At 46.5% G+C, this 60456-nt stretch overlaps 2 long non-coding RNA genes and 1 pseudogene across 2 annotated transcripts; 1 reads left to right on the top strand and 2 right to left on the bottom strand.

The window, feature by feature from the left end:
- Nucleotides 1-18412: 18412 nt before the first annotated feature.
- LOC145506314 (uncharacterized) lies at nucleotides 18413-53342 on the bottom strand. Its single transcript, XR_014053748.1, has 3 exons — nucleotides 53207-53342; nucleotides 47808-47924; nucleotides 18413-19456 (listed from the first exon to the last, which is right to left on the bottom strand). It is a non-coding gene; the product is annotated as an uncharacterized LOC145506314 (long non-coding RNA).
- On the top strand, nucleotides 26354-35033 carry LOC145507940 (histone-lysine N-methyltransferase PRDM9-like; annotated as a pseudogene).
- LOC145506313 (uncharacterized) lies at nucleotides 42238-46407 on the bottom strand. The gene is made up of 2 exons (XR_014053747.1): nucleotides 42743-46407; nucleotides 42238-42497 (listed from the first exon to the last, which is right to left on the bottom strand). It is a non-coding gene; the product is annotated as an uncharacterized LOC145506313 (long non-coding RNA).
- Nucleotides 53343-60456: the final 7114 nt, after the last annotated feature.

The raw sequence follows: 60456 nt of genomic DNA, 5'->3' as shown, positions 1-60456 counted from the left end.
CCTAACCCTAACCCTAACCCTAACCTTTTCCCTAACCCTAACCCTAACCCTAACCCTAACCCTAACCCTAACCCTAACCCTAACCCTAACCCTAACCCTAACCCTAACCCTAACCCTAACCCTAACCCTAACCCTAACCCTAACCCTAACCCTAACCCTAACCCTAACCCTAACCCTAACCCTAACCCTAACCCTAACCCTAACCCTAACCCTAACCCTAACCCTAACCCTAACCCTAACCCTAACCCTAACCCTAACCCTAACCCTAACCCTAACCCTAACCCTAACCCTAACCCTAACCCTAACCCTAACCCTAACCCTAACCCTAACCCTAACCCTAACCCTAACCCTAACCCTAACCCTAACCCTAACCCTAACCCTAACCCTAACCCTAACCCTAACCCTAACCCTAACCCTAACCCTAACCCTAACCCTAACCCTAACCCTAACCCTAACCCTAACCCTAACCCTAACCCTAACCCTAACCCTAACCCTAACCCTAACCCTAACCCTAACCCTAACCCTAACCCTAACCCTAACCCTAACCCTAACCCTAACCCTAACCCTAACCCTAACCCTAACCCTAACCCTAACCCTAACCCTAACCCTAACCCTAACCCTAACCCTAACCCTAACCCTAACCCTAACCCTAACCCTAACCCTAACCCTAACCCTAACCCTAACCCTAACCCTAACCCTAACCCTAACCCTAACCCTAACCCTAACCCTAACCCTAACCCTAACCCTAACCCTAACCCTAACCCTAACCCTAACCCTAACCCTAACCCTAACCCTAACCCTAACCCTAACCCTAACCCTAACCCTAACCCTAACCCTAACCCTAACCCTAACCCTAACCCTAACCCTAACCCTAACCCTAACCCTAACCCTAACCCTAACCCTAACCCTAACCCTAACCCTAACCCTAACCCTAACCCTAACCCTAACCCTAACCCTAACCCTAACCCTAACCCTAACCCTAACCCTAACCCTAACCCTAACCCTAACCCTAACCCTAACCCTAACCCTAACCCTAACCCTAACCCTAACCCTAACCCTAACCCTAACCCTAACCCTAACCCTAACCCTAACCCTAACCCTAACCCTAACCCTAACCCTAACCCTAACCCTAACCCTAACCCTAACCCTAACCCTAACCCTAACCCTAACCCTAACCCTAACCCTAACCCTAACCCTAACCCTAACCCTAACCCTAACCCTAACCCTAACCCTAACCCTAACCCTAACCCTAACCCTAACCCTAACCCTAACCCTAACCCTAACCCTAACCCTAACCCTAACCCTAACCCTAACCCTAACCCTAACCCTAACCCTAACCCTAACCCTAACCCTAACCCTAACCCTAACCCTAACCCTAACCCTAACCCTAACCCTAACCCTAACCCTAACCCTAACCCTAACCCTAACCCTAACCCTAACCCTAACCCTAACCCTAACCCTAACCCTAACCCTAACCCTAACCCTAACCCTAACCCTAACCCTAACCCTAACCCTAACCCTAACCCTAACCCTAACCCTAACCCTAACCCTAACCCTAACCCTAACCCTAACCCTAACCCTAACCCTAACCCTAACCCTAACCCTAACCCTAACCCTAACCCTAACCCTAACCCTAACCCTAACCCTAACCCTAACCCTAACCCTAACCCTAACCCTAACCCTAACCCTAACCCTAACCCTAACCCTAACCCTAACCCTAACCCTAACCCTAACCCTAACCCTAACCCTAACCCTAACCCTAACCCTAACCCTAACCCTAACCCTAACCCTAACCCTAACCCTAACCCTAACCCTAACCCTAACCCTAACCCTAACCCTAACCCTAACCCTAACCCTAACCCTAACCCTAACCCTAACCCTAACCCTAACCCTAACCCTAACCCTAACCCTAACCCTAACCCTAACCCTAACCCTAACCCTAACCCTAACCCTAACCCTAACCCTAACCCTAACCCTAACCCTAACCCTAACCCTAACCCTAACCCTAACCCTAACCCTAACCCTAACCCTAACCCTAACCCTAACCCTAACCCTAACCCTAACCCTAACCCTAACCCTAACCCTAACCCTAACCCTAACCCTAACCCTAACCCTAACCCTAACCCTAACCCTAACCCTAACCCTAACCCTAACCCTAACCCTAACCCTAACCCTAACCCTAACCCTAACCCTAACCCTAACCCTAACCCTAACCCTAACCCTAACCCTAACCCTAACCCTAACCCTAACCCTAACCCTAACCCTAACCCTAACCCTAACCCTAACCCTAACCCTAACCCTAACCCTAACCCTAACCCTAACCCTAACCCTAACCCTAACCCTAACCCTAACCCTAACCCTAACCCTAACCCTAACCCTAACCCTAACCCTAACCCTAACCCTAACCCTAACCCTAACCCTAACCCTAACCCTAACCCTAACCCTAACCCTAACCCTAACCCTAACCCTAACCCTAACCCTAACCCTAACCCTAACCCTAACCCTAACCCTAACCCTAACCCTAACCCTAACCCTAACCCTAACCCTAACCCTAACCCTAACCCTAACCCTAACCCTAACCCTAACCCTAACCCTAACCCTAACCCTAACCCTAACCCTAACCCTAACCCTAACCCTAACCCTAACCCTAACCCTAACCCTAACCCTAACCCTAACCCTAACCCTAACCCTAACCCTAACCCTAACCCTAACCCTAACCCTAACCCTAACCCTAACCCTAACCCTAACCCTAACCCTAACCCTAACCCTAACCCTAACCCTAACCCTAACCCTAACCCTAACCCTAACCCTAACCCTAACCCTAACCCTAACCCTAACCCTAACCCTAACCCTAACCCTAACCCTAACCCTAACCCTAACCCTAACCCTAACCCTAACCCTAACCCTAACCCTAACCCTAACCCTAACCCTAACCCTAACCCTAACCCTAACCCTAACCCTAACCCTAACCCTAACCCTAACCCTAACCCTAACCCTAACCCTAACCCTAACCCTAACCCTAACCCTAACCCTAACCCTAACCCTAACCCTAACCCTAACCCTAACCCTAACCCTAACCCTAACCCTAACCCTAACCCTAACCCTAACCCTAACCCTAACCCTAACCCTAACCCTAACCCTAACCCTAACCCTAACCCTAACCCTAACCCTAACCCTAACCCTAACCCTAACCCTAACCCTAACCCTAACCCTAACCCTAACCCTAACCCTAACCCTAACCCTAACCCTAACCCTAACCCTAACCCTAACCCTAACCCTAACCCTAACCCTAACCCTAACCCTAACCCTAACCCTAACCCTAACCCTAACCCTAACCCTAACCCTAACCCTAACCCTAACCCTAACCCTAACCCTAACCCTAACCCTAACCCTAACCCTAACCCTAACCCTAACCCTAACCCTAACCCTAACCCTAACCCTAACCCTAACCCTAACCCTAACCCTAACCCTAACCCTAACCCTAACCCTAACCCTAACCCTAACCCTAACCCTAACCCTAACCCTAACCCTAACCCTAACCCTAACCCTAACCCTAACCCTAACCCTAACCCTAACCCTAACCCTAACCCTAACCCTAACCCTAACCCTAACCCTAACCCTAACCCTAACCCTAACCCTAACCCTAACCCTAACCCTAACCCTAACCCTAACCCTAACCCTAACCCTAACCCTAACCCTAACCCTAACCCTAACCCTAACCCTAACCCTAACCCTAACCCTAACCCTAACCCTAACCCTAACCCTAACCCTAACCCTAACCCTAACCCTAACCCTAACCCTAACCCTAACCCTAACCCTAACCCTAACCCTAACCCTAACCCTAACCCTAACCCTAACCCTAACCCTAACCCTAACCCTAACCCTAACCCTAACCCTAACCCTAACCCTAACCCTAACCCTAACCCTAACCCTAACCCTAACCCTAACCCTAACCCTAACCCTAACCCTAACCCTAACCCTAACCCTAACCCTAACCCTAACCCTAACCCTAACCCTAACCCTAACCCTAACCCTAACCCTAACCCTAACCCTAACCCTAACCCTAACCCTAACCCTAACCCTAACCCTAACCCTAACCCTAACCCTAACCCTAACCCTAACCCTAACCCTAACCCTAACCCTAACCCTAACCCTAACCCTAACCCTAACCCTAACCCTAACCCTAACCCTAACCCTAACCCTAACCCTAACCCTAACCCTAACCCTAACCCTAACCCTAACCCTAACCCTAACCCTAACCCTAACCCTAACCCTAACCCTAACCCTAACCCTAACCCTAACCCTAACCCTAACCCTAACCCTAACCCTAACCCTAACCCTAACCCTAACCCTAACCCTAACCCTAACCCTAACCCTAACCCTAACCCTAACCCTAACCCTAACCCTAACCCTAACCCTAACCCTAACCCTAACCCTAACCCTAACCCTAACCCTAACCCTAACCCTAACCCTAACCCTAACCCTAACCCTAACCCTAACCCTAACCCTAACCCTAACCCTAACCCTAACCCTAACCCTAACCCTAACCCTAACCCTAACCCTAACCCTAACCCTAACCCTAACCCTAACCCTAACCCTAACCCTAACCCTAACCCTAACCCTAACCCTAACCCTAACCCTAACCCTAACCCTAACCCTAACCCTAACCCTAACCCTAACCCTAACCCTAACCCTAACCCTAACCCTAACCCTAACCCTAACCCTAACCCTAACCCTAACCCTAACCCTAACCCTAACCCTAACCCTAACCCTAACCCTAACCCTAACCCTAACCCTAACCCTAACCCTAACCCTAACCCTAACCCTAACCCTAACCCTAACCCTAACCCTAACCCTAACCCTAACCCTAACCCTAACCCTAACCCTAACCCTAACCCTAACCCTAACCCTAACCCTAACCCTAACCCTAACCCTAACCCTAACCCTAACCCTAACCCTAACCCTAACCCTAACCCTAACCCTAACCCTAACCCTAACCCTAACCCTAACCCTAACCCTAACCCTAACCCTAACCCTAACCCTAACCCTAACCCTAACCCTAACCCTAACCCTAACCCTAACCCTAACCCTAACCCTAACCCTAACCCTAACCCTAACCCTAACCCTAACCCTAACCCTAACCCTAACCCTAACCCTAACCCTAACCCTAACCCTAACCCTAACCCTAACCCTAACCCTAACCCTAACCCTAACCCTAACCCTAACCCTAACCCTAACCCTAACCCTAACCCTAACCCTAACCCTAACCCTAACCCTAACCCTAACCCTAACCCTAACCCTAACCCTAACCCTAACCCTAACCCTAACCCTAACCCTAACCCTAACCCTAACCCTAACCCTAACCCTAACCCTAACCCTAACCCTAACCCTAACCCTAACCCTAACCCTAACCCTAACCCTAACCCTAACCCTAACCCTAACCCTAACCCTAACCCTAACCCTAACCCTAACCCTAACCCTAACCCTAACCCTAACCCTAACCCTAACCCTAACCCTAACCCTAACCCTAACCCTAACCCTAACCCTAACCCTAACCCTAACCCTAACCCTAACCCTAACCCTAACCCTAACCCTAACCCTAACCCTAACCCTAACCCTAACCCTAACCCTAACCCTAACCCTAACCCTAACCCTAACCCTAACCCTAACCCTAACCCTAACCCTAACCCTAACCCTAACCCTAACCCTAACCCTAACCCTAACCCTAACCCTAACCCTAACCCTAACCCTAACCCTAACCCTAACCCTAACCCTAACCCTAACCCTAACCCTAACCCTAACCCTAACCCTAACCCTAACCCTAACCCTAACCCTAACCCTAACCCTAACCCTAACCCTAACCCTAACCCTAACCCTAACCCTAACCCTAACCCTAACCCTAACCCTAACCCTAACCCTAACCCTAACCCTAACCCTAACCCTAACCCTAACCCTAACCCTAACCCTAACCCTAACCCTAACCCTAACCCTAACCCTAACCCTAACCCTAACCCTAACCCTAACCCTAACCCTAACCCTAACCCTAACCCTAACCCTAACCCTAACCCTAACCCTAACCCTAACCCTAACCCTAACCCTAACCCTAACCCTAACCCTAACCCTAACCCTAACCCTAACCCTAACCCTAACCCTAACCCTAACCCTAACCCTAACCCTAACCCTAACCCTAACCCTAACCCTAACCCTAACCCTAACCCTAACCCTAACCCTAACCCTAACCCTAACCCTAACCCTAACCCTAACCCTAACCCTAACCCTAACCCTAACCCTAACCCTAACCCTAACCCTAACCCTAACCCTAACCCTAACCCTAACCCTAACCCTAACCCTAACCCTAACCCTAACCCTAACCCTAACCCTAACCCTAACCCTAACCCTAACCCTAACCCTAACCCTAACCCTAACCCTAACCCTAACCCTAACCCTAACCCTAACCCTAACCCTAACCCTAACCCTAACCCTAACCCTAACCCTAACCCTAACCCTAACCCTAACCCTAACCCTAACCCTAACCCTAACCCTAACCCTAACCCTAACCCTAACCCTAACCCTAACCCTAACCCTAACCCTAACCCTAACCCTAACCCTAACCCTAACCCTAACCCTAACCCTAACCCTAACCCTAACCCTAACCCTAACCCTAACCCTAACCCTAACCCTAACCCTAACCCTAACCCTAACCCTAACCCTAACCCTAACCCTAACCCTAACCCTAACCCTAACCCTAACCCTAACCCTAACCCTAACCCTAACCCTAACCCTAACCCTAACCCTAACCCTAACCCTAACCCTAACCCTAACCCTAACCCTAACCCTAACCCTAACCCTAACCCTAACCCTAACCCTAACCCTAACCCTAACCCTAACCCTAACCCTAACCCTAACCCTAACCCTAACCCTAACCCTAACCCTAACCCTAACCCTAACCCTAACCCTAACCCTAACCCTAACCCTAACCCTAACCCTAACCCTAACCCTAACCCTAACCCTAACCCTAACCCTAACCCTAACCCTAACCCTAACCCTAACCCTAACCCTAACCCTAACCCTAACCCTAACCCTAACCCTAACCCTAACCCTAACCCTAACCCTAACCCTAACCCTAACCCTAACCCTAACCCTAACCCTAACCCTAACCCTAACCCTAACCCTAACCCTAACCCTAACCCTAACCCTAACCCTAACCCTAACCCTAACCCTAACCCTAACCCTAACCCTAACCCTAACCCTAACCCTAACCCTAACCCTAACCCTAACCCTAACCCTAACCCTAACCCTAACCCTAACCCTAACCCTAACCCTAACCCTAACCCTAACCCTAACCCTAACCCTAACCCTAACCCTAACCCTAACCCTAACCCTAACCCTAACCCTAACCCTAACCCTAACCCTAACCCTAACCCTAACCCTAACCCTAACCCTAACCCTAACCCTAACCCTAACCCTAACCCTAACCCTAACCCTAACCCTAACCCTAACCCTAACCCTAACCCTAACCCTAACCCTAACCCTAACCCTAACCCTAACCCTAACCCTAACCCTAACCCTAACCCTAACCCTAACCCTAACCCTAACCCTAACCCTAACCCTAACCCTAACCCTAACCCTAACCCTAACCCTAACCCTAACCCTAACCCTAACCCTAACCCTAACCCTAACCCTAACCCTAACCCTAACCCTAACCCTAACCCTAACCCTAACCCTAACCCTAACCCTAACCCTAACCCTAACCCTAACCCTAACCCTAACCCTAACCCTAACCCTAACCCTAACCCTAACCCTAACCCTAACCCTAACCCTAACCCTAACCCTAACCCTAACCCTAACCCTAACCCTAACCCTAACCCTAACCCTAACCCTAACCCTAACCCTAACCCTAACCCTAACCCTAACCCTAACCCTAACCCTAACCCTAACCCTAACCCTAACCCTAACCCTAACCCTAACCCTAACCCTAACCCTAACCCTAACCCTAACCCTAACCCTAACCCTAACCCTAACCCTAACCCTAACCCTAACCCTAACCCTAACCCTAACCCTAACCCTAACCCTAACCCTAACCCTAACCCTAACCCTAACCCTAACCCTAACCCTAACCCTAACCCTAACCCTAACCCTAACCCTAACCCTAACCCTAACCCTAACCCTAACCCTAACCCTAACCCTAACCCTAACCCTAACCCTAACCCTAACCCTAACCCTAACCCTAACCCTAACCCTAACCCTAACCCTAACCCTAACCCTAACCCTAACCCTAACCCTAACCCTAACCCTAACCCTAACCCTAACCCTAACCCTAACCCTAACCCTAACCCTAACCCTAACCCTAACCCTAACCCTAACCCTAACCCTAACCCTAACCCTAACCCTAACCCTAACCCTAACCCTAACCCTAACCCTAACCCTAACCCTAACCCTAACCCTAACCCTAACCCTAACCCTAACCCTAACCCTAACCCTAACCCTAACCCTAACCCTAACCCTAACCCTAACCCTAACCCTAACCCTAACCCTAACCCTAACCCTAACCCTAACCCTAACCCTAACCCTAACCCTAACCCTAACCCTAACCCTAACCCTAACCCTAACCCTAACCCTAACCCTAACCCTAACCCTAACCCTAACCCTAACCCTAACCCTAACCCTAACCCTAACCCTAACCCTAACCCTAACCCTAACCCTAACCCTAACCCTAACCCTAACCCTAACCCTAACCCTAACCCTAACCCTAACCCTAACCCTAACCCTAACCCTAACCCTAACCCTAACCCTAACCCTAACCCTAACCCTAACCCTAACCCTAACCCTAACCCTAACCCTAACCCTAACCCTAACCCTAACCCTAACCCTAACCCTAACCCTAACCCTAACCCTAACCCTAACCCTAACCCTAACCCTAACCCTAACCCTAACCCTAACCCTAACCCTAACCCTAACCCTAACCCTAACCCTAACCCTAACCCTAACCCTAACCCTAACCCTAACCCTAACCCTAACCCTAACCCTAACCCTAACCCTAACCCTAACCCTAACCCTAACCCTAACCCTAACCCTAACCCTAACCCTAACCCTAACCCTAACCCTAACCCTAACCCTAACCCTAACCCTAACCCTAACCCTAACCCTAACCCTAACCCTAACCCTAACCCTAACCCTAACCCTAACCCTAACCCTAACCCTAACCCTAACCCTAACCCTAACCCTAACCCTAACCCTAACCCTAACCCTAACCCTAACCCTAACCCTAACCCTAACCCTAACCCTAACCCTAACCCTAACCCTAACCCTAACCCTAACCCTAACCCTAACCCTAACCCTAACCCTAACCCTAACCCTAACCCTAACCCTAACCCTAACCCTAACCCTAACCCTAACCCTAACCCTAACCCTAACCCTAACCCTAACCCTAACCCTAACCCTAACCCTAACCCTAACCCTAACCCTAACCCTAACCCTAACCCTAACCCTAACCCTAACCCTAACCCTAACCCTAACCCTAACCCTAACCCTAACCCTAACCCTAACCCTAACCCTAACCCTAACCCTAACCCTAACCCTAACCCTAACCCTAACCCTAACCCTAACCCTAACCCTAACCCTAACCCTAACCCTAACCCTAACCCTAACCCTAACCCTAACCCTAACCCTAACCCTAACCCTAACCCTAACCCTAACCCTAACCCTAACCCTAACCCTAACCCTAACCCTAACCCTAACCCTAACCCTAACCCTAACCCTAACCCTAACCCTAACCCTAACCCTAACCCTAACCCTAACCCTAACCCTAACCCTAACCCTAACCCTAACCCTAACCCTAACCCTAACCCTAACCCTAACCCTAACCCTAACCCTAACCCTAACCCTAACCCTAACCCTAACCCTAACCCTAACCCTAACCCTAACCCTAACCCTAACCCTAACCCTAACCCTAACCCTAACCCTAACCCTAACCCTAACCCTAACCCTAACCCTAACCCTAACCCTAACCCTAACCCTAACCCTAACCCTAACCCTAACCCTAACCCTAACCCTAACCCTAACCCTAACCCTAACCCTAACCCTAACCCTAACCCTAACCCTAACCCTAACCCTAACCCTAACCCTAACCCTAACCCTAACCCTAACCCTAACCCTAACCCTAACCCTAACCCTAACCCTAACCCTAACCCTAACCCTAACCCTAACCCTAACCCTAACCCTAACCCTAACCCTACCCTAACCCTAACCCTAACCCTAACCCTAACCCTAACCCTAACCCTAACCCTAACCCTAACCCTAACCCTAACCCTAACCCTAACCCTAACCCTAACCCTAACCCTAACCCTAACCCTAACCCTAACCCTAACCCTAACCCTAACCCTAACCCTAACCCTAACCCTAACCCTAACCCTAACCCTAACCCTAACCCGACACCCTAACCCGACACCCTAACCCGACACCCTAACCCTAACCCTAACCCGACACCCTAACCCTAACCCTAACCCGACACCCTAACCCTAACCCTAACCCGACACCCTAACCCTAACCCGACACCCTAACCCTAACCCGACACCCTAACCCTAACCCTAACCCGACACCCTAACCCTAACCCGACACCCTAACCCTAACCCGACACCCTAACCCTAACCCGACACCCTAACCCTAACCCTAACCCGACACCCTAACCCTAACCCTAACCCTAACCCTAACCCGACACCCTAACCCGACACCCTAACCCTAACCCGACACCCTAACCCTAACCCTAACCCTAACCCTAACCCGACACCCTAACCCGACACCCTAACCCGACACCCTAACCCTAACCCTAACCCTAACCCTAACCCTAACCCTAACCCTAACCCGACACCCTAACCCTAACCCGACACCCTAACCCTAACCCGACACCCTAACCCTAACCCTAACCCGACACCCTAACCCTAACCCGACACCCTAACCCTAACCCGACACCCTAACCCTAACCCTAACCCTAACCCGACACCCTAACCCGACACCCTAACCCTAACCCGACACCCTAACCCGACACCCTAACCCTAACCCGACACCCTAACCCTAACCCTAACCCTAACCCTAACCCTAACCCTAACCCTAACCCTACACCCTAACCCGACACCCTAACCCGACACCCTAACCCTAACCCTAACCCGACACCCTAACCCTAACCCTAACCCTAACCCTAACCCTAACCCTAACCCTAACCCTAACCCTAACCCTAACCCGACACCCTAACCCGACACCCTAACCCGACACCCTAACCCGACACCCTAACCCGACACCCTAACCCTAACCCGACACCCTAACCCGACACCCTAACCCGACACCCTAACCCGACACCCTAACCCTAACCCTAACCCGACACCCTAACCCTAACCCGACACCCTAACCCGACACCCTAACCCGACACCCTAACCCGACACCCTAACCCGACACCCGACACCCTAATCCGACACCCTAACCCTAACCCTAACCCTAACCCGACACCCTAACCCGACACCCTAACCCGACACCCTAACCCGACACCCTAACCCTAACCCGACACCCTAACCCTAACCCGACACCCTAACCCGACACCCTAACCCGACACCCTAACCCTAACCCTAACCCTAACCCTAACCCGACACCCTAACCCTAACCCGACACCCTAACCCGACACCCGACACCCTAACCCGACACCCTAACCCGACACCCTAACCCTAACCCGACACCCTAACCCGACACCCTAACCCGACACCCTAACCCGACACCCTAACCCGACACCCTAACCCTAACCCTAACCCGACACCCTAACCCTAACCCGACACCCGACACCCTAACCCTAACCCGACACCCGACACCCTAACCCTAACCCGACACCCTAACCCTAACCCGACACCCTAACCCTAACCCTAACCCGACACCCTAACCCTAACCCGACACCCTAACCCTAACCCGACACCCTAACCCTAACCCGACACCCTAACCCTAACCCGACACCCTAACCCGACACCCTAACCCGACACCCTAACCCGACACCCTAACCCTAACCCTAACCCTAACCCGACACCCTAACCCTAACCCTAACCCTAACCCAACACCCTAACCCTAACCCTAACCCGACACCCTAACCCTAACCCTAACCCGACACCCTAACCCTAACCCTAACCCGACACCCTAACCCTAACCCTAACCCTAACCCGACACCCTAACCCTAACCCTAACCCGACACCCTAACCCTAACCCTAACCCGACACCCTAACCCTAACCCTAACCCGACACCCTAACCCTAACCCGACACCCTAACCCTAACCCGACACCCTAACCCTAACCCGACACCCTAACCCTAACCCTAACCCTAACCCTAACCCTAACCCTAACCCTAACCCTAACCCGACACCCTAACCCTAACCCTAACCCGACACCCTAACCCTAACCCGACACCCTAACCCTAACCCGACACCCTAACCCGACACCCTAACCCTAACCCTAACCCTAACCCGACACCCTAACCCTAACCCGACACCCTAACCCGACACCCTAACCCTAACCCTAACCCTAACCCGACACCCTAACCCTAACCCGACACCCTAACCCTAACCCTAACCCTAACCCGACACCCTAACCCTAACCCTAACCCGACACCCTAACCCTAACCCTAACCCTAACCCGACACCCTAACCCTAACCCGACACCCTAACCCTAACCCTAACCCTAACCCTAACCCTAACCCTAACCCTAACCCTAACCCTAACCCTAACCCGACACCCTAACCCTAACCCGACACCCTAACCCTAACCCGACACCCTAACCCTAACCCTAACCCTAACCCTAACCCGACACCCTAACCCTAACCCTAACCCTAACCCTAACCCGACACCCTAACCCTAACCCGACACCCTAACCCGACACCCTAACCCGACACCCTAACCCTAACCCGACACCCTAACCCGACACCCTAACCCTAACCCGACACCCTAACCCGACACCCTAACCCTAACCCGACACCCTAACCCGACACCCTAACCCTAACCCGACACCCTAACCCTAACCCGACACCCTAACCCTAACCCTAACCCTAACCCGACACCCTAACCCGACACCCTAACCCTAACCCGACACCCTAACCCGACACCCTAACCCGACACCCTAACCCGACACCCTAACCCGACACCCGACACCCTAACCCGACACCCTAACCCGACACCCTAACCCGACACCCTAACCCGACACCCTAACCCGACACCCTAACCCGACACCCTAACCCTAACCCGACACCCTAACCCGACACCCTAACCCGACACCCTAACCCGACACCCTAACCCTAACCCTAACCCGACACCCTAACCCTAACCCGACACCCTAACCCGACACCCTAACCCGACACCCTAACCCGACACCCTAACCCGACACCCGACACCCTAATCCGACACCCTAACCCTAACCCTAACCCTAACCCGACACCCTAACCCGACACCCTAACCCGACACCCTAACCCGACACCCTAACCCTAACCCGACACCCTAACCCTAACCCGACACCCTAACCCGACACCCTAACCCGACACCCTAACCCGACACCCTAACCCTAACCCTAACCCGACACCCTAACCCTAACCCTAACCCGACACCCTAACCCGACACCCGACACCCTAACCCGACACCCTAACCCGACACCCTAACCCTAACCCGACACCCTAACCCGACACCCTAACCCGACACCCTAACCCTAACCCTAACCCTAACCCTAACCCTAACCCGACACCCTAACCCTAACCCTAACCCTAACCCGACACCCTAACCCTAACCCGACACCCTAACCCTAACCCGACAGCCTAACCCGACACCCTAACCCGACACCCTAACCCGACACCCTAACCCTAAACCCTAACCCTAACCCTAACCCTAACCCGACACCCTAACCCTAACCCTAACCCGACACCCTAACCCGACACCCTAACCCGACACCCTAACCCTAACCCGACACCCTAACCCGACACCCTAACCCGACACCCTAACCCGACACCCTAACCCGAAACCCGACACCCTAACCCGACACCCGACACCCTAACCCGACACCCTAACCCGACACCCGACACCCTAATCCGACACCCTAACCCGACACCCTAACCCGACACCCTAACCCTAACCCGACACCCTAACCCTAACCCGACACCCTAACCCGACACCCTAACCCGACACCCTAACCCGACACCCTAACCGGACACCTTAAACCGAAACCCTATCCCACCCCCTAAACCTAACCTACACCCTAACCACACTCTCCTCAAACTCTCAAGCCTAGACTTACCTTTTGAAGAACGTACCTGCATCATCTTCAATTTCAGCAATTCACATGCATAACAAAAGACAGGAGAGTAATATTTAAACATGGAAGCAAGACCCATTACCCGTATAACAGGAATATAAATCCTCTGAACACATTATTTAAATGACTTGCATCACCAAAATATCTCTCCACCTCATTTCCAATGGGTAAGAGTGGAACACATGTTTGTGATACGTATTGTAACATAGTAGTCTAATACCCAACAGTAATCTGAGGAATTATATACACAAGATATATTTAAACCATAAATACTTCTACAAATTCCAGCTTCTACGATCGTTTCAATCTTCACAAAGGTAGGATTAACAGCACGTTTTTCCATAGGATCCGAGGCATGGCGCAAAATGACAGTACAAATGTCATCCTCATCACTGACAATGAAAATCTTAATTATGACCGTCAGAGAAAAGGTCCGTATGGTTCCTCTAACAGATTTTTCAGTGTTCCAATACAAGTTCTACCCAAATCCATAAAGAAAGACATACGCATAGGAAACTACACATTGAAAGCAAGTCTATTCAGATAAATATTGGACATCATCTGTATTAATGTTTAAGGCATAAACAACTTCAAACAGTCTTCAAATTCACAGAATGACAACAAGAAAGTATGGCTACACACAGTCCGTTCAGTTTTACAAACTGCCAATGAATAACCTCACAAGGAATTTAAACACTGATGACCATTTCAAATGTCGTTTTCAATTTTTAATAGCTTTGATCTATGAACAAAACTGTAAGACAGAAAATTAAACAAGTATGACCCAAATAATGAAGTAAATGCTCAATAGATATGAAAACATTCCATGGCAGTGAAATCAATTCACATAGTTATTAGGACTTTAATGCACCGACATATCTCCAGATTCGATGTGATCAGAATTCATATCTGGCAAATATACAAAAGCGGATTTTAACAGTCATATTATTTTTCTTTGTACCCCTAAAAAGAAAAACAACCTTGAGGAGCAAAATCGAACTTGGAGCCTCACATTTCCCTAGGTCATATGTCAGTATAGAAAGCAACAGCATATCAAACTTTGTAATACTACCAAGAACATATGCATTTAAATGAAATTGGCTGAAATACCCCAAAATAAACACATACTTCTAGACTCAGTGTTTCACAAGGCAGATAACATTCAGTTAATGAAACTGAGAGGGTAACAGACAGGAAGGCCAGGGGTCTCCAAAAGGAGGAAATAGGCTGCAAATATCAGACATTTTTTCTCTCTCTCTCTTAAGAGGCAGGAGGAAACAAGCTAGTGTTATCTTTTTTCCCCTTCTCTATACAAATTTAAAAAGAGGTTCTCTTAAAAATCTGTGTTCCTATAATGACAACTGCTTCCACCTGAACTTAACTTTTCTCAAACCATGAGCTAACAAATGCATTTTTCTTTTGGAAATGTTTGCTTTAAGCTATGTGAATGTACTATGTACTTACCCTAGACTCTATCTTCAAGTAGGTTCTGCCTAAAGGCTCAGAACTGACTTGACAAACCAATATGCTTTACTCATACATTGTTCTCCTAATCTATGTGAAGAAAGCTATATATTTGCTGATATCAATTGTTTTAAGGCCCAGGATGACTCACCTGGTGCCATGGTTATCTCCATGTAGCTTGTGGGTGAGGGGCCTGCTGCCATTCCTTTCTCTAATTAGTAGACTGCTAGTAGCTATATAACATCCGGCTAAAGATGAGCAGGGGGGCACTCTCCTGCATTGGCAGGTGGGTTCCTTACCACTAGCACCACCTGGGAAGCACCTAGACACATGAACATCAGTGGATTTTGGGATCCATGGGGCATATACAGAACCATTCCTCAAAGAAAACTGAAGAATGACTTTAAAATCTCAAACAAAACACAAGTAGACGTGTTCACAACCTTGACATAGCAAGGGTTTCTTCAATCTGACAGGTGCCATGGACCAATGAAGGACTATGTGAAAAATACTTCAAAGTCTATTTGGCAAATGCAGCATAAGTTGGCTATATTTAGTCCTCAAGTGAATGAAAATGTCATTAATAGTGGTCGTTTCAAATAGGTAGCATGGGAAGCTGTTTACACTTATTGTGATTCGCGGTATACCACATTCACAAATGTCAGTGGCATTGGTGCAAAATCTATACATTTCTCAGTGGAAGCTTCTACATGGACTGTTGGGATCAGAGCTCTAACTCATACAGGCATACTTTTACTTGTAAAATGATCCTGCATGATAATCAAACAAAACACTGGATGAACACCTAGACAGTGTTTGAGCTCTGTACTAAATGATTTTAAAGCTAGTAGATGGAATGTACTGATGAAGAAGACTACAAACGAGTCATATTCTTCAACTTGGTCAAACTGCTGATAGTCATACAAGTTAATGAAAAGTTAAGCCTGTTGTCATTAAATCGGTTCAAAAGAAATAGAATAATAAAACAAAGTAGTAAATCTTGTTTTCTTAATAAACATTGTGTTATTTCTGGACAGCTTTGTTACTGGCATTAATAGAATACCTTAAATAATAACTTGTCACAGTGAAACGGATCCACATCTTTAATTGATGCCATTGCTGTTTGATACTATTGCTTGAATGAACAGCATGATTCACACTGGCCAACAAACAGAAGCAATCTAAGTGTTCATGGCAGCCAATTCCAAAAACAAACTGTGGTATACACACAATGGAATATGATTCATCCCTTCAAAGTCGGTCATTCTGACAATGCTACAATGGGGACGAACCTTATGGTCATTATATTAAGTGAAATAAACCAGACCAAAACGGGACAAATGTTCTGTGATTCCACTAGTATGAGATAGCCAAACAAGTCAAATCCAAAGCCAGAAAAAGCAGAAAGTGATTCCCAGGGATGGAAGACACTTCATGTTTCATGGACCCCACCCAGTTTCCCTTGGGGAAACTGACTTCCCATGACATCGCCAAAACCAATTATACAAATAATTGGAAGCCATATCCAATCAAATGAATGTAGACATAATTTTACAGTGTACACCAACCTCACTCAAACTTCTCAATAGGCAAAAGCCAAAACTGTATCTATGGTAGCTCAGCTTTGCTTAAAACTGTATCTACAGTACCTCAGTTTTGCTTATGAAATTTAACAACAAAAAAAACCACTAAAGTCTATCCAAAAAAGGATATAAAACATATATAACATGAACTTTAAAAAATTAGAAGTTTAAACTGTGAAAAACCTTATTCACAAAACTTAAACACAAACCACATAAAAATACATTTACAAAATACATATCTGATCAAGGATTGTACTCCAACTATAACAAAAAATCTGGAACAAACAACCTCATTAAAAATGTATAAACCTGAACACCTGGCCAAAGAAAATATACAGATAGTAAATAAGCATGTCAAAAATACTCAAAATCATATATCATTAGGAAATTACAAACTAAAACAACAGTGAAGTAGCACTGCACATCTATTAGATCCAGTAAACTCAAAAAAGGGCTGGGGGGGCACTTCTCTGGTGGCTCAGTGGTAAGGAATCTGCCTGACAATGCAAGAGACTCAAGTTCGATCCCTTACCCAGGAAGATCCCACAGGCCACAGAGAAACATAGCTGGATTTTTCCACAGCTAAACAAGGCTCACCTGTGACCTGAACACTACACATCTAGTACTTAGTAAACAGCTTTGAAAAAGTGTCCAGGCAAAAACTATCACACAATTATACACAACAGCTCTACTTGTAATAGCTAAAAACTTTCAAATATCACGATGTCTTCAGTAGATGACTGTGTCAACAAATGGGGATACTTTCAAAGTGAAGGGGGGCAAATGCTACCCCAAAATATACCGCTTCAGCATGAGAATTAGTTGGACCTAATTAACTTTTTTTTTTTAAGAGGACACATGATCATCTCTGAAACCGAAGTTCAAGACGGCTCTTCTGTGAGTCACATTTACCAGAGAAATCTCATTTCAAAGGAATCTTCTGTATATACCAGATAGAAGGATGACAGTCTGTGAAACTCTATTTTATCAATAGGGAAAGCTAAGACGTAAATCTGTACAACAACCAAACCCTTCCTTTCCTTTGGTTTTATTTTTTTAATATTTATTTGTTTTTTATTTGGCTGTGCCAGGTCGACCTTCGTTGAGGCAAGCCAGATATTTAGCTACAGCATGCAAACTCTTCGTTGTGGCATGGGAGATCTAGTTCTCTGATCAGGGATTGAACCTGGTCCTCCTTCTTTGGGAGTGTCCAGTCTTAACCACTGGACCACCAGGAAGCCCCGGTTTTATTTTTAGATGAAGATAGTACCTAAGGTGATATCTTGGGCCACTTCAGTCACTGGCTCAGTTTCCTGAGTTTCTCCAAAGCTCACACAAGGTACACATTATTAAACTGGTTGGCAAAACAAGTAAAGGTAGTTCATACTACAACACTGTATGCTTACAAAGATCTAAATGGTAAATGGCATGTTATTTATTTTTATTTACTATGGGGAAAAAAGAATGCAGTACTCGTACATGTCACAACATGAATAAACGTTAAAACCATGTTTAGTGGAAAAAATCTATATAGAAAAGACCACCCAAATCCCATATTCACCATGTCTGTTTTAAATCCATCAAGTTTGTCCAAATACCTGAAAATCTCAGTAACACTCTAAAGAAAGAAAAAAGGATGAGGATGGAAAAAAAGATATATTCATACAATTGAACAATTGCTGAAAGTGGAAGTGGGGTTGTGGATTACATTATAATGGAGAAACCATATGATTTCCTGATTTTGAAGGTTATGTGCTGGTTCTGCAAGAGAATGCACCCATTTTGGATAAAACACATGGAGTATTTCAGATGATGCGGCAAATGTGAGTACTTTTTCCCATTGCTAGGAGTTTTCTGTACATTTTAAATTATCGGAAAGTAAATTATGTTTCAAAACAACCATGTCAATACCACAAAAGAAAATTAGATCAGAAAGGAATGAAACTTTCTTATACAGACCAAGACTTACCCAGACGAGGTTCAAGGGAAGCTGTGATGCTCACTGCCATTGTAGGAGTCCACATGGAATGAAGAAGTACTGTGGGAAGTCTATTAGTAACCACCATGTCTTGGGTCCTCTGCATGACCTACTGCAGGAGAAACAGATTTTACAAATAAACTTTTCCACATAACTTCACAAAAAGTTGTTAGACTATATTCAGTAAAGCTGAATAATTTCGGATCAATTTACAATCATATAAAATATTATAATTTACAATCCCAATCAATATGCAAAAATCAGTTGCGTTTCTGTACACTAATAACAATCAGAAACAAAATAAAGAAAATCCCACTTATATTTGCATCAAACAGAATAAAACATCTAGCAACAAACTTAATCAAGGACATAAAAGACCAGTAGTCAGAAAACTAGAAAGCACTGATAAAGAAACCAAGAAAACATAAATACACAGAAAACTCCTCCACGCTCATGCACGGGAACAATGAGGAATTAAAGTGTCCATTCCAGCCAAAGCCATCAACAAATACACTGACTGCAATCACAAAATAATATTCAATGGCATTTTTCACAGAAATAGAAATATGCCTAATATTAGGCTGCTAATATTGAACAGGACTTTAAACAGCCAACAAGACTGAGAAAGAAGAACACAGCTGGAGGCATCTTCCTCTCCGACTTCAAACTACATCACGGAGCTGTAGTAACCACCACAGTGAGGACCTGGCACGAACACAGACACACGGACTCGAGGAAAGAACAGAGAGCCCAGGAGCGAACCCACATGTACTGGTCAGTTCATGAAAATCAAACCAGGAACGAGCGAAGAGGAAAGGACAGTCTTCTCGAGAGACAGTGACAGGAAAACTGGCCACCTACACTAAAGAACATCACTGGTCACCCTCTAGATCATCTAACAGAAATCTAACTAAAAACCCACCATTTTGCACATGGAGCTCTTTCCCCCCTGAGTCCTCTGAGATGGACCTCCGGTCAGCGCTCAGCTGGACACAGGAAATCTCTACTTCACCCTCATTTTTCCCTCTTGCAGCACCTCCCTGCTGGCGGGCACTGAGGTGACCCCGCTCCTCTCAGCCTGGACGCAGCCCCGTTATCCAGAAGCCAGAGCCCTGACGGCCCTGAGGAGACAAACCTCCCGCCAGTTGGTCACCAATCCGAGTCTGAAGGCAAAGCGTCCTGTGCCCGCGGGTCAGAGGGGCGTATGGTGCCCACTGTGGGCCGCCAGAGAAGAGCGGGCAGCCCCACGCTCACAGAGCCCAGAGCGCTCACCCAGAAGCAGCTGTGCTGTGAGCACTCAGACTGGAAGCCCAAACTGAAATGGAGCAGAATATCTCCATGACCCTCCTCAAAACAAGTCTAAGGAACAATTAGAGCCTAAGGAACACATTTGAGTCAGTTCTAATGAAGTGGATGGACCTAGAGCGTATTAAACAGGGAAGTCAGTCAGAAAGAGAAAAATATGGAATCTAGAAGGACGGTACTGACGAATCTGTTCACACAGCAGCAATGGAGATACAGACATAGAGAACAGACTTACAGACAAGGGTGGGGAACAAGAGGGAGAGGGTGGGATGGATGGAGAGAGTGGCATGGATGCATGTGTACCAACATCTGTAAACAGACAACAAATGGGAATTTGCGGTATGACTCAGGGAACTCAAACTGGCGCTCTGTAATAACCTAGAGAGGTGGGAATGGGTGGGATGTGGGACGGAGATTCAAGAGCAAGGGGACACACATACACCTACGGTTAATTCATGTTGATGTATGACAAAGCAAACCAATATTGTAAAACAACGAACAATCAACTAAAAATAAATAACTTAAAAAAACATATGGAATGAAATGAACATAAACACAAACTTTACAACACTGTAATTCAATTTTAAAAACTATAAAAATTTTAGAAAACAACAAAAGACCTACATGACCTTTGGTCTGGTGATGAGTTCTAACACACAACAAAAAAGCCAACTTACCAAATTATTAACATAAATTACTTAAAACACTGACTTTTACAATTTTATACAATTACTCTGTGAAGGACCTTACTCGAGAGAACCAAAAGACAAACTGTTAAACGAACCACTGACCACCCGCCCTTGACAGGCCACAGAGAAGAGGAAACGCTTGCAGGAGTCGTCTTACAACAGGAGGTCCTGGTAAGGAGCCAGGAACTAACCAGCTACCACCAACCAGGATTCTGGAGAGGTCAAAAGGAGATGGGAGACTCCAGTCCAGAGGTCCTACCAACCACCCAGGATCCTCCTCGCTGGAATCCATCTCAGCTGAGGGACGCGTGTGCCCCCAGGAAGGATCCCAATTCAGAATGACGGGCAACAGACAAACCAGAAACTAACCCAATGACCATAAAACCTGAGACTGTGAGCCGCGTGGCAGAGCAGTTGTCTCTGTTTCCCTCGCCCTCCCGCCCTCCGCCCCGGCAGTCCTTCCCAATAAAGCCTCTCGCTTGGACAGCACTCTGGCCTCGGACAACTCACTTCCAAGTGTCAGACAAGAACCCACTCTCAAGCCCTGGAAGGGATCCCCTTTCCTTCATCAAAACCAATATCCAAGAGAAAATATCTTCAAAATGCTGTATTGTGGAGAAGGAAATGGCACCCCCTCCAGTATTCCGGCCTCAGAAATCCCGGGGACAGAGGAGCTTGGTGGCTACAGTCCAACAGCAGGGCATTTCTGAGGGGAGGAAACAGCCCCAGGAAAGCTGAGGCGCTCGCCAAAGGCCCCAGAGCTTTTGATAGCACAGCCAGAACTGTGGCTGAGGATTCCCAGCTGCCAGACCTCTTGATCCTGGCCTCTTTCACCACATACATGTGTGGAAAACTAGAATCTAAAATATGCCCTGGTGGCTCCGTGGTAAAGAATCCGCCTGCCAGTGCTTGAGATGCAGGTGTGATCCCTGGTGTGGGACAATCCCACATGCTATGGAGCAACTAAGCTTGTGTGCCACAACGGCTGAGCCTGTGCTCCAAATCCTGGAAGCCACAGCGCAGAGCTCACATACTGCAACTACTGAAGCCCGTGAGCCTGTGCCCCGCAAGAGGAGCCACTGCAGTGAGAAGCCCGCACACCACTAACTATGGCCCATGCTCACCAAAACTAGAGAAAAGCCCACACACAAAGACCCAACTCAGCCAAAAATAAATAAAATCATTTTCCTAAAAAATGCATATCTGACAAAGAATCTGTACTCAAATTGTCCAAGAACGCTAGAGCAAACAAGCCCATTCATAGTTGATAAAGACTGAAATAGACACCTGGCCACGGAGGGTATACTGATAGTAAACGATCAGACAAAAACACACTCAAGACACTGGTGGGATGCATGCACAGCCCCCTTTGGAAGACAGTCTGACAGTTTTTTCAGCAACCCCATCGGACAAGCACTGAATTCAATACATAACAAGTGGTGGAGGTCAGGTATCTTACCATTGGAATGTGACGTTACAGATACACAAAAGGAAAGGTTACAACATCCATGTCATGGTGGATCAGGTTGGAGACATCATCACAAATTACCTTTAACTGAATATGTTCAGAGGTAAGCTGGAATACATGTATATATTTCCATGTATTGTCAGCTGAGTATATGTAGCTCCTACATGTATGTTTTAAATATCATTCTGTAATAAAAAGGAACAGGAAACATCCCTGGTGGCCGGGTGGTAAAGAATCTGCCTACCAATGCAGGGAACACGGGTTCAATCCCTGGTCCTGGAAGATTCCACAGGCCCAGGGACAACTAAGCCCCCATACAACTATTGAAGCTTGCATGCTCCAGAGCCCAAGTTCTGCAACCAGAGAAAGCACTGCAATGAGAAGCCATGGGACAGCAACGAGAGGGTAGCCTCTGCTCACTACAACTGGACATCTAGCAACAAAGACCCAGCATAGTCAAAAATAATTTAATGTTAAAAAAAAAAAAAGGACAGAAGTTCTTTGAAGAAATGACTGAGACTAGGGGTGAGACAGTAAATACTTAAGCCAGGCTAATCTTAAATTATGAGAAAGTAAAGAATGTAAAGACAACTATCAAGCTGTCCAAACTGATAAAAATGAATGATTACACAGTTCTATCTGTATACACTAGCAAATAACAATCTGAAAAGGAATTTGAAAAAACAATTCCCTTTCAATAATGCCAGCATTAATAAAATACTTTGCCACGGATGTAATGAGGATGACAAGACTGGCACACTGGAAATTATACAATCCAGGGCCAGTGACGAAGCTTGATTGCTCAGGGCTTTTGTGTCATAAAGTTTTATTAAAGTATAAAAGAGATAGAGAAAGCTGCTGACATAGACATCAGAAGGGGGCAGAAAGAGTACCCCCTGCTAGTCTTTAGCCAGATGTTATACAGCCACTAGCAGTCTGCTAATTAAATAAAGACAACGTATCAGAAAATAGCACCAGGCCCCTCACCCACAACATGCATGAGATAACATTGGCAGCAGGTGAGCCATCCCAGGCCATAAAATGATTGACATGAATCTTGAAGAAAGGCAGATTTCCAAGCAAATATATAGTTTCATTAACGTAGATTAGGAGAACAAGGTATGAGTAAAACATACTGGTTTGTCAAGTCAGTTCTGAGCCTTTAGGAGGAACCGACTTGAAGACAGAGTCTAGGGTAAATACATAGCACATTAACATAGCTTAAGACAAACATTTCCATAAGAAAAATGCATTGCTTAGCTCAAGGTTTGAGAAAAGTTAAGTTCAGGTGGAGCCAGGAGTTTGGCAACACAGGTTTTTAAGAGAAACCTCCTTTTAAATTTGTATCAAGAAGGGGAAAAAATGGAACACTAGTTTGTTTCCTCCTGCCTCTTAAGAGAGAGATAAAAACGACCGACACTTGCAGCCTGTTCCCTCTGTCCGGAGACCCCTGGCCTTCCTGCCTGTTACCCTCTGAGGCCTTTAGGAAGCAATACACAAGCTGACCCTAACATACACGTGGAGTGACAAGGGACTCCAAGGAGCCAAAACAATCACATGAGTCTGCAGTTCAAAGGGCCTCCGGTGTGCTGTGCTAAGTCGCTTCAGTCATGTCTGACTGTCCGAGCCCGCCAGGCTCCTCTGTCCAGGGGAATTTTCCAGGCAAGGATACTGGAGTGCTCTCCTCCAGGGGATCTTCCCAACCCAGGGATCGAATTCCTGCATTGGCAGGTAGGTTCTTTGCCACTAGCACCACCTGGGGCAAAAGTGCCTAAATGGAGATCAGGGAAAGCCAGCTAGGAGACGAGAGGAGGCTCAGAGAAAAGGAAGTGAGGGAAGGAGACTCAGTCACATTCAGAGAAGCCCAGCAGGCAGTTCTCCAGGAAGAAGAGGAGGAGGAAGCAGGCTGGAGCTACGTAGAAGACGAAAGAGGGAACTAAAGCAGGGGCCCCCAACCTCTAGGATCTGATGCCTGATGATCTGAGGTGGCGCTGATGAAATAATAATAGAAACAAGTGTTCGCTCACTCAGCCAACCCTTTGTGACCCTATGGACTGTAGCCCACAAGACTCCTCAGTCCATTGAATTCTTCAGCCAGGAATACTGGAGTGGGCTGTCATTTCCTTCTCCAGGACATCTTCCCGACCCAGGGATTGAACTCGAGTCTCCGCATTGCAGGCAGACTCTTTACCAACTGAGCCACCAGGGAACAGAAATAGAAACAGAGCGCACGGGAAACGGACGGCACTTGACACATGCTGGGGAGGAGGCTCATTACAAACCCCGGAGCCAGGGTTCCCGGAAGGATATCACATTCTCCCTTGGACCGTCCTCCGCCCTCTCTGGGTCTCAGTTTCCTCATCTGTAAAATCATGGACAACTGACTATAATTCATTCCTGGAACCCAAGCCTATTGAGAGGGATGGGAAATATTACTCCAAGCCCGGGATGATAGACCAGATTTACAGAAAAATATGGCATTGCTGCTTTTCAAACAGACAAATACAATAAAGGAAGGAGTCCCTGGCCCTGCGGGATTTGCCTAGGGGTCTAGTCTGGGAAATTCTTACATATCAGGAGATGGCTCCGAGCTGGATTTCCATAAACAAGAACATCCATGCAAAGGACAAGCCTTCAGAGCTCTGTGCCCATCAGCCACAGGAAGAGACTGCCTCCTGACAGCCAGCAGCATTTATGAGTGACCTCCTAAGGCCTTCACCAAACTACAGGGGCACCTCTGGGTTTTCTGTTTCCCTCACTTTTCTGACTCTTTTCTGAAAAACACGCACATTTCTTCATAGAATGCCACAGTGGAAGGAAAATAGGCCTTCAATTTTTAGACCTCAATTTGCAAAAAACTTGGAGCTTTTGTGTTTTTTTAATTAAAGCACCACATAATTTAAAAATTCTACACGTTCTAATTATTCAGTTCCAAAACACCACACTTATTGCACAGGGTCCCCATGGAAAGGCCCCCCTCTCAGCAGGACAGCCACAGATGCCACCATGAAAGGGCAGCCAGGTGCCCTCCTCCCTTCTTTTCCGCCTGGGTGGCCGCCAGGCTTTTAAATCCATGCACCCTACTAAGTTTCTAGGGTGCAATTCGTGGACCCCTCCCTTTCCCATCCCAGAAGGTGGTCAAGGGCCCGCTGGGCTGCAAACTGCCGGAAGCAGGGCTGGGCCAGGCGGCCAGCGGAAGAGTTGTGGAGTCCCAGCAGGTGAAATCACCAGGCAGGATAAATCCCTTGGACTTCCTGGGGACCTCGCTGCAGGCACTAGGCTGCTTGGGAAAACCACGTGGGTCTGAGCTTTAGGCGACGGGGTAAAGTGGTAAAGGCTTTGACCCCATTGGCGAGGCCTTTCTGCCACCGCCAGGTTAGGGGGCTCCAAGACTGTGCCAACAGACAGGGCGGAATACGTGGTTCCCTACTCCGCCCCGCGCCAGAGCCCCAGTTCCCTTACCTGTGGTCCGCACCCCTCCGCTCCGCTCACTGGATGCCGATCGACGGGGACCCAGGAGCCCACGAAATGGGCGTTCCCAGCCGCAATGGAGACCCCTGAGACCCGAGACACACAGCCTAGGAGCTCGGAGGAGGCGCGCTCCGCCCCCGACGCGGCCAGGTGTGCTCCGCCCAAACGCCCGCTCCCAAGAGAGGCCCGCGGGCCTCGCTACTGCCGCCAGGTGAAATCCATCAGCGAGCAAATCCACCCCACCGAGACAACCCGAGCTTTCTATCCGCTGATCTGTCTATAATTCAGGGATAAAACTATGACTACAGGAAGGAACGATGACCTGATCTAGGATGGCCATGATATTCTATAGAACCAGAGAAAATTGGTTAAAATAAAAAAAAATTTCTTGGAAATTGTAAAGCTGGTTCTTTTGCATATGCAATTAAGAACAATTAGCTTGTTAAAAAGCCCTGCCTAGGGCAAAGCTTGAAGTTAATCCTTTCCTTGAAAAATACTGCCCACTTTGCCTGAGAACTCAGCCTTCGGCAAATGAGAACTTCAAGCCCCCCCCCCAAAAAAAGAAGGTCAAAGAGATATTTTAAATCTTGGGCGGAAAACTAGAAGATCTCTGTCTGTCTGTCTGTGTGGTTTTATGTATGTCTCAGTGTGAGTCTTCTGTTTTTTGATAATATTGCTGAAGTTGTAAATGAGTTCTTATTTAAATAATCTAAAGAAAATGAAGCCCTTACAAACCAAACAGTTCTAAATACAAGAAAAAAATGACCTAAATGAATTTTAGATTCACGTGAACTGGGAAATAGTCAATATTAAATATCTAGTATTTTTTTTTTTTTGCTACTCTAATATAGACACGTCTGAGTCATTAACTTTAAGCATAAAATTTTTATAGTGCCTAAGTTTATTATCGGAGAAGGAAATGGCAACCCACTCCAGTACTCTTGCCTGGAAAATCCTATGGACAGAGGAGCCTGGTAGGCTGCAGTCCATGGGTTCGCTAAGGGTCGGACATGACTGAGCGACTTCACTTTCACTTTTCACTTTCATGCATTGGAGAAGGAAATGGCAACCCACTCCAGTGTTCTTGCCTGGAGAATCCCAGGGACGGAGGAGCCTGGTGGGCTGCCGTCTGTGGGGTTGCACAGAGTCGGACACGACTTAGCCGCTTAGCAGCAAGTTTATTATAAGTTAAATACTGCTATATTGTTATATCTGTTACAAGCTTGTCAACAAAGAAAGCACCTCTAAAAACAAACAAACAAAAAAAAAACTCCTAAAAAATGTAAATACGATATGAGCTTTTAGATAAACTATTAAAAATAGTTATACTTTAAAATATCTGTCTATAATAGTCTCGATTGAAGGCAGAGGAGAAGGGGACGACAGAGGATAAGGTGATTGGATGGCATCACTGACTCGATGGATATGACTTTGAGCAAGCCCGAGGAGTTGGTGATGGACAGGGAAGCCTGGCATCCTGCAGTCCACGTGGTCACCAAGAGTCAGACACGACTGAGCAAATGAACTGAACTGAATTTACAATAGTTTCTCCAGATTTTGGTTACCTGAATTTCTATCGTTGTGCTAAACTAAGTGATGACAGTGTATTGAATAGCTAGATCATTTGCAAATAAATTAAGGTTCTGAAACATTCACTATTTGACAGGACCTTCCTCTTACACAGAAACTAAAGAGATGTTTGACAATCCATGAATAGTGTCTGGTGCCATCCTGAGATGTTCAATATAAGAAAGCAAAAAAAATTTTTTTAGATAATATTACTGATACATATGTTCACCAATCTATAGAATGCCAATAAAAAAGTCAGTTCTTGGTTGCTTAAGGAAAATGTATGTCTTGTTGTGTGAGGAATGAAATCACATTTTATGAAGGAAAAAGTAGTTCTGACTTATAGGTGGCAGTTTCAGAATAGGAGGAGCAAAGGAATCGGTACAGAAAGGGATAAGGAGGTTTTATGGAAAGTGGACCCCCAGAAAAGAGTTTTGTGCCTAGTACAAGTTTTCTTGAGATATTGAACTGCCTTTGCTAATGGATTTTAAGTTTCTTTACCTCTTAAGTGATCTGTTCTAGGTTTACCTTTGAAATCTTTTGTTAACTTTGCCTAAGTGGATAAGTATTATTTCACAGTGACTTATGTGATCCTACCTGTTATAAACCCTTTTGATATTTATGAACAAACTTTCTTAAATAATTGACTTCTAGCTAACTTCGGGATGCTTCAGAGGGCCTCTGAGACCTCCCAAAGAGAGATATTAAACAACCTGAGTTCATTTGGCCTGTTAAACTGCATGGGAAGTGTTGTCAGAGGAGTGATGAATGTTCTCAAGTTATATTGTATGGTTGATGATACTAATATAGATATCCTAGAAATTATGTGACATTCATGAAAATCTGATACGTTCTGGTAAAATGCTGTCAGTTATAATTCTAGTCATCATATTAAAGTGTTTCAAGTCACAGCAATGACCAGATTACTTTGTCAATTTCAACTTAATCAGGTTTTAAACATGCCTTCTATGGTTTCACACTGATGCCTTTGCAAAAATACTGCTACTTCAAGATATATGGAAAAGACTTTTCTAAGCTTACCCGTAAACAATATTTTTTGTTATCTGGTAAGCTGGTAGCAGACTGGAATTTAGTCTAGTCTCTAGGTTAAGAGAACAGTTTTCTTAGAATGTAGCTTTCGATCACAGATTATGAATTTCTTTACCTTTCAGTGATTTATATTTGTTTTTATAATCTTTTTTTTACTTCAGTAAAGTAAATAAGCATTATTTAAGATTATGGTACATGTAGGATGGATCAAGCTTTCCCCACTCCTGCAAATTCCCTTAAGCCCTCAGATTCTTCTGATGGGACCAAGGTCTCACTTCCCTCCAGAGGGACCATCCAAGCTTTTTATCAGCTGATCTGCCCCTGATATCAGAGTCAATTTGAGCACCATTGGGTCCATAATTTAGGCATCAAACTACGACTACATAAAGGAAAGATGACTTTTTGATGCAGGATGGCCATGATATTCCTTGGACTTCAGAGAAAATTGGTTAAAATGAAACTTTTTTTTTCTTGGAAACTGTAAAGCTGGTTCTTTTAGCATATGCAATTGAAAACATCTAGGTTGTTAAGTCAGTTTTCATTCCAGTCCCAAAGAAAGGCAATGACAAAGAATGTTCAAACTGCTGCACAATTGCACTCATCTCACACTTTACTTTAGTAAAGTAATGCTCAAAATTCTCCAAGCCAGGCTTCAACAATAGTGAACTGTGAACTTTCAGATGTTCAAGCTGGATTTAGAAAAGGCAGAGGAACTAGAGATCAAATTGCCAACATCTGCTGGATCAAGGAAAAAGCAAGAGAGTTCCAGAAAAACATCTATTTCTGCTTTATTGACTATGCCAAAGCCTTTGACTGTATGGATCACAATAAACTGTGAAAAATTCTGAAAGAGATGGGAATACCACACCACTTGACCTGCCTCTTGAGAAATCTGTATGCAGGTCAGGAAGCAACAGTTAGAACTGGACATGGAACAACAGACTGTGGAAAATTCTGAAAGAGATGGGAATACCACACCACTTGACCTGCCTCTTGAGAAATCTGTATGCAGGTCAGGAAGCAACAGTTAGAACTGGACATGGAACAACAGACTGGTTCCAAATAGAAAAAGGAATATGTCAAGGCTGTATATTGTCACCCTGCTTATTTAACTTATATGCAGAGTACATCCTGAGAAACACTGGGCTGGATGAAGCACAAGCTGGAATCAAGATTGCCAGGAAAAATATCAATAACCTCAGATATACAAATGACACCACCCTTATGGCAGAAAGGAAAGAAGAACTAAAGAGGCTCTTGATGAAAGCAGCTGAATCCATGCAGGCTGAAGAGCACCAATGACAGCATAGAGAAATAGTTCTTCTATTGCTTCCTACCAAAAAATAAATAAATAAATAAAAGCGAGAAGAAAGATTGTAACTCTTTTTCTGACACTCAGATCACCAAAGGGAGAAACTGCTGTGAGTATGTGGATAGAAAGGACACGTCTTTGGCCAACTGGATGAGGTGAGTGCAGTGAGTCTGCAGTTTGTAGATGTTGCTCTTCCCTCAAGCCCACACCCCTTTCCTTCTCAACCTGTCTCCCTCAATAGCTTTCACATCTTCTTTCCTCTTTTCCCTCCATATCATGCTTTTTCACTTCAAAAGACATTAGAAAGAACGAAATAAAAATATAGCATGTGCCCTCAAAATATAAGGCTATATGCTGAACAAAACTGGGGGGCTTGAAAACAACTTGAGGAGTCTAGATTCACCAGGGACACTTTAACTCACTTAATTGACACTTACCAAGCACTTAATGTTTCAATTTAGTCAGCGAACTTCATTACTAAAGTAGATCACACAAACCATGTCCTTTTGGAGAACATACTGCAGACAGACATTAGCCAATTGATTTTAGGAACATTAACCTTAATTTTTCTATCTTTGAGTAACTGCACAGCGCCAGGATAACCTAACACAGGAGACCTTGAGTCCATGTGGGCAACAACTTCCCCAGGCTCGGTTCCAGTGAGAAGTGAGCCCTGAGGTGTGGGAAGGAATGGGGGGCAGGATGGCTGTGAGCATGGCCATTCTCTGAAGGCCTCTCCTTTCACCAGGGCAGGCAGAAAGTGAATAAACTATTACTGTTCTGGGTCTCAAGCTATGTCAGAGCACGCTCCAAGTTTCCATGGGACGGGGTGGGCAAGTAAGTAGGACCCTGGATACACGTGGGGAGATTGAAGAAAAGCCTCGGGAGAGAAGGCAGGCTGGGGTGAGTGCTGAGGGGTGTGTGCTAGCCAAGGAGCACCAAGTCCTGTGGAATGAAAGAGAACTTAATTTAGAGTTTAGGGGAGCTGGAGGTCACCAGCCTAGTGGACAGTCCAGGTGGACTAGATGAGTCTAGAACTGGGCTCTGGAAAATGACTAATTAAGTAAGGAGAGAAAAGCATTCGAGCCAGGAAAAGAACTGGAAACAGGATCTGTAAATAAGAGTTCACACGGCCTGGTCAAAGGTGTGAACAGAAGGTCCCCATGAGGGGCGGTGGGAACCACGGCAGCCTCAGAGCCTGAAGGCAAGGAGCTGGGCATGGTCCGACCCTGGAGGGCACTCATCACCTGAGGTTTCTTTCCGTCTCCTGGCCTCGACCCCAGGTATGTGAACTGTGCCCGGGACGACTAGGAGCAGAACCTGGTACCCTTCCAGTATCACGGGCAGATCTTCTACCGAACCTGCCAGGTGGTCAGGCTGGGCTGGGAGCTGTTGGTCTGGTACGGGGAGGAGTATGGCCAGCACCTCGGCATCAAGCAGGACAGCAGGGGGAAGAGCGAGCTCGCGGCCGGGAGAGGAGCGCCACCCCTCTTCCAGCGCCCCAGCCCATCCTGGGGAGCCTCCCTGGTCCAATTCCAAAGCAGAGTACAATCCAGTCTAAAGTCAGTCAAGTCGTCATTAAAATGCCTCAGAATTTGATTCATTTCATATGACTGTTAGGAAAGATTTTTATATTAAAAATGTTACTTCAAATTTTCAAAATTTTGTGCAAAAACTATGTCACATCACCTTCTGCTGAAAGGCTCAGAAGCAAACAGCAAGTTTCCCAGCACCTACCCACCCTCTCACCTCTCCCTGTTTCTCCCTCATTTCCTCCCATTTCTAAGCGACACGTGTACAGTGATTTGCATTCAGCCACTGTTTCAGTTTGTTGTCATGTGAGCTCATACTCTGTGCCAGACAGGGCTCCACCCACCGAAACAGACAAAACCACTGCCCTGGGGCAGCACGGGCTTCATACCAGACAGGGGCTGGTGCTCTGAGGAAAACAGCGCAGGAAAAGTGCCTCGGATCAGCCTGAGCAGAGGGTGGGGTGTGGCGCAGGATGGTGGGGCAGGGTCTCTGCAGAGATAACACCCCTGGGAAAGGATTCCAGGCAGGGGAGCAGCCAGTGCCGCAGCCCCAGGGCCGGGACGAGAGGCCATGCCCGAGGTCGCAGGAGGAAGCACAGAGGGCGAGGAAGGAGGCTGGACCGGAAGCCTCAGGGCCCGTGTCCACGTGCAGGCCCCGGGGGTCTTCCTGGGTGACACAGAACAACCGTGAGGCTTTCAGCTGCAAGCGGCACGTTCTCTGTTCTGTGACGATGCTTTGGTTCATTTTGGGGAAGAGACAGCAGCGGGGAGTCCCCTCAGAGGTCAGTTCATTGCCAGACATGAGGGGAGAGTGGGCTGGCTGAAGGTGCACGGGAGTGAGGGTGTGAGGAGTCTGGCTGGAGATGTATTCTTAAACAGGACTTCCTAGTGCATGTTAAATGGACTAAGACTGAATGAAATAAATGAGGTATGAATACTGCTGAGGCTTGAGAAAGGACATGCCTTTATTTTCTGATTTATGGAAAACTCAGAGAGGAGCAATTTGTGAATCAGTTTGGGCAGCAGGAGCCAGAGACCTGTAGTCAGTGGGACCTGGGCCACTCGGTCTCATCCAGTCTGAAACCCACTTCCTGCAGAGATCGGCACAAAGGCTGCTCTTTGAACCAGGAGCCGCAAAGTCAGCTTTACTCACACCTGCTCTAACTACCCCCTGTGCTGCCTCCCATATCCAGAGAGCTCCAGGCCAGGCGCCCCTAACTTAATAGACCCTTTCCCCTCACAGGGAGCTGCTCAGGAAGATTCCACCTAAGTCATCAAGAGTCTTATCTCTCAGTAGGGTAAAATACCTATGACCACGGTGACATGACTTTTCAGATACTTACACGCAGGGAAAGGTCCCTGCAGATCCACCTGTATCAGGAGAGACGCTGCCTCTGATGCTGCTGGAAGGTCCATAGTCTGGGTGATATGTAGAAAAGGCCCTTGACACAGGCTTCCTGGATTTCTGTAGATGTAGCGAATAAGAATGGAATGGAAAAGTGGACTGTAAAGACACACTTGATGGGAGACAAATTGTGTGCTGTCAACACTAAGATGATTAGTGGGCAGGCCTTCCCATGGCAAACCAGCTACCTGACCAAAAGCTTCCTCTTTCAGCAGAACTGAAGCCCAAGATCCACCCATGTGCCTCCTGCTCTCTGGCCTTCTCTAGTCAGAAATTCCTCAGCCAACATGTCCAACGCAATCACCCCTCTCAAACCCTCCTGAGACCATCTAAAAGAGACCACCTCCAAGCAGAGGATCCCTGCCCAGGCAATCAAAATCAGCAGCAGTAATATTCTGATCCACACAGCCCGAGTGACAAACCTGAGGGTCACGAGGCTAAGGAAAGGCCCCAACCTTTGCTGGAAAGCATAAGGCTGAAGAAGATTTCAAGGGCCTCTTCCTACTCACCCAGAGGACAAGTGGGGGGTTCTGGGGTGCATGAGAGAATGACAGAAGAGCCCAGCACAAGCCAGAAACTGAATCCAGAGGGCACAGGCAAATCATTCATGGGGGCAGGGGTCTCAGGGATTATGAGAGACAAGTACAGAGAGTGTGGGCAAGTCTCCAAGGATAGGTCAAATCTCATCTCACACCAGAGGACACACACAGGGCAGAAGCCCTATGTTTGCGGGGAGTGTGGGCGAAGCTTCAGTCGGAAGTCCCATCTCATCACACACCAGAGGACACACACAGGGGAGAAGCCCTATGTGTGCAGGGAGTGTGAGTGAGTCATGACCAACAAACCACATCTTAGGATTACTGCAGCCACCCCATGCCTTAGCTCTAAGGGGGCCTCAGAGGAGGTCTATGACCCGTTACTGTCCCCAAGAGTATGAGGAGAGACTTCCCAGGTGGTCTAGTGGCCAAGACTCCAATGCAGAGATCCATGTTCAATACCTGATTGGGGAACTGGCTCCCACATGCTGCAACTAAGACACAGTGCAGCCGAATAAATAAATACATAAATAAACATTTTAAAGAAAGAGTGTGATAAGCACAGAATTAATTGATTAAATAGACCTTCCACTTTCATGACAGGAGAGGAGATAGATAAACAGCAGAGGGTTTCTTAAGTGTTCTGGAGATGTTCATGCCAATTGCCTTCGTGGTTTTTTGTACTCCTAATAAATTTTGTCTCCAAACAAATCTGAAGCCCAGACTATGTACTTATTCCCCACTTATTACTGAGAGCAGTGGGGTCCAGTGGTAGCTGAACCCCTGGGAAGGCATAATTCTGGAGCCAAGTCAGTTACGTCATGGTACAGTCGGTTCCTGGGTCCAGGGAGAGGAATCTAGGGTTTGAGACAGACAGGCAAATCTAGGGTTTGCCCTCTGGTTTCCTCTGACCTCTGTGGCCTCAAAGGTGAAGGCCTCGTGCACGTATGTGTGTGCCTCACTCAGCCTGGGCCATCTGGTCTTTGCCGCTCCCTCAGGGTCATCACAGCATCTGGACTCCAGATTCGACCACAGGGGTCCAGTTCTCAGCCCTGCCCTCAGCAGCTGTGCGACCTGGGGCAAGATGCTCAGCCTCTCTGTGTCTCTGTTCTCATCTGTGACACACGGTGGAGGCAGCAGCATTTTAGTCTGATGCATGAGCACAGGGAGAATCTGGCAGAGGCTGGCTGAGAGGGCAAGTCCCACCTTTACTGTTTTTTGTGTTTTTTTCTTTACCCTTTTCTTATTTTTTAATTGAAGGATAATTGCTTTACAGAATTTTGTTTTCTGCATGCCCTTCAGCCCCCACACCTTTCAGGTCTTCAGAGCTAGACGAGGAAGGGGCCGTTTAGGCACTCGGCTGCCCTGAGGAGTGGGTGTGAGGTCAGGGGTGCTAAGGGAGGGAGCCCTCCCTTCCCACTACTGCCGTTCCTGCTGAGCTGGGCAGCCCCAGAGCCCCTCCACAGACAGGCAGTGCCCACAGTCGTCCGCCTGCCAAGAACAAAGCCTGGAGCCGCGTGTGAAGGAAGTCCCTGTCCGGCCCCCATCCCACCCGGACACGGAGGGTCCTCAAAGCCCACACAGCAGCTTCTCTACGCACGGGCTTCATACCTGTGTCCACGTGCTCTGGTCAACACTGTCGCGACCTTGAAATTCTTAACTATGGAATAGTTCATCCTTACACGTCCCTTTTATGAGTGAAGTCGGATGGACCCCAGGGTGTGCTGTGAGCAGAGCAGATACGCACACACGGGTCCCAGGGGTGACCAGGCTGCACGAGGGGACAAGGTGGACCCCTAGGCCCCCCGGTGAGTGAAGGTAGTGACCGCATCAGGAAGCCACGCTTGCTTTGACCCAGAACGGAGCTCCGACACAGAGTGGAGGCAATGGCGTGCTAAAGAGTCGACCATACCCTCCCCTCTGTGAATGACCTCTGCCCTGGCCTGATCCTTCCAGGATGTGTTCAGGAGGCTGAAGTTCGCCCAGTCACCAGAAGACACCAAGGGGAGAGTGGGCCGTGGGATGGGGGGTGGAGGGTGCAAACTCCAGGACTGGGGGCAACGGCCAGGCTTCCGAAGCGTCTCTACATGAACTGTGTCAGTAATAACCAACCACTAGTATTTTCTCGTTTCTTTCATGCTTTCTTAAAGGAACACGTTTGTCTGTGGCTTGGTTTCCCTACAGGAAGGGAAGCCGTATAGAGTCCCTATCTTCTGTGGCTTTAGGCAGGGGCCACAGGAGGGAGAGTTAGGGGTGGTGCAGACAGAGGGGCTTCAACTGAAATACGGTGGGGACCGAGCAACTTGCAGGGGCTTCTCACCTGCACCTCCCACCGGAGCTGGGCCTGGAATCCCCTGCAGGCCTGAGCAATTCATAGCTTCTCCCTCCCCTCTCTTCCCCTCAAAAAGCTGGCTCCTGGGCCAGCCCACAACACCCCCAAATCCCCCATCACCCACAGCCCCGCACAGGCCCTCCCTCACAGAAGTGGGACGACCTGCATGGTGGCGGGGATGGTGTGTGACCCCAGAGCTTGGGGTCTCAGCTGACCTTGAGCAATGGGACTGGTGCTTTACACAGCCTCCCAGCCCAGGGAGCTGCCAGCAGCCACAAGCCACGACCTGAAGCGGGGGTGGGGTGGGGTGGGGTGGGGTGGGGATGTGAGCTGTCTGAGGTCCCATCCTGTCCCCATGACAGCGGCCAGGCCTCACCTGACACCGTGACTGCCCTGCACGGACACACAGGACAGCAGCAGTCACGGGGACGGACAGCCAGCTGCCTCCGCCGCAGGCTCCACTCTGACTGCAGCGGTCCCACGGCTGTACCAGCCCCACCTGCGCGCCGCTCTGCTTGGCTGCCAGGGCTCGGGGCCCCTACGTGAGTCGGTGAGGGCAGAGGTCCAGAGGCCAAGCCTGTCTTCAGCCACCAGACCCACCCTGGTTCCCAGACTCATGAGCCCAACCGGTAGCTGAAGCCTTTGGGAGAATGACACCACAGATCCTGACTTCAGAGCTCAGACCCCTGAAAACTTACTAAACAGGTTGCTTTTAGTCTTTTTTTAAAGGAGGAGGTTGGCAGGAAGGAGGGAGGGGAATGACTTCCTTGGTGGTTAAGAATCCACCTGCCAATGCAGGAGACATGGGTTCAATCCCTGATCTGGGAAGATCCCACCTGCCATGGAGCAACTAAGCCCATGCACAACTACTGCAGCCATGAAATTAAGATGCTTTCTCCTTAGAAGAAAAGTTATGACCAACCTAGCATATTAAAAAGCAGAGACATTACTTTGCCAACAAAGGTCCATCTAGTCAAGGATATGGTTTTTCCACTAGTCATGTACGGATGTGAGAGTTGGACTATAAGGAAAGATGAGCACCAAAGAATTGATGCTTTTCAACTGTGGTGTTGGAGAAGGCTCTTGAGAGTCCAGTAGTCTTCAAGGAGCACGAACCAGTCCATCCAAAAGGAAATCAGTCCTGAAATATTTATTGGAAGGACTGATGCTGAAGCTGAAACTCCAATCCTTTGGCCACCTGATGCCAAGAGCTGACTCATTTGAAAAGACCTTGATGCTGGGAAAGATTGGAGGTGGGAGGAGAAGGGGACGACAGAGGATGAGATGGTTGGATGGCATCACTGACTCAATGGACATGAGTTTGAGTAAACTCCGGGAGTTGGTGATAGACAGGGAGGCCTGGTGTGCTGCAGTCCATGGGGCCACAAAGAGTCAGACAAGATTGAGCGACTGAACTGAACTGAACTGATTCTTAAAGATCTTATTCAGAAAATCAAAAGACAAGCCACAATCTGGGACAGAAGTATTTGCAAAACTCATATCTGATGAAGGATTTGGACTCAAAATAGACAAAAGACCTCTTGAACAACCCCATAAAAAACGAATAAAGATCTGAACAGACACCCAGCCAAAAAAAGATATACAGATAGTCAAAAACAAAAACATGCTCAACATCATACACCATTAGGGAATTATAAATTAAAATCATGAGATATCACATCACACATATTATTAGGACTGTAAATTCTAAATATATGACAATACCAATTACTGGAGGCTGAGGAACAGCAGGAATGCCCCCTCACTGCTGGTAGGCTGCATGCATAGCCACTTTGTAACACAGTTGGGCAGTTTTCTCCCAAGCTAAACAAACCTCACCTTGGGATCCAACAATCATTATTTCCAGTATTTAAGAAACTGCTTTGAAAAATCCATGCCCAAATGCAAACAAAGATGAACTTAGGCACAGCAGCGCTATTCATAATAGTCAAAAACTTGAAGGCAAGTAGAGTAGGCCACCCCAAAATAAGCCTCTCTGGTGTGAGGATTATTTACATCGGCTTCAAGGGGAAAAAAAGAGGACTCCCAGTAAACTAAGTAGCAATTGCCTTTTGTGAAGGACATTTACAACAGAGAAATCTCTGCATTTAAGGGTTGCCCCTGTTTGCACCAGAAATAGAAGGATAATTAACTCAAGTAACTTATCAATGGAAAGGTCCTATCTTAAATCTACCAACAATCATCCTTCTTTACTGTGTCTTGATAATAACCTTCCATAACTGGCTTCTCTCATTCCCCAACGTCTTACTTCTGTCTTCAGCTGAAGATGGTATTTAAGGTGATGGCTTAGGACATTTCAGGGACTGACTCAGTTTTCTTTGGTAGCTCCCCTGTATACAGTAGGCATTTGTTGTTTTAGTCACTAAGTCATGTTCAACTCTGGGATCCCATGGACTGTAGCCCCCCAGGCTCCTCTGTCTATTGGATTCCCCAGGCAAGAATACTGGAGTGGGTTGCCAATTCCTTCTCCAGGGGATCTTCACAACCCAGAAATCAAACCCATCTCCCCTGTTCTGCAAGCCATCAGGGAAACATAGAGGAGGTGTGCTTCTGTTTTTTCTCCTGGTGATTTGTCTTTTATTATGGAAGGGCAGAATGAAAATTGTTTTTCCTCCCATACACATGCAATGGAGTATTACTCATCAGTAGAAAGGAATGAACCACCAACCCTCAAAAGGCATGGTTAAATCTCACGTGCATATTACTCAGTGAAAGAATGCAGTCTGAAGAGATAGCCCGCAGCCTGACCTCATTGATGAGGGATGGGCTCGGTTTGGTTGGTCCTCCTGTTTCCTGGATCTCAGAGGGAGCAGGCCCCAGGGGGCCGTGGAGCAGATATGTGGGGTTCTGCTGCAGATAAGCAATTCAAACTGAAATAGAGATGAATATCTTATGATTTCTCCAAAATAGTTACAGAACAATCAACTGGAAACCATATGAAATGAAATGACTGTAAACACAAACTGTAAAACTTACACCAAATTCACTCAGATTCATTAACAGACATTTAAAATGCAAAACAATCAAAATTACTTGTATATATAAGAAAATATACATGACTTTGGCTTTGGTCTGCAGATCATGAGCTTTGAGTTGTAACACAGAAAACGCCAATACACAAAAGAAAAAAATATGTGGACTTTATAAAATAAAAGATTTCTCCTCTGAAAGACCTTATTCAGAAAGTCTAAAGACAAGCCACAAACTGGGAGAATAATATTTGCAAACACATATCTAATAAAGGATTTGGACCTAAAATAGACAAAGACCTCTAAAACAGCCCCAGTTTAAATTAAAAAAAAAAAAAAATGGGTAAGGATCTAAACAGAAACACCTGGCCAAAGGAGATATGCAGATGCTCAATATCATACTAAAATTATACAAAAGTATCATACTACTAGGGAATAACAATTAAAATCATGAGTTAACACACTGCACGTATTAGCACTGCTGAGCTCTGAATATATGACAGTAGCAATTGCTGGAGTGTGAGGAACAACAGAAGCTCTCCTTCATTGCTGGTGGTGTTGAAGGAAGGGGGACCCATTCCAGGCCCCGAAATTGAGCTCTGTCTAACACTCGGAAATGAATTGTCCGAGGAGACACACGTGCTGACAAAGAAAGAGATTTTATTGGGAAGGGCGCCCGGGTGGAGAGCAGTAGGGGAAGGGAACCCAGGTTTTATGGTGATGGGATTATTTTCCGGGTTGTCTTTGGCCAATCATTCTGACTCAGAGTCCTGCCTGGTGGTGCTGAAGGAGGAAAGTAGGCCGAACAGATTCCATCTTGAAAATCAGTCTCCGTCTTGAAACCACTGTGAACTTTGGACTATATGCCTGGGTGCTCGCCCGATGGACACTAAATTATATGCCCAGTATCCATGGAGACGACGTATCAATTGGAAAACTGACCCCCGGATAAAAGGCCTTCAGGACTGTCACCAAGGGAGTGTACTAATTTACCCCAAAGCAAAACAAATTATCTGTACATTATCTATTGATATATGTTACCCTGTTTATCCAACTAAGACTTACTGCATATAAATCACAGCTAGCCTTGATTATATCTCTCCTTTACACTATCCAGACTAGTTTCAAGGAATCTGGGGATGTGGGTTTAGGCACGTACACTTATGGTATATAAGGTTGTCACAAAAACTGGTCGGGGTCCTTGGCTAAGAGGAGACTCTGCCTTGGACCCACCCGTGTAATAAATTGCTCTCCACTATTTGCTTGTCCTTCTGAGTGAGTTTGCCTCCGGAGAGCGTGGCTACAACAGTGCACACCCTGTTCAGCCAAGATGGATGCCAGCGAGGATTCTAGGAGGTGGCTGGACATATGGTGTCTCCTTTTGACCTTTCCCGAACTCTTTTGGTTGGTGGTGGTTTATGAGTTCCATGTTCCTTACCAGGACCTCCAGTCATAAAACAACTCAAGCAAATGGTTACCATGGTGCCTGGGCAGGGTGGGCGGTCTCAGTCAGTGTGCTTCCCCTAACAGCGGGATGCCTGTACAGCCACTTTGTAACACAGCTGGGCATTTTGTTCCAAAGCTAAACAAGTCTCACCTTGGCATGCTCAGTATTTAGTCAACTGCTTTGAAAACCTATCTCCAAATTCAAACAAGGAGGAAATTATGCACAGCAGCACTATTAATAATAGCTAAAAACTTGAACAAATAAGGATATCCTTGAATGCACAAGCAAAGTGGGATACATCCATGTCAAGGCAAACAGAATACGCCGCCCCAAGATATGCCTTTCTGGCATAAGGAATATTTCAGTCTCATTAAAAAAAAAACAAACAGGAATCTCAGAAAACTGTATGGAGATGAAGGACATTTACAATGGAAAAATTTCCATATTTAAAGGCTATCCCTCTTTGCACCAGAAATAGAAGGATGATTAAACCTCAAGTAGCTCTTTTCAATGGTGGAGCCCTGACTTAAATCTGCAAACAATCATACATTTCTTTACTGTCTTTTGCGTGATAACCTCCCCCAAGGACTTTCTCCTATTGTTTTTATCTGAAGATAGTATTTTAAATAATGGCCTTGGACGTTACAGGGAGTACCTCACTTTTTCTGGGTAGCTCTTGTATATACAGGAGGTAGGTGCTTAGTCGCTCAGTCATGTCCGACTCTTTGCGACTCCATGGACTGTAACCCGCCAGGCTCCTCTGTCCAGGGGGGTTCTCCAGGCAAGAATACTGGAGTGCGTTGCTGTGCCCTCCTCCAGGGGATCTTCCCAACCCAGGGATCGAACCCAGGTCTCCCGCATTGCAGGTGGATTCTTTACCATCTGAGCTGCCAGGAAAACCCATACAGGAGGTATACAGGTTATTAAACTTCTGTTTTTCTCCTGGTAATCTGTTTTTTCTTTTTTACAGGGGAAGTCTCTACCAAAAATCTGGAAGGGTACAAGGAAAATTGTTTTTCTTTACAAGCATAAGCAATGGAACATCACTTAGCAATAGAACGGAATGAACCAGCAGCTCATACACTGTTAGTGAAAGAATCCGGTCTAAAGAAGCTGCACACACTATTGAACTCAACGAGGCAGCAGTTGTAACCAGGGAGGGTTAATTTTAAATTTCCACTGGCTCTGCTTCTATGACTGTAACTCTTTTTTGTTATAATAAATATACATAATGGCCTGCCTCTGGGAGATAATCTGAGCCCCCTATGAAGGACTGTAAGGAAGTGAGACTAACACATCTCCCTGCCTGAGGCTTGCCATTCTAGGAGACATCTGCAAGGATTGAAAAGTCTTCTTGCTTTGTTTCCTCACCTGCCCCCATTTCTGATCCATAAAAGAGCCTGGCCACCAGGCCCTGACAAGATGGATATTTTGAGGCACTAGCCTGCCGTCTTCTCAGTCAGCTGGCTCCCCAATTAAAGTCTCTTCATTGCCTCGATACCTTGTCTCTTGGATTCATTGGCCTGTTGTGTGACGAGCAGAGTGAGCTTGGACTTGGTAACACAGTGAGCAGGGCATGAAGCAGGATCTTAATTCCCTGCCTAGGAACTGACCCCGGCCAGCCTGGATGAAAACCAGGAATCCTAGACACCAGAGCAGCAAGGGCTACAGGCTAGAAGATATTTTCCCTTGACTCTTTGTCCCAGGGAAAAATGCATTTATCCCGGAGGCAGAGACTGTAAATGCAAGTATAAAATTCATTATCATAGACATAGTGTAACAACAAGTGGGAGAGCACAGAGAGAAACCATTTGTTTACTTGAGACAGAAGCAAGGCAGAGACACGCATCTGGAGACAAAGTGTGTGGGCAGCCCCCCCCCCCCCCCCGGGGAGGAGCAGCGCAGTAAAGAGACGGTTAAGTCATTCATACAGGTCAGTTCTTCCAGGTCTTTGTCTTCCATCATCCAGTTATCTGGTTTCTTTTTCAACCTGATCTATGCTGGGACCCTCCCCTTGGCGTGCACACACCCGTCAGCCAAGATGGACCTCAAAGTGAAGGGAGGCACAAGACTCATTATGGCCTGGCACTGTCCCCAGACTTTCAACCCACAAAGAGCCTTCCTGTGCATGTGGAGTATCTCCTTTGTCCCAAAAGACGGGGAGCAGCAATTCCTGAATCCTTTTCTCACACAGGGTTTTGCCCCTCTTTGTCCTTGCCTTGACTATTACCTTGACTATTGCCATAACTGTTACTTGAACGTGTTTCCAAGAGACAAACCCTGGCTATTTACCCTGTTTCTGTTGTTACTTCCATTTCAGAAGGCAAACAGGAGGCTGACTGTAAATGCCTTAACTGGCGTCCAGCTATCTCTTGTCTCAGGAAATGCTAACCGTTGTGAGTATCCAGCTGAAGCCCACTTCTTCATGTCCCGTGAAATGCAAACAGGAGGCCAGTTGCTAGTGTCTAACCTGGAGCCCAGCTATCTCCTACATCATTGTGACCCCATTTATGACATCCTGGATGAGGCAAAGCTACACAAATAATAAGCAGATCATGGGGTGGGGGTTTAAAAGATTTCATGTGATACTTTAGAATGGATACCTGTCACTATGCATTTGTCTGAGCCTGCAGATGTGTATAGCCCAAGGGGTCGATTATAATCTATTTGATTTTAGTTATTTTGGGTGTAGGAGTGGAACACACAATGGGACACCGCATCTGACTGTAATAGAACTACATAGAAAAACCTCACTGTGCGGGATGAGGCAAAAGGCGCTGACAGCTTTGGAAATGAGCAGAATCTGTAGACTAAAGGCAAAACGGAGCTTTCATAAACAGTGGGCTTGATTTTACAGAGGTCTCTCCAGGGTGTGGCAGCTGAGAATGCTCAAACCTCTGAACATGTCATCTGGAAAGGAGCGACGCACAGAGAAACGGCGGATGGTGGGCACCGGGTTCTCACTGTGGGACTGACAGCTACACATAAAGGGAGAGAGGGCCTCTGCCCTGGTGACCCTGGGTCTGGGCTTCCTGGGAGGATGACGTGAGGAGCCGACTGGCTGGGGAAACGCACAGACCTCTGCACTGGGAAGGCCCTGCACACGCAGGAACCTCACGCCCCATGGTTTCCCCATACCCGCTGGAAACATTCAGCCCTCCATGATCTGCGAGGTGCTGATTTTAAGACATTCTTGAGCCCAGGCAAGTACAGGAGTGTGAGGGTCTTCCTTACCCCTAAACTATCACAGAAGCCAGGCGCTGGAGCCTGGAGTCAGGATGGGGATGCCTGGGCCTCTAACCAGCAGCTGGTTGGAAGGAGGAGCCAGTCCTGAGGGCAAGAGCTCCCTGTCGTCTGTGAGCCTCGGGGCCCTGATGGGGCTCATCGCCAGTGAGGACACGGGCGGGGCCGGCAGTGGTTCTGTTTCCCCTGCCACCCTTTGATGAAAAGGCTTCCCGGGTGGCTCAGTGGTAAAGAACCCACCTGCCAATGCAGGAGACACAGGAGAACGGGATTTGATCCCTGGGTTGGGAAGATTCTCTGGAGGAGGAAATGGCAGCCCACTCCAGTATTCTTGCCTGAAAAATTCCAAGGGCAGAGGAGCCTGGTGGGCTACAGTCCCCAGGGTCAGACATGACTGAGCATGGTCACATGCCCTTTGAAGAAACCATGCAACACTGGTCTCAGAAGTCTCCTGAGAGGGTTTCAGACTGACATGGGGGTTTTATAAGAACAGAGAAAGAAGCTGAGCTCCTGACAGGCAGCCCTTTCTGGCTGTGAGTTTATTCCACCAGGACTGCACTACAGTCACCCGCGTGGAGTCTGCTATGACCCACATGCCCCTGCCCGGCCTCTCCTCTTCCTGCAATGATTCCAGTGATATTTCCAGCCTGGACCCTCTCCCAGACCAGGTGCATCTGTCCAGCCACCGCATCCCCGTCTCACCTTGAGGGCCAAGAGGCCTCACAGAGGACTGTGATCCTGCTGCTCCCACACCCAGGAGGCAGCCCGACCTCCCCTGGTTGCTGAGCCCAGACGCCCAGGGCCTCCCAGTCTCCCACTTCCTTGTGCCCCAGCGACTGCCAGTTCCCCCTCCAGAGCCTATGGCCAGTCCCCACACTGATTTCCCTCTAGGGCCACAACCTTGGCTCAAGCCTGATCCCTCCATCAGGCCCTAACAAAGCTCCCTGCCCCCACGGTGAATCTTACACCCCATCTCAACATGGTCTTTCTGAAGCATAAACTATGGAACCACATGCTGGGGTCATAGGGCAATATTTCCAGGATTAGCAAAGCTCCATGGCAACCACTGTCATGGGCCATTCTGTTTGTCATTCGTCATTCTGTCCCTTGGACTTCCCTGGTGGCTCAGACGGTAAACTGTCTTCTTACAATGCAGGAGACCCAGGTTCAATCCCTGGGTCGGGAAGATCTTCTGGAGAAGGAAATGGCAACCCACTCCAGTATTCTCGCCTGGAAAATCCCATGGACAGAGGAGCCTGATAGGCTACAGTCTACGGGGTCGCGAAGAGTCGGACTCGACTGAGCGACTTCACTTCACTTTTCACTTCACATTCTTCCCCTAAATAGCAAGTTCCAACCTCCATATTAGGCAAGGTGGACAATCAAAAGACCCCCAACCAATGAGAACACCATCCCATTTCATAGGAACTTTCTTTGTCCTGAGACTATAACAATTAGCTCAAGCCCATGAAAGAGATCAGCTCTTCCTGGTCGGTCAGGAAGTCTGCCTGCTCTCTCATCAGTGGCCCTCCCTACCTCAGTCCTCTGTTCTCAGCAAATTCTCTCTAAAAAACTGTCTGCTCTGCCTGTGTGTCTCTCTGTCTCTCTCCCTGCCATGTAAGGACACAGTGTTGCACATCTTATCCTTTGCTTATCCTCACAACACTCCCTTTCCCTTGTAGTTACATATCAGAAAGGCCACAGAGTCACTGAACTGCTAGACTCAATTACTGGGCTATTGACACCAGCCCAGGACTGTTTTTGACAAGATCCTAACACCTCTGTCCCCCATCACTAAGTCCTGACTGCAAGCCCTCGTCTTATATAAGCCCCTGGACTCCTCATGGGAGAGGGTGCAGTTCTCAAAGCATGACCCTACAGGATTCCCCTCTTCACTGGCTGGAAATTTCTTTTAGGAAGTTCTATGTTCTGTAACTTCAGAGTTAAATTTTTATGCCTTCAAAGATTGTATAAGGTATTCAGCACAGACCTTTTTCAATTTATAAATCGAGCCAAAGCAAAATTCCTATTTTTAAATAAGAGGTTCTGGGATCGCCAGAGTAGGGTAAAGCTGAGGAAGTCAGGCTCTTTTTGCCTCAGTTCAGTTCAGTTCAGTCACTCAGTCATGTCTGACTCTGCAACCCCATGGACTGCAGCACACCAGGCCTCCCTGTCCATCACCAACACCAACACCAACACCTGGAGCTAACTCAAACTCAGGTCCATTGAGTCGGTGATGACATCCAACCATCTCATCCTCTGTCATCCCCTTCTCCTCCTGCCTTCAATCCTTCCCAGCATCAGGGTCTTTCTCAGTGAGTCAGTATTCCCATCAAGTGGCCAAAGTATTGGAGCTTCAACTTCAGCATCAGTCCTTCCAATGAATATTCAGAGCTGATTTCCTTTAGGATGGACTGGTTGGATCTCCTTCCAGTCCAAGGGACTCTGAAGAGTCTTCTCCAACACCACAGTTCAAAAGCATCAATTCCACAGCGCTCAGTTTTTTTATGGTCCAACTCTCATGTCCCTACATGACTACTGGAAAAACCATAGCTCTGACTAGACAGACCTTTGTCAGCAAAGTATGTCTCTTCTTTTTAATGTGCTGTCTAGGTTGGTCATAGCTTTTCTTCCAAGGAGGAAGCGTCTTTTAATTTCATGGCTGCAGTCACCAACTGCAGTGATTTTGGAGCTCAAGGGAAAAAAAAAAAAAAAAAAAACACTCGCACAGCTTCCACTGATTCCTCATCTATTTGCCATGAAGTGATGGGACCGAATGCCAAGATCTTCGTTTTTTGAATGTTGAATTTTAAGCTAGCTTTTTCACTCTCCCCTTTCATTTTCATCAAGACGCTATTTAGTTCTTCGCTTTCTGCCATAAGGGTGCTGTCATCTGCGTAACTGGGGTTATTCAGGCAGCCTCTCCCTCTCCTGGTGCTGGGAAGCCCAGTTCCAGCCTCCTGCCTGAGAATGCAGCCTTCTAACTCCTAAGAACCCCCAGCAGTGCACTGTGGACCCTGAAGGGACTCGTCTGGAAGGGCTGTTTGTGAGATGCTGTAGGGGGAAAGGGGTGAGACTCAGGCCAATCTTCTTTGCTCAGGCACATCCCACTCATTTATTACACAGCCAGGAAGCCAGCTGGCCCTAAGGCTCTGCTTGCCCCCAGGATCCAAAGGTGGGCATGGGAAAGTGCTGCCACCTTGTGGCCATTTCCTGTAACTACAACATGACAACAGGAACCTCAGGTCAATCCACAAGGCCTGGGCTTCCCTTCCAGCCAGCTGCCCCCAGGGAATGGCAGCTGATGTTCAGGAAGCCAACTGCCAAAGGAAAATCGCCCTGACACCCTTAAAGGAGAAGAAAGAAAGAAAAAACCAGAAAGCACAGATGCACTCAACCTCCCCCACCAAACAAGGCGCTCAGCATCCCTGATTAACGCAGGAATGCCAATCGAAAGGACAATGGGAAGTCACATTGCAACATTCACAAATGCCAACATGGCAAGGCTATAGGCAATCAACGTGGCAGAGAGTCTGGAGGAAGAAGAACCACCCTGGACTGTGGCTGGGAGCACCCATTGACAGCAGCCGCTAGAAGGGAGACAGCAGACTCTGAACGCCTGAAAGAACACTCTCAAGTCAGGCCTTATGTCATTCCCACACCTTGGCCTGTATCCTGAGAGCTCCATCGATCAAAAGGCACATGCACCCCAACAGACAGCCACCACTGCTTCCTTCAGGAGCCTAGATGTGCAACCTGCAAAATCCCCAACGAGAGACTGAAGCTTAAAGAAAACATTGTACACAGTTCTGGTAGACGGATTCTCACTCACAGAAAAAAAAGATATGGAAAGTAGGGAACTCCAACCCTGGGAGACACGGATGGATGGCCCATGAAGGATCAGAGGCCAAGAGTAGTCAGTCAGGCAGAGGAAGAACTGGGTATATGAGGTCTAGTCTAGGCCAAGTGAGGACAGACAGAGAAGGCGACAAACTGACATCCCAGAAAGAGACCCTGAGAATTCAAAGTCAAAAAAAGGATTTTGGAAAGAAAGAAAGAGCACGGCCTGGAACAAATTAGCAAGTAAGTACTCAAAGCTAAAGCAGATCTGTACCTGTAATGAATCACCCACGTGGGCTGTACCGTTTCCTCCTCCCTTCCATCCAGACATACAACTCTGTAGCGCTAAGAGATGATCCATACCAGTTATCTATTATCTTCCTGCTTTCCACTGGCAAAAAAAAAGAAGAAAGGGTACCTGAAGTATAAAAGGCATGAAGACCTGATGCTCACCACTAAGCTCGACCTCCTAAGGCAGATAGTCTCCCCAACACCATAGAGAAAACCCATAGATGATTTCATACCTGAATCAGGCGACTGTGCAGTGACAACCGTCACAGCAAGTCAATTGGACTATGCTGCGGGTAGTATTGGCAAGATGTTAAAGAAAAGGGAAGGAAAGCAGTGTCTACTATATGACGTTCGACCTCCCTAAGTTGGGACGCTACAGCATCCCTGGAGGCCGAGCAGGCTTGCGTCCCACTGCTAAACTGGGGTGGGGTCAAAACAGTCTGGCAGTGAACAATTTTTAAAGGTTTAGTGTGTGCTGTGTCAGGCTGGGACAAAATTACATTGTGGGATCGAGGCCGCTAGAAATTTCAAGGCAAAATTTAGCCAGTCTTCACCTCTGCTGGTCCTGGGGATCTTAGCTCAAGCCTCCTTCCTGACAACGCTGCCTCCTGGCATAGAAGCACCCTCAGTAGTGTACTGTGGACCCTAAAATGATGAGTCTGGATTGGGTGTTTGTGTGATGCTCTATGGGGAAATAGTAGTGAGACTCAAGGCCTTTTCTGTTTGTTCAGGTAGAATCCAGATAGATAGTTCAGGTAGAATCCAAAACACAAAACTAATTAAACTGATCACAACAACCACAGCCTTGTCTAACTCAAAGAAACTATGAGCCATGCCATGTAGGGCCACCCAAGACAGACAGGTCATGGTGGAGAGTTCTGACAAAATGTAGTCCACTGGAGAACGGAATGGTAAACCACTTCAGTATTCTTGCCTTGAGAATCCCATGAACGGTACAAAAAGGCAAAAAGATAGGACACTGAAACATAAACTCCCCAGGTCAGTAGGTGCCCAACATGCTGCTGGAGAAGAGGAGAGAAATAGCTCCAGGAAGAATGAAGAGATGGAGCCAAAGTGAAAACAATGCCCAGTTGTGGATGTGACTGGTGATGGAAGTAAAGTCCCATGCTATAAAGAGCAATACTGCATAAGAACCTGGAATGTTAGGTCCATGAATCAAGGTAAATTAGAAGTGGTCAAACAGGGGATGGCAAGAGTGAACATCAACATTTTAGGAATCAGTCAACTAAAATGGACTCTAATGGGTGAATTTCACTCAGATGACCATTATATCTACTACTGTGGGCAAGAACCCCTTAGAAGAAATGAAGTAGCCCTCATAGTCAACGGAAGAGTTGGAAATGCAGTACTTGGGTGCAGTCTCAAAAATGACAGAATGATTTCTGTTCGTTTCCAAGACAAACCATTCAATATCACAGTTCCAAGTCTAGGCCCCAACCAGTAATGCTGAAGAAGCTGAAATTGAATTATTCTATGAAGACCTACAAGATGTTCTAGAATTCACACCCAAAAAAGATGTCCTTTTCATCATAGGGGACTGGAATGCAAAAGTAGGAAGTCAAGAGATACCCGGAGGAACAGGCAAAATTGACCTGGGAGTACAAAATGAAACAGGGCAAAGGCTAACAGAGTTTTGCCAAGAGAATGCACTGGTCATAGCAAACACCCTCTTCCAACAACACAAGAGAAGATTCTACACACGGACATCACCAGATGGTCAATACCGAAATCAGATTGATTATATTCTTTGAGCCAAAGATGGAGAAGCTCTATACAGTCAGCAAAAAACAAGACCGGGAGCTGACTGTGGCTCCGATCATGAACTCCTTATTGCCAAATTCAGACTTAAATGGAAGAAAGTAAGGAAAACCATTAGACCATTCAGGTATAACCTAAATCAAATCCCTTACGATTCCACAGTGGAAGTGAGAAATAGATTCAAGGGATTAGATCTGATAGACAGAGTGTCTGAAAAACTATGGATGGAGGTTTGTGACATTGTACAGGAGACAGGGATCAAGACCTTCCCCAAGGAAAAGAAATGCAAAAAGGCGAAATGGTTGTCTGAGGAGGCCTTACAAATAGCTGTGAAAAGAAGAAAAGTGAAAGGAAAAGGAAAAAAGGAAAGATATACCCATTTGAATGCAGAGTTCCAAAGAAGAGCAAGCAGAGATAAGAAAGCCTTCCTCAGGGATCAATGCAAAGAAATAGAAGAAAACAATAGAATGGGAAAGACTAGAGATCTCTTCAAGAAAATTAGAGATACCAAGGGAATATGTCATGCAAAGATGGGCTCAATAAAGCACCGAAATGGTATGGACCTCAGAGAAGCAGAAGATATTAAGAAGAGGTGGCAAGAATACACAGAAGAACTATACAAAAAAGATCTTCACGACCCAGATAACCACGATGGTGTGGTCACTCAACTAGAGCCAGACATTCTGGAATGTGAAGTCAACTGGGCCTTAGGAAGCATTGCTACAAAAAGCTAGTGGAGGTGATAGAATTCCAGTTGAGCTATTTCAAATCCTAAAAGATGATGCTTTGAAAGTGCTGCACTCTATATGCCAGCAAATTTGGAAAACTCTGCAGTGGCCACAAGACTGGAAAAGGTCAATTTTCATTCCAATCCCAAATAAGGGCAATGCCAAAGAATGCTCAAACTACCACACAATTGCACTCATCTCACATGCTAGCAAAGTAATGCTCAAAATTCTCCAAGCCAGGCTTCAACACTACATGAACCATGAACTTCCAGATGTTCAAGCTGGATTTAGAAAGGCAGAGGAACCAGAGATGAAATTGCCAATATCCATTGGATCATACAAAAATCAAGAGAATTTCAGAAAAACATCTCCTTTATTGATTACGCCAAAGCCTTTGACTGTACAGATCACACCAAAATGTGGAAAATTCTTCAAGAGATGAGAATCCCAGACCATCTGAACAGTCTCCTGAGAAATCTGTATGCAGGTCAAGAAGCAACAGTTAGAACCAGACATGGAACAAGGGACTGGCTCCAAATGGGGAAAGGAGTACATCAAGGCTGTACATTATCAACCTGCTTATTTAACTATATGCAGAGTACATCGTGTGAAATGCTGGGCTGGATGAAGCACAAGCTGGAATCAAGATTGTCAGGAGAAATATCAATAACCTCAGATACACAGATGACACCACCCTTTTGGCAGACAGTGAGGAGGAACTAAAGAGCCTCCTGATGAAAGTGAAAGAGGAGAGTGAAAAAGCTGTCTTAAAACTCAACATTCAATAAACAAAGATCATGGCATCTGGTCCCATCACTTCATGGCAAATAGATGGGCAAACAATGGAAAACTAACAGGCTTTATTTGGGGGGGCTCCAAAAATCACTGCAGATGGTGACTGCAGCCATGAAATTATAAGATGCTTGATCCTTGAAAGAAAAGTTATGAGCAACCTAGACAGCATATTAAAAAGCAGAGACAATATTTTGCCGACAAAGGTCCATCTAGTCAAAGCTATAGTTTTTCCAGTAGTCATGTATGGATGTGAGAGTTGGACCATAAAGAAAGCTGAATGCCAAAGAATTGATGCTTTTGAACTGTGCTGTTGGAGAAGACTCTTGAGAGTCTCTTGGAATGCAAGGAGACCAAACCAATCAATGCTAAAGGAAATCAGTCCTGAATATTCTTTAGAAGGACTGATACTGAAGCTGAAACTCCAATACTTTGGTAACATGATTCGAAGAACTGACTCATTGGGAAAGACCCTGATGCTGGGAGAGATTGAAGGCAGGAGAAGGGGACGACAGAGGGTGAGATGGTTGGATGGCATCACCAACTCAATGGACATGAGTTTGAGCAAGCTCTGGGCATTGGTGATGGACAAGGAAACCTGGCATGCTGCAGTCCATGGAGTCACAAAGATTCGGACACGACTGAGCAACTGAATAACAAGATGTGCTGCATGTATACAGTAGACTATTTCTCACTCATATAAAACTGCTGCTGAAGTTAGGGAATTATGACACTGGTAGTCACAGGGATGGAGTTTGAAGGATCATACACTAAGGCAGAGGTAGAACATGGTGTATGAGGTATTGTCCAGGTAAACTAAAAAATAGATGTGCAAGTCAACAAATTTCCAATTCTGAAAGAGACTCTGAGAATTCAAATTAAACAAATGGTTCCAGAAAAAAATTAAAGTGAAGGGATGGGATGCATTAGGAGGTCCATACCTAAATTGACAAGAAATCAATATATGTAACAAGTAATCCACAAGGAAAATCCTCTGCCTGCCTTCCTTCATTCCTTCCTTCAACATATGCACAGAAATCTTTGTCTCTAAGAGATAATTCATAAAATTTATCCCCTATCTTCCTGTTTATATTCACAGAAAAGTGTATCTGATATAAATAACTCACATGGACCTGATGCTCACCACTCTGCTCTACCTTCTAAGGCATAAAGTTGGGGGGAAAAAGTAGAGATTTCATAGAAAACGTGCATTCCAGTCCCTATGATGAAAAGGACATCTTTTTTTGGCCTTAGTTCTGGGAGGTCTTGTAGGTCTTCATAGACTCGGTATTTCAGCTTCTTCAGTATTAGAGGTTGGGGCATAGACTTGGACTACTTTGATATTGAATGAATTGCCTTGGAAATGAATAAGAGATCATTCTGTTGTTTTTGAGACTGCAGCCAAGTACTCCATTTCACAGTCTTTTGTTGACTATCGGGGCTACTCCATTTCTTCTAAGGGATTCTTGCCCACAGTAGTGGATATAATGGTCATCTGAATTAAATTCACTCATTTCCATCCGTCTTAGTTCACTTAGTCCTCAAATGTTAGTGTTCACTCTTGCCATCTCCTTCTTGACCACATCTAATTTACCTGGATTCATAGACCTAACATTCCAGGTTCCTATGCAATATTGCTCTTTACAGCATCAGACTTTACTTCCACCCCCAGACACACCCACAGCTGCTTCCGTTTTGACTTAGCCTCTTCATTCCTTCTGGATTTATTTCTTTGCTCTTCTCCAGCAGCATATTGGGCACCTACCAACTAGGGGAGTTCATTTTTCAGTGTCATATCTTTTTGTCTTTTAATACTGTGCAGCTGAATATTAAATGCCAGCTGAATTGCTAGACAGTTAATATTCAGGGAGATCCAGGTTTTTGTAGTTGTTCAGTTGCTAAGTCATGTCTGACTCTTTGTGACCCCATGGACTGCAGCACACTAGGCTTTCCTGTCCCTCACTATCTCTAGGAGTTTGCTCAAACTCATTTCTGTTGAGTGGGTAAAGCCATCCAACCATCTCATCCTCTGCTGCTCCCTTCTCCTCCCATCCTCAATCTTTTCTAGCATCAGGGTCTTTACCAATGAGTTGACTCTTTGCCTCAGGTGGCCAAAAGATTGGAGCTTCAGCTTCAATCCTTCCACTTCCAATGAATATTCAGGGTTGATTTCACAAGAACTTTCTCTCCAACACATACAAATTATTAGTACACCTCAGCTAAAAAAAAAAAAAAAAAAAAAACTCAACAAAAAAATCAGCCAAAGGTCTAAATGCATGTTTCTCTAAAGAAGTCATAGAGACGGTCATAAAGCACATGAAAAGATGCTCAGCATCACTAGTTCTTTGAGAAAGGCAAATCAAATGTACAATGAGGCATCACCTCACATTGGTCAGAATGGCCACATCAAAGACCTACAACAACAAATTTTGCAGAGGGTGTGGAGAGAACGAAACCCTCCTACACTGTTGGTGGGAATGTAAATTGGTACACCAATTAGGGAGAACATTATGGTGGTTCTTTTAAAAACTAATCATAGAAGTACTCGGTGACCCAGAAATCCAACACCTAGAAGGAGATCAAGGGGAAAAAGCAACATTTTAAAAGACACCTGCACTCCACAGACCACGGCAGTGCCGGGTCAACAGTAAAGACAAGGGAGCGACTTCAGTGAGCAAGGACAGACAGACGGACACAGAGAATGAGGCACATATACACTGAGTACAACAGTCAGGACAGGGGAGCGACTTCAGTGAGCAAGAACAGACAGACGGACACAGAGAATGAGGCACATATATACTGTATACAACAGTCAAGACAGGGGAGCAACTTCAGTGAGCAAGGACAGACAGACGGACACAGAGAATGAGGTACATATACACTAGGTGCAACAGTCAATACGGGAGCGACTTCAGTGAGCAAGGACAGACAGACGGACACAGAAAATGAGGGACATACACAGCCAAGACAGGGGGGCAACTTAAGTGTACAAGGACAGACAGAAGGATACAGAAAATGAGGCATATATACACAATGCAATATTGCTCAGACATAAAGAAGGGTGAAACAATGCCATTTCCAGTTACAGGGAAGAAACTAGAGGAGATCAAACTTAGTGAAATAACTGAGAAAGGGAAAGTCAGATAATAGAGGGTATCACTTCTACCCTAACAATGGATAAAAATGAACGTCATTACAAAAGGCAAACAGTTTCACAGACTCAGAAACGTATGGAAAGGTGGCAAAATAGAAAGGTGGCAGGGGGTGGAGGAGTAATTAGCTGGTACAGATCAAGATTTACATGTCAAAATGGGTGCAGTTGTTGTTGTTTAGTTGCTCAGTCGTGTCCGACTCTTTGCAACCCCGTGGACTGTAGCCGGCCAGGCTCCTTTGTCCATGGGAGTCTCTAGGCAAGAATACTGGAGTGGTTTGCCATTTCCTTCTCCAGGGGATCTTCCCAACCCAGGGATTGAGCCCAGGTCTCCTGAAAGTCTCCTGCATTGCAGGTGGATTCTTTTACCACTGAGCGAGCAGGGAAGCCATAAAACAGGTGCTGAAGGGCTCTAAATAGTCACAAGTTTGACAGGGCTTTAAATGACATCTGCCCTCAAGAAATGTCCCAGGGTATTTCATCAGAAAAGAATTCCAAACAGGGCCGAGATTCAAGAAGCCGTTTTCCAGAGGTAAATTGTACTCACAAGACATAAAATAATAAAAGCACATGGAAAGATACTCCACACCAATAATCATTAAATCAATGCCAATCAAAACTACAATAAGGTATCACCTCACACTGGTCACAATGGCCATCATCAAAATGATCTACAAAGAATAAAGATAAAATAAATAAATAAAATAAAAGATCTGCAAAGAATATACAGAAAATGAAATCCTCCTACAATCATTTTGAGAATGTCAATGGTGAAGCCACTATGGAAAACAGCATGGAGCTTCCAAGAAACACAAGACATAGAGGTATCATATGACCCTGCAATCCCACTCATGGGCTTAGGTCCAGAGAAAGTGAAGTGAAATTAGCTCAGTCGTGTCTAACCCTTGGCAACCCCATGGACAATCCAGTGCATGGAATTCACTAGGTGAGAACACTGAAGTGGGTAGCCTTTCCCTTCTCCAGGGGATCTTCCCAACCCAGGGATCAAACCCAAGTCTCCCTCATTGCAGGCGGATTCTTTACCAGCTGAGCCACAAGGGAAGCGCAGGTCCACAGAAAATCACCATTCAAAATGACACATGCCCCTTGATTTTCAGGGCAGCACTATTTCAATAGGAAAGACATGGAATCCACCAAAAGGTCCACTGACAGGATAATGAAGACTAGGGGGTACATCTGTACACTGGAATACTACTCAACCATAAAATAGAACGAAATAAGGATGCTGTCAGCAGCATGGATGGACTAAGAAATCATCACAGTAAGTGAGGGAACTCAGAGAGAAAGATATATATCGTGAGATGCCACTTACAGGTGCAATCTATAAATTCATACCAATGACTTAATGTACAAAACAGACTTCACAGCCTGAGAAAATCAAACTATGATTATCAAAAGAAAGTTAGAAAGAAGGGATAATTAAGAGTTTAGGATTAACTATACACACTAATATCTAACAAATTAATAATCAAATAGGACCTAGTGAATAGAACAGGGAACTATTGAACAGACTGTAATAATCTATATGAGGGAAAAAATGGAAAAAGAATAGATAAGCTTCTATGTAAAATCAAATTAAGTTCCTGTACCGCTAAAACTAACAAAACAATGGAAATCAACTTGACTCCAAAAGAAAATAAGAATTAAATTACCTGAAATCCGTCTAGGGAACCCCAGACAGTGGCAACCCTATGGATTAGATATGTGATATGCTATGACATTAATATGACACCACCAAAGGTTTTCACTCAGCAGAACACAGAGCAGCAACCCATTCAAAGGTGCCTGACCTCATGTGAATGTCCCAAGATGAAGAGAAGAAAAAGGACCACAGGTTAATCAGGGCAACAGCCTCAATTAAGGTGTTGGGAATCTCCGAGGGGCAAGAGCAGACACAGGGTCTCCAAGTACGGGATCCGGACCCACGTGGATGGGGTGAGACCCACACAATCCCTGGACCCTGCATCTGGGGTCGCATGACTCTTGGTTAGGACACCAGGTCTCTGCTGGCTGGGCCCCTAAGGCGGAAACGAGTGGGTTCCTGGAACTTCCTGGGATGGTAGACAGAAGCGTAGGGTCTCCTCTCCCCACACTTGTCCCAGGGAAGTCCTCCTTTCCTGCCCTTCGGTTCTGTCTGATACTGTTTTTACAGCTGTCACGATAATGTTGAACACACTACCTTGGTTCCAGCAGGCTCGGTCCTTTGTTTTCCCACTGGGGTGTTGAGAAAACACACCAGGCGCGGGACTAGGAGACGAGGGGCAGGTCTGGTCTCTGCTGAGCAGGGACGGCCGACCGGAAGGCGATCACCATAGCAACCTCACCTGCTGCCCGTTGGTTTTCTGCCTCACCCCAGTACCCTGGAATCAATTTACCAGGTGAACCTGCCTTCCTACTCAAACTGAATGTGCTGGAAAATGGGACTAATCACCAGGTAGCCCACCTGAGGTGTCTCTGTGAGCCCCAGGGCAGGGGAACCTGGCAGGAGGAAAGACTAAGAGCCCTACTGCAGCCCTGACCCCTGCGAGAGCCACGGAACCCCACTCAGAAGAGGGCTCGTTACCCAGAGGAGCCCACCTCAGCTCCAGCCCCCAGGCCTCTGAGCAGTGACATTCAGACACAGGCACAGAGTTTTCCAGGACAGAGGACAGGCCCAGTCTGCACCCAGGTCTCCACGTCCTAGTGCACACAGAACACGGTCGGTGTCAATATTCTCACACTATTTCAATAGGCAAGACATGGACTCATTGTAGAAAGCACACAGTCTTGTCTAAACATAATCAGTGCAGACGGGATTGAAAAGTCAAGGTGTTCATCATTCAGACATGTCTGACTGTTTGTGACCACATGGACGGTAGCCCTGCAGCCTCCTCTGTCCATGGGATTCTCCAGGCAAGAATACTGGAGTCGGTTGCCATTCCCTTCTCCAGGGGATCTTCCCAATCCACAGATCAAACCCAGGTCTCCTGCACTGCATGCAGATTCTTTACCATCTCAGCCACCAGGGAAGCCCCTAGACAAGACTTAGAGAGGTCTAACTCTACCATGTAGACAGAACGTGGTCAGGTTTAAACTAGCATAAGGTTGCTCTCCCTGGAGGCACAGGTCACACACATGCAGGGTCTCTCATCATTGGACAGGGGCCTCACCCTCATGTGGGAACTAGCAAGTAGGTTTCTTAAAGAAAAAATCGTCACTGGGCTCCACATGTCACCCACACCAGGAAACTGAAAGAATCTTTGTCATTAAACACTTCAACAGGCAAAACCAAATCGTTACCAGTGTCTTTGGGCAAATGGTGTTCAGGATCCAGGGGAGATCCAGGGATTTCTTAGAGTTGAGCCCAGGGTCCTGTACAGACAGACAGAAAGTGCCCTGATTCCATCACCCAAGGCTTCCAGCACGAGGCAGCCACACTGGAAGCCTTCTAGAAAAGGGTATTCTTTATCAGAATAAAAATTGTTGAAATTGAAAGCATATTAGTTACTATTTGCCAACCTAAAATATTCTTAAAAGCCTGGCCCCCAGATCTTTGTGGTTCCCACTGGGTCCTTTGTGTTCGGATTGTCAGGGTAGAAACAATCCATCCTTTCCAATTAGTTTCTTCTAATTCTGTTTATTTGCTATTGTATGAAGGAAAAATCACACTTGAAAAAATACATAAGAAAATTCCTGCAAAAAGATTGAGTCGAGGAGCCCGTAAGCTGCCTGAACTCTGCCTTCTGACAGTTTCAGTTTCAAAGACTGAGGGCAGAAGAAGAGGGGACGACAGAGGACGAGATGGTTGGGTGGCATCACCGACCTAATGGACATGAGTTTGAGCAAACTCTGGGAGATGGTGAAGGACATGGAAGCCCAGTGTACTGAAATCAATGGGGTCGCAAAGAGTTGGACATGATTGAGTGACTGAACAGCAACAAGCTTCAATTTTCTGTCTGGAGAAATCTGATAAAATAGGCATCCTGATTTTTTTCACTTTTCTGTTCAAACTCTGCTAAAATGAAATTGATATTCATATCAACATGTAAGAATTTCTGGGTTTGGAGATGTCACACCAAGGTAAGAGGTGCTGGTGAAAATAGAATGCTGTTGCTGTTAAGTCGCTTCAGTCGTGTCCGACTCTGTGCGACCCCATAGACGGCAGCTCACCAGGCTCCGCCATCTCTCGGATTCTCCAGGCAAGAATACTGGAGTGGGTTGCCATTTCCTTCTCCAGTGCATGAAAGGGAAAAGTGAAAGTGAAGTCACTCAGTCGTGTCCGACTCTTAGCGACCCCATGGACTGTAGCCTACCAGGCTCCTCCGCCCATGGGATTTTCCAGGCAAGAGTACTGGAGTGGGGTGCCATTGCCTTCTCCGAAATAGAATGCTACTGGTAGGCAAAACATTCTTAAAGCTTTGTTTCAAATTGGATTTAAATACAACACTACATGGTTACATGAAGTATGAACCGAGAGTCTAAACATAGCAGGCAATATGTAAACCCAAATTTTATATCCCATATGGGAGAGTAAAAGCTGCTGGTTTTTGCAGTAGTCATGTACGGATGTGAGAGTTGGACCACAAAGAAGGCAGAGCACCGAAGAACTGATGCTTTCAAACTGTGGTGCTGGAGAAGACTCTTGAGAGTCCCTTGGACTGCAAGGAGATCCAACCAGTCCACCCTAAAGGAAATCAGTCCTGAATATTCATAGGAAGGACTGATGCTGAAACCAAAGCTCCCATCCTTTGGCCACCTGATGTGCAGAGCCGACCCACTGGAAAAGACCATGATGCTGGGAAAGACTGAAGGCAAATGGAGAAGGGGATGACAGAGGAAGAGATGGTTGGATGGCATCACCAATTCAATGGACAGCAGTTTGAGCAATCTCCAGGAAATGGTGAAGGACAGGGATTCCTGGCGCGCTGCAGTCCACGGGGTCACAAAGAGTCAGACACAACTTAGCAACTGAACAGCAACAATCACGTGAGAGTAAATGTTTCTTGTCAGATCTGCAGCTGGTATGCACAAATTGGTTTAGAACACTCTCCAGCATAGATTCTCTCCAAGTCTGATTAAGTGTGTCACAAGGGCATGAATCAAAAGGTGATGTATTCATTCCAGGATGGAATAGAACGTTACTTTGAACAGCCTGTAAAACTTACACAGAGTCTGTAATCCACTCAAGATGTCAAATAATAAAACATTTACCTGAAATTTAAAGCCTCTTGGAAAGTTGTGTTCTAAACATTTCATAGATTTCTTTTCATAATCATTTTTCACAGTGATAACACTTTAACTCCTCAGTTGCTGATGTTATTACCAAGATAAACTTGTCCTCATGGGTGTGGGAGATAAAGTTGATCCATTGTGATTGTTCTCTGGTCAAATGACTCCCGCAATTTCTAATTATGTTCTACATTCACAATATTTTTTTTTTTTATCCATCAAAGTCTACTTCTCAGATCTTCATGTATACCAAATAATAGATACCTGGTGAGTTCAGATTATATTAAACACTCTTTCCATAGCTTTCCCCATGTCAATTGAATCAGAACAAGGTGAAGCAGGGAGAAGAGTTCAAATTTTCAATGATTCCAAAGGCCTCTAAAACAACATTAGACAGAAATCCTAGCCTTTATTGGTCTATACGAAAGAATCACAATGTGCCTTTTTCGCGAAATTGCAACAATTGACTAACTAGAGTTGCAATAAGTTGGAATTATGCTTGAAATGATTTGAGTTGAAACAGTTTGGATGTGGGCATGTGAGGATATATATAGGATGACACACACTTAAGGAGGTATCTACAGGTATGAATCCATAAATTGATGAGGTATACTTTGTAAACAAAGATGAAACATTGAACTTGTTTTCACTATCTGACCCTTCCAGAATTTGCCATCATCTACTGACTCCCCTGTGGACTTGGTTTACTGTCACCAGATTAAAACTAGTTACAGGAATCTTTGTTCTCTTTGTTTGAAATTGTTTATGTTTCTCTCTCCTAGGATGCTCTTATAAATGCCACTATCTGTATCACTTATTTTGTCTATAAGGTTGTCTCTTGCATTTTCCACTGTGTAACCATCTTCCATGTATACAGATATTTGTATGTCTATGTATATAAATATCCATGTCTATATGTGTCTATAATAGATATTTATATCTGCATGTACATA

This window comes from Giraffa tippelskirchi, chromosome 5 (assembly GCF_054371585.1).
Source record: "Giraffa tippelskirchi isolate mGirTip1 chromosome 5, T2T-mGirTip1v1.2.pri, whole genome shotgun sequence".
NCBI classification, from domain to species: Eukaryota; Metazoa; Chordata; class Mammalia; order Artiodactyla; family Giraffidae; genus Giraffa; species Giraffa tippelskirchi.
The sequence above is the reverse complement of the archived record's forward strand: the minus strand, read 5'-3'. Positions and strand labels throughout refer to the sequence as shown.